The following is a 70,874-nucleotide window of genomic DNA, read 5'->3' as shown; positions in this document are numbered from 1 at the left end:
GAGGTAAAAATACTTTCAAGTAAACTTTTTGGACTTTAAAGTACTGAAATTTTAAACTGTACCATTTTCTTTGCAATTTAGCTCATCTAGAAACCTCTCGTCACATCCAACATGCTTCAGCCCCTTTCATAACAACTCTGCACTTTTGCTGTATATAAAAAAAAAAAAAAAACATGGTCCATGTTGCATTGCAGGTTTTACTAGTAACTTGAGCAGCGGAAAATTTTCATTAAAAAGTCTGTGTTTGATGAAAAGGTGCTGAGCTAATGTGGAAAAATAATGAATGATTAAATGTGAAACCATTCCTTTAGCTCCTCAACTATGTCTTCAATAAGACCCTTTTTTTTTTTTCTTAACTGGCCTTGCTTTCTGTTTGTGGAGCTTCCTGTAAAATCTAAATAGACATATTCATTTTTTTTTAAATTGGTGTATTAAAAGATTCATTTATAACTGCTCTTCTGACAGTATTAATGGCTAATTTATTAATTTACTGGTTACGGCTGTCAGGTGCCCATCTATTGATCATCTCTGGTCAGTGAGAGTCAATGATATGTCCCATGGTGATCGAATGAACCATTGGAAACAGACATTGAGAAGCTGAGGGAAATTTGATGGCCAATTTTAAAATAATTAACAGTATATTTTTCAGAACTTGTGTTTATTATCTATATCAGTAAAAATTGTACTGATTTGCATTGATCTATGATGAAGGGTGTCCATACGCAGATAGAAACAGCTCAGTCATGAATGTGTCTCAAACATTTCATTTGTTCAGTGTGGCTTATACTCTGATAAGTGTAGTTTAAACTCTGACCAGTGTGGTTTACACTCTGATCAGTGATCCACAACTTAATCATTAATGGCCAAACAGGGACTTTTTCCTGCCGCTTGTCTTCTGCTCTCATGTTTGATGTGGAACAAGCGACAGAAATGAAAAGAGTAAAAACGCTGATATACAGCCAAAACTTCTAAATCCCTTCGTGTGAAAATACAAACCAAACAAAGTAATATATTTTGACACAGTTAGCAGCTTGTCCGACTCGCCTCAGTTTCCTTCACAACTGCTGTTAGACGCGCTCGTATTTTTTCCTTAGTTCTTTCCACTGGCTCTCGTCACCTGAGGTCTGCGTTCCGCGGAGTTCTTATTATTATCTATTATTATCGTATCGTAACGTATCGTATCCTGCAGCAAATTCGAGCGTTTAACCGGCTCGAGCGCAATTTCATCGCTGCTGCTGCTGCTGCGCGCGGCACGTTTATCTCTGCGGAGGAAGTGCGATTAGAATCTGCGAGAAGCGAGCAGGAATGGGCTCCATCTCCACCGTGCGAGAGGAAGCGCCTCGTCCTGCGTGGCACTGTGGCGATGCCAACATGGGCAGGAAGCGGCACCGGAGGGCGCGCGCCACGTAACACGGGCCTGTTGCTCAGCCGCGAGGGGTCCCGGGGGGCACGCGCCGCTGCGCGAGCGGACACTCGAGTGCGGAGCGGGAGGAAGTGAGCTGTGCGGCTGCTCGTGCAGTGGGAAACATCCGCCTTGCGCGTGCAGAACAAATAATAAAAGCGCTTGGCTGTGTAGTACAAGTTTCCACTGAAAGTTCACTTATTGCTCATGTTGCAAATGATGTAACACTGGTTAAACTTCTTGAATGAGCTGACAAGCGAGCTTAAAAATAAGAGAGTAGCACTGCTCTGTATAATAGTACTTTAAGTTTGAAATAACCAGAGTTGTGCTGTGCAACACAACAGGCCTGAGGGAAAAGTGACTCTTGTTACTGCTCGGCTCATCGTCTTTGTTTCCCCTCCATTACTGTACACTGCACTCAAACTTAAGAATCCAGTACAGATATTAGTGTGGTGTTATTTGTATCAAGTGCAACATTAAAACACAATTATGAAAGCCTACTGCCAAAGGTGTGCTTGTTACAGATTTTGTGTTGTAAAGAAAACCTTTTATTTACAGTTACATTTTCATTTATTAACTTAGCAGACGCTTTTCTCCAAAGCAGCTTACAATGAACGCTATGTAGTGTTATCAGCCCACACACCTTATTCACCAAGGTGACTTACACCACTAGATACACTACCCACAATGGGTCACTCATGTATTTAGAATTATACACTTCAACTGCTTTAAATTTTTAAAAAGAGGCTACTAATTAATCAATGTGTGAGGACCCAGAATCAAAATCTATTTTTGTTTCCACTTGTTTGTGCATTTAGTGTTTCAGAAGTAGTGTGTGTGTAGGTGTGGTCTGGATCCTAATGTGTGTGACGCCCTCTGGGAGTGTGTACTGTATTGTGCCCCATACACCTTTCACCCAAAGGCGACACGGAGTAATTGAAAGTGCCAGGCCCTGCTCACACTGTAATGGGCCATGGTTTTGAGACCACAATCAGCTGGGTACCATGTGTAAGACTTTTGGTGCCAAGAACAACGTCCCCAGCTTCTGCATCGCTCCAGTGGGCGATGGACTCTTGGCTTCCCTGTCCATACGGAAATGCTGCCCAGGTCAGATTGTGGCCTTCCTGTTCCTCTCAGGCGACGGTGGAAGAGAGGCCTTTGTTCTCCGTATCCTGACCTCTCTCCTTGTGCACTCAGAGCACCCAGGTGGCAGACAGTCTTCCCTGTGCCACCCCACTGCACCCTTCACACGCTCACACATTTGCACTCGCCCGAAATGTTGGCGTCTTTTGTCCAGCAGAGTCGTACTGCTTGCGTCTACCCAGTTGCTTTGTTGTTGCTGATTGGGGTGTTGTCTCATGCACTTATTGCACCCTTTCATGGTTAGTCAGCACCCTGGCAGTGTCGAGGTGCGATCTGGTCTCCAGATCAGCTCAGACAAACAGCAGGAGGCTATGTTTGTCTCGATAGTGAGCTTTGCTCCGGGAGTTGTTTGTCTCCAGCCTCTCCTCATGTATGGCTGTATTTGGGTAAATATTTGTATGTTTTGTGCACACAAATCCTGTCTGGGTGGCCTTTTTGCAGCCTGTCATGAGTGGTTTGTGCAATTTTATATAGACCCCCTGCTATTGTGGTACATGCATAGGATGCAGGGGAACAAAGCAGAGACACATTTGAGTGGTGTTGGGAAACCCAGTTAGAGGGCAGATTCGATATTGTAGCTCAGCTTTGAAAAAGGATACAGTGTAAAGCCATGCAGATGAGTAATTTCAGATGATAATCCAGACCCGACTGTTAAGCATTGCCAGCCTTCGAACATTTGCAGATAGATGGAAAACAAAGGATCCGTTTTATGCCTTTACCGTATGTGTTTTCCATTTGTCATAGTGCTCAATGTAAAACGTCTTCAATTTCTTCACCGAAAACGTGGCTCTCCATTTACATATGAGTCAGTGAAGGATTTAGCATGCTTCCAATTGAAAGGAATTATTTACAGAAGACTAAATTGTGATGTCTTTGCTATTAATTGCATTGCTTAGATATATAAGTAGTAGTATTACTTGCCATAAAACACAGAAAGATTACTTCCATAAAAATACATCAACAGAAAAGTTGTGTTGTTTTACCAAATTCAAGATTTTAATTCAGTTTAGTTGTAATGACCAAAAAAAAAACAAATATTATGCGTTTATCATTTTATTTTTAACTAATTAAGAGGAGTCCCCACAAATTACAAAAAACCTTGATAGATTCAGCCATCCAGTTCTGTTGAAAGCAGAACCCACATTGAATAGTAAGAATTTGTCCAGCTAAGAAATTAATTTGAATGTTTTTCCCCCACACGTGAACCTTGAATCATTTAACTCATTATTTTCTTAAGTCATGAAAAGGCTAAAAGAATGAACTGCATATAGTGTAGAAAACATTTAAAAGTTAGAAACTTAACATTGAGTCAACACCGAGAAGCGATTTAAGGAAACATGAATAATCACAGTTATGGTTATGTGGGTTTGGGTCCAGGGTTAGCCCTACAAAATAGACTGCTTTGTAAGATCGATGAGTGAATTAAACAGTACAAATAATAGGAGCAGTGGGAATAGTTTTCATGAAAAAAAAACAGCACAATGTTTCCATAATTTAAATGGGTATATCATTAATCGCTTTGCAGAAATCATCTAAATAAGCTAAATAAATTTACTGCATGGTGAGCTAGTGGCTCTGACAGGGCTGGCACATTACATTTATTCATTTAGCAGATGGTTTTCTCCAAAGTGACATACATCTCACAAAATCTATGATTATATGAATGGAGAATAAAATGAAGAGACAGTGCTGCATTCAGCATTGTCCCTTGTTATCTATTAACTGTATTTAAAATAATTTTTTCCTGATTTGTTTTGAAATTGTACATACTTAACAACCAGCAAATGTCACTGTAAAATTCGCTTTCTACTATTTCTCTTAATGCAGTGTGCCACGATTACTATGTTTCTTTAATGAAACACTTCACTTTTTTACAAAAAGCAGACCCCCGGAAAAGAAAATGTAAAATGTGAATTGCAAGCAATTTCATTCAAGGAGTTTCATTATTACTTTATAACAGATTGCTCATTACTGTGTGGGACGAATTGACTTTTCATTTTGGTGAGTTTGACGTCATTCTTTTAAATTCTCCCCACCTTTATTACTTTTTAAAGAATATGTCCTTAGACCCAGGTCCCTAAATTTCCTTGAACAGCAGCACTACACTGCGTACACTGACTGCTGCTGTGCATTAAGGGCATACAAACACATTGCCCATGACTCGGAATAAAGTATCCAAATGGACAGAACAAAAGAGCCGTGGGGAGGCGAAAGGAGAAGGGGAACAAAAAACAAACGAGTAATGAAATTATAACAATACAGGGAGAGAGGGGGCCACAATGGCAGGGAACAATCGTGCCGCGTCAATGGAAAAAAAAAAACGGCCTGGACAATGGGGCTGGTGACAGCGGCACAATGGCCACACTGTTTTCAATTAGACATTATCTCATAGACAGAGTGGCAGGTCTCATTGTGCACAAGGCTATTTTCAGAGTTGGCTTTGTGTGGGGCACCGCCGATATTCCTTCCAGCCCCTGCAGAGAAGCAGGCCTTTTTTTGTTTGTCGTTGTTTGTTTTGTAAGTGTCAGTAAACCATGGTTGGCTATGGCACTGCAGCAGAAAATGGGGAGGGCTGCCATTTCTTCATCACAACTGCTTACCACATTTTCGGACCTGGTAAATTTCTGGGTGGGCCGAATTCACTCCTTAGTTGCAGTTACTAGACTGTAAAAAGATACATTTGCATGGCTATCCGAATGTCCCTGTAGTCTGTACTAGGCAGACTTTGGAATAGGCAAAGTACATAATTTCCAAACATAAAAAAGAGCATGTATTACACTCTGTGCTGTTTTGCTGCCAGTGGTCCTGTGGTCCTTGTTAAGATCAATGGCATTATGAAGTCCACAAATTATCAGCATGTACTGGCTGAAAACCTTGCCACCAGTCTCAGGTTGATAGGTTGCCCTTCCTGCATGATAGTCACTCCAAAAACTTGAAATCAACAGAGAAATGATTGGCAGAAAACCAAATCAATGTTTTCTAACAGTCATCATACTTATACTTACTGCTGGAAACCTGAACTGAAGGTAGAGCTAAGGGCAGTGAGGGTCTGGAAAATTTCTGCCTGGAGAAAAGGTTCAAGATCCCACCCAATATGTTCTCCAACCTTATTAAAAATTATAGAAAAAGGCTTTATCTTGTTATCTGTGCAAGAGGAGGTTACACTAACTGCTGGAAACAGGGGATCCAATAACGTTTAAATCTGTATTTCTGAATAAAATACTATATTGCTCATTGATGGATATTTGTTTTGAAAAAACAGTATTTCAATAAACGCCTGAGGTTTTTCTGAATTTTGTGATGCGTTTTGTACTGTATTCATGCTATTTATTTTAAATTGTTTTCTTTCTTTATCCAAGGTAATTATAATTTTGCAGGCCACTGTATTTGTGCACTCTTTTTTATTTATGCAGTTATTTCATATTAAACCTGAATTTTAGCATTGCAAAGGAGAGCGACAGCAAAATTTAGAATCTGAACAATGTGCAAGAAAGTGTGGGGGTTAAAAAGGTTTTTAAATCTAACCTTGCCGGTTTGTCAATTTTGGAAAATAAAGGATGGGGTGACATGAACCAGTCAGGTGTGTTCCTTTATCGCTCTTCACTCCGGTCCCATTTGGTTTACAACTGTCGGTAACCAGTTGTTATTTTGCTCCTCCAAAATCGAGATCAGTTGGGTGTTTTTCATGCGTATCGTCCAAAATGTTAGTGCAGATGTATGGCCTCCGGATGTGGAATCGAACTATGCTGCGGTTATCCAGAGTTTCGGAGAAATAATACAGCCTGGTTATCTGACATACATTTGTACCCTTACATGTTTGCCAGTTTTGCAAGTTTTACTGGTTAATGATCAGGCACGCTCTCTTATGCGGTGTGTCTATCCACACTTCTCAATGCTTCCATATCATTTTTAGCATATTGGTGAAGATGTTGGTTTTTTCAAATGCTTGCATAAGCACAACTGCTGTTTTGTTTTGAATGCTGGGGCAAAAATGTGGTCTGACTTTATTGCTGGTGTCAGCTTTGTAACCGAATTATATCTTTTCTATTCCTGTGTTATCAGTGGTTTTAAATATGTTTCTTTGTGGATATTTTTAATTTCTAGTCAAGATTAATGTCACTGACACCTAGCATGTTTTCGTTCATTACTCTATATCACTGACCAACAAGCAACATACATAACGTAATCACTAGAAACTGTCTGAGGTACCAAATATTTGTTTTTGCGCCAATGCTGAAAGTCCATGTGACAAGCATGCAATAGTTACATTGATCGTCTGCCGTCATGCTGAACTGTATGATGCAACCAAGTATCACCCTACAGCATGTTAAGACACCTGCCAACAGCTGAAAAAACAAATAAAAAAATGTAAAAAATAAAAATTTGAGTGCTTGTGGTTTGATAAAGATCTTTACCAACACGGTGCAATGGGGGGGTGTTCATTGCCTGAGAAAATGTGTCAAAACTAAAATGTCAGAGTAAAAATAAAAAAGTGGGTATAGTTTTAGGGGAGGTACGTCAGAAGACAAGCCCTCACATAAATGTAGAGAAAAACAAAGTTTCATGTTGCAAAAAAGCGATCATTGTTGCAGAAGTGATTTTTCGAGGAAATTACTTTATGCTGTGAGGGCAGATCTGTGGCAGCGATGTGTTGGTGGAACTTTCAGTATTACGAATGTTCCCAAGTCTGGGATGACCATGGCCAGTTGCACCTCTGAGCATAAGCCAAACACTTGAGATGCTTGTGCTTATTTCTAATTGGACACGATTCTGGATTTTAGCTGTAAAGAAACTGCACTTTGTTCAAACCTGTAGAGGGGTGCAGCCCACTTGCCTACTGCAGAGGTTTTTTGTTATTTAACACTATCAGATGTTTTATTTCTTTTCCTCCGTTTGCATTTGCTTTTTTCCTTATGGTTCTTACATATGTGCATCTTGATTGTTACATTTGCATGATGCTTTGCTCCAAAGCAACCAATTTATTACCCATTTATGCAATAATTTTATTATAATTATTTTACTGAAGGAGGGTGCGGGGGCGCGGTGGCGCAGTGGGTTGGACCGGGTCCTGCTCTCTGGTGGGCCTGGGGTTCGAGTCCTGCTTGGGGTGCCTTGCGACGGACTGGCATCCTGTCCGGGTGTGTCCCCTCCCCCTCCGGCCTTACGCTCTGTGTTGCCGGGTAGGCTCCGGTTCCCTGCGACACCGTATGGGACAAGCAGTTCAGAAAGTGTGTGTGTGTGTGTGTGTGTGTGTGTGTGTGTGTGTGTGTGTGTGTGTGTATTTTATTGAAACAACTTAAGGTATGTACCTTGCTCAAGGATACTAAAGTTGGCGGCGGGAAATCAAACCTGCAACCTTTGGGTCCAAAGAAGACAGCTCTAACCACTAGCTCTTAAATTTGCATCTTTGTCTATGTATGTATTTATACTATTTTTTATTTTATTTATTATGTTAAAGGCAGCATGGGGTGGTGTGAGAGAATGTGAGCATTACGCCCACACCTGCAAGCACAATGACAACACCTGGTACCAATCAGCCTGGCCAGGTATAAAGGCAGTGCCGTCCTGGTACTGGGTGCAGAATCTTGCAAACGCCTCCCTATATGGCTTTGTGACATTCAGCGTTCTTCTCACTGTACCCAGTTTCCCTGCTTTGTGTTTCTGACCCTTGCCTGATCTCCTGGTTACTGAGTTTTGCTTCGTCCTTGGAAACGATGTCCACGCCTCGAAGACCCACGCCTGTCCCTGACCTCTGCTTTTGCCTGTCCCTACGAAAGCACCCGCACTTGCGTCCAATCTCTACGTCTCCTGGCCTCAGTTGTGACAATGAGTTTGATCCCGCTCGGTCAGTGTGAAGTTTGCACGTTTCCCTCATGTCTACATAGGTTTTCTTCAGGTGCTCCGGTTTGCTCTCACACTCCAAAGACATGCAATTCAGGTGGACTGGTGACATCAAATAGTGTGTGTATATGTGTGTATGGCTGCACAGCGACGGACTGGCTTACCACCCTTCAACCTTGCATCCATTTGACTGTCCGCACCCTGTTTGGGACAAGCAGTTATTGAAATTGGATGGATGGATTTTACTTCAAGTGCTCAAAGTAATGCACTGGGAATGCCACAACAAAATAAATTGAAATAAACTGAGTAATAACATTTACCAAATAACTTTGCTCATTTGTTATTCTGTTATGCGCCAAAAATTTTGAGGATGACATATACTGAAAGAAAATAAATGTTTTTTTTAGACAAAAAATGAAGACTCCAGTAAAAAGTAAAAGATCATTATCGGTCGTGTGTGTGTGCGTGTGTGAAAGAGGGAGAAATGCATTATTTGTAGTATGTAACTGACCAGGAAAGTGTTCCAAAACTTGAAGAAAATCACACAAATTTCAAAACTGGCACATTTATAATTTATGCCACATTCTTTTATGATAAATACAAACCAGTCTGTACTCAGGCTACTGCACTGCCTTTTTAGTCACACATACAGTCTCTCATCAGCATTTGATAAGCGTTTGTTGAACTGGCACAATTAAAACCTAAATTATTACGATACTGTTTTCCTCAGGGTGTTATTCAAGACAGTTTTCTGAAGAATATTCTTCCGCACACTTGTTTCCAAAGAGATTTACAACTCAGAGTATGATATCGGAGAGCACTTCTCTCCTGCCTCCACAAGCAGCAGAACGAGGGAAGGCCAAGGGCCAGAACACCGTGATGTTCACATCAGCTCCACCGCAGGGCACGCAGAGGTGGAAAGCCTGAGACCAGAGGAGCCAAAAGGTGCACGGGGTGCCATGGGACTGTCAGTTGCTAAGTGATAAGCAAGTGACACAAATAAAGAGAGAATGAGGTGGGGTAGGGGGGGCAAGGGGGGGCAAGGGGGGGCGGGGTGTGTGATAGGATGGACTGGAACAGAGAGAGGAAGAGAGAAAGGAGAAAAAGAAATGGAAAGGTCCCTAATCCCGGAATAGTGGTAGTCGAACATCTCCATGGAAACAGGCACAAAGGCCTGTGGTTTCCTATTGATGGCTAATTGTATTCTTCACAGCTCTTTTGTTAATTGTTGTCTGCCCAGCTCCCACTTCCTGCTGGGTTCTTACACAAAGACAGGAACAGAGGGGATTAGAATGGGCACATCGGCTTTAGGCTCTTGCTGTGGTGCTGCAGCAGCTCGCTGCGACTGGGGAAAGCAGAAGGAAGACATAAAACACCACGTTTGTGCCTCTGGAGCCGGAGCAATACCCATCGTGGACAAAGGCCAATGGGGGTCTCTGCTGCAGACACGTCTTTCATGGTCGTACTTATCATGTACCATTTCGAACTGGGCCTTCTCTTGTCAGAGTGCACATTAATCTAATGCTTTGTGTAATATAACATAAATCACTATTAACAGAGTCCCAAACAACTTTCTAGTGCTCATCTTTTGGGACCTGTGTTCTTTTGGTTGAGAAGTCCTTCAAGAGGGGGGACAGCAGGGCCTTTTGGCCCCTTCTTCATCTCACCATGGGGCCAAACCTCAGCCAAGGGGGCATTACAGTATAATATACAGTACAAACTAGATGAGTCAGAGTACCGCTGAATGTAAATAAAACTATAATATTATGCATTCTACGGATCATTTTAACATGTCATTCTTGACTTTAAAATTGCCGTCTTTGATTATACATGACATTAAAATGATTTTGCATTTTTGCATGATGTTTGCATTTTTCTATGGCCATAACTGACTATATCTTATACAGTCATAAATTTTATTGAGTTTATTAATAAAATGTTACATTTTATTTTATTGCATTTGTCTTTTTTAAAACTCAGATATAAAGTTTCTGTTATCTGAAAGAAAAAAAAATGTTTTGCACTGTGTGTATGTTCAGAGCGCACAGGCAAGCCGTCGGGTTTCTGAAATGTTAGGAGCTACTTTAGGTGTAGCACGCAGGAGCTGCTCAAAGCAGTGGGGTCTGCTTGTACTCTGCTTGTACTCTGCTTTTACTCTATCCATAATGCGAGCGCAAAGGGGTGCGAGCGCCCGGCGCCCTGGGACGGAGCGCGCGTTCACAGGGAGCAGCGAGGGCGCTGGCCCTTTAAGAGGGAGGTGAGTGCCAGCGAGGGACAATGTGGGAAAACACATGAGCTCCGGTCTCCGAGAGCGCAGGGAACCGCTCGTGTGCGCGCGGAGCGATGCGGGCAGTGAGACTTTTGTGACAGCCTGTGCGTCGCGCGAGCTTTCCTGCCTGCCTGGGTGGGTCAGCAGTCGGGGACGAGCACGCGCGAGGGGTCAGACGGCCGCAAGAACAAACACAGTAAAAAAGTGCGGTAAGCGCCGTCGGGAGAAGAAGAGGACCTTGCCGCCCGGAGCACGTTTCTCCCCGGAGCGGTGAGTTCAGTCGGAGCGGCGAACGAGCTGTGTGTTCCCGGTGGAGCAGGACCCACGGAAGTGCAGGTGCACTGGAACTCATTCCACGGGTGATCACTTGCGGTGTTCGCGAGTCACGCGGGCCGGCGTGTTCCTGCAGTCACTTTCGTCGCACTTCTCCGCACAATAAATTCAGGATGACTGGAGTTTGGGGTGTCTTATGTGTAGACGTCGTGTCCCGAGTCACACCAGCGTTCACACACTGCAGAGGCCCGCGTAGGGGGTTTTAAGTGGCAGCGCGTGGATGGATGTGTCTCAGCGCAGCGGTGTGTGAGTGTCAGTGCTGTTCATTTCAGTGTCGGGGTGCGTGGGATCGATCATCGAGTGGCGTGGAAAACAGCGGCCAGTTGGACGGGAATCAATTTAGTTCTCAGTCAGTGCAAGTTTGATGAGAGCAGTTCTGGACAGTGAGGATCGTGCAGTGAAAACAGGGGGGGTACTTCGCAGTGATTCACATCCGCACATCAGCTGTCCTCCAACTTAGTGCTCTCTATTTATTATTATTATAATTTGTTGTTGTTGTTGTTGTTGTTATTTTTTGAGACACCTTTTGCGTGCATTTATATGATTCTATATTCATATTGTGGCAGCGTTTTGACAATGTAGTATTGAATTCCCATATTATATATATAACTATAGCCTGTATATTTTAGGATAGTACATATGTTTATGGGGGCCTGGACATGAGGATTTTTGCCTGGTCTGTTGGTCAGTCAGACGCGATTCAAGCACCTGAGGGGACGCTAGCGGAGAGGCAAGTGGCTATAAGTGGCGGCCAGTTCTGGCTTCGGGATCTGCTCGTTGAGTTCCGAGCGGCCTCTCAGCCAGGAGTCATGTGACAGAAGCCCCAGCGCTGCCCGAAGGCACAGAGCCAAGTACGGCGACGTCGAGCGCTCAGTCGCCTCGGGCGACCGCATGTGTCCGAACGTGGACATTTCCGACAGTTCGGCACTGGGGCTGTTCCGTGTGACATGATTCTGTCATGGTGACATGGTGCTACACCTTGTGCCAAAGTTTCTTTTTTTTTTTTTTTTGAATCTGTCAGTTAAGCCTACTGGACCTGTTTTAGAAAATACTGCAGATGAGGAGATTAGTTGTTAAACCCACTGACACTGGGAGGGTCCTCCCCAGTTGACAAGAAACAATAATTGAATCTCCAGTACTTCAGTAACTGGTAACACAGCTCTTTGATTCAAGCAGAAATTGGGCTCTTTGGTTCTACCTCAGGGCGTGTGGTGGCGCAGCAGGTTTGGCCTGTGCCTGCTCTCTGGTGGGTCTGTGTTTTGAGTCCTGCTTGGGGTGCCTTGCGATGGGCTGGCGTCCCGTCCTGGCTGTGTCCCCTCAGCCTTGTGTCCTGTGTTGCCAGGTTAGGCTATGGCTTGCTGTGATCCTGCTTGGGACAAATGATTTCTGTGTATGTTTTGGTAGGACTCATCTGAGTGTTGTTAGCATTCCCCATCACACATTACACATTAATTCCCAAATACCTGACTAGTTGTTGGACCACTTCTTGCACCAGTGTGCAAAGTAACTTGTTTGAAGCTGAAATGATGCTTGTGCTTTATGTCCTGATCTAATTTTAATGTGCCTACTGTATGGATTTTCAAGAAAAGATGATGAAACAAGACAGGAGGAAGAGGTGAAATCCTCGCCCTGGCATTTTCACTGTCCGCTCTCAGAGTTATAATGGGTCATCCTGCCCTCTACATGTGTACTGTACTGTCTGATGACTCTTGTGTCTGCTACTTGTAAAGCACTCTAGGATCTTTCACGACAGCTTTACAGTAAACAGAACAGAAACCTTATACAGTTTAGCTCTGGTTAATCAGGTTTGAAAGATTTTCAGTAGCTACAGGATTTCATCCAAAACAGTGTAATGTGAAAATACTGTATATCCTTTGCTTATTATGACTTTTTTCTCTTCCCCACTTTTTATTTACCACCATTTCATGTATGGCCATGGTTGAGAAACTTGTTTTACACATTTGAAAATTACATATAATAAAGGTTGATGGAGCCTCAAGTGGAAAAATCAGTGGAATTTGGCTTTCACTGTTCCCTGTTATAATCACCCAGTGCCCTAGTGGGACTCTGGTGGCACCATCTGAAGAAATGCCTAAGTGTATGTCCCTGTAATCTCCCTGTGTATGGGGCATTGCACCGGCCTGAATCAGCTCAAGTGAGTGCGAAAAAGACTGGTAGTAAAAGTCACACCCAACCCATCCTCTTGCTCTACATTGACATTTACATGTATTCATTTAACAGATGCTTTTTTCCAAAGCAATGTACGCCTCATAGAAAATACAATGTGTGCATTCCATTAGCAGGAAGTTAGTTTGTTACTTTTCATGATATGCTGTTAAGTGTAATCACGTTTGCAAAAACATTTCAGTAAATGCATAACTGTCTGACTGTCTTGACTGTTTTCCAGTGAAGTAGTGTGACATTGTTTGCCTGCTTTATCCAACCATATGCCTTCTGCATGATATAAAATACTGCCTGTCAAATGACATTGTAACTAGATAGCAAACAATATGTAGCTTATATTCATCTAGATCTTCTGGATAAAGATTAAGTTGGTGAGTGATGTGCTGTTAGTTCCTACTCCTGTTATTCTCTGTAAAATATATGTATAATCCCAGTCTTCTCTCACTTGCAAAAATCAGTCCAATCACCCTATCATTTTGTGCTTTACATTATTGGTTAATTAGTCTTGCAGTAAAATAAAAGCTCTCATTTTGAGCGTGTATTGGCAGAGGCTATCTTAATGTGGAGGACATCAGAGATGTAAAGCAGTCGGAGAATCTGTTGCTTTTGCCTTTTTCACATAGCTGACAACAAACAAATGACTGGTGACAACCCCTGTGTGTTCTCACTTGCTTATTTTATTCTTGTTAATTGCCTCCTTTGTATGTGAGCACGCACCTGTCCGTTTTGATATGGTTTGTCTTTGTGGTATCGTCCCACAAGCGAAGGATAATGCAGTGCTGAAATGAGAAAATGAGAAAATCCATCCGTTTAGTGCTCTATAATCAGGACGCTGGTCGATATTTAATATAAAATGTAAAGCATGATGCCAGTTTTCATTTAGGGCAGTATAAAGACAATGTGTAACATTTCCTATTTTTTTCATTAATTTGTTTTCTGTAACAATTGTGCTGTTCAGTAGTCGTCATCTTAGTAATACACAGGTATCAAACATCAAAATGCCCACACACTGATTTCATATTCATGTTCAGCAATAGTAAAATGTCAAATTTCACATATCCAGAAATGAACATTTAGCTCCGTGAATAAAAAGAATGATGATTTTTAATGCTAAGCGGAAATGCGGTCAATCCATAGACCGAGGGTGAAACTATGTATGATAAAAGACGTCAACATTATCTTCATATCATTCATTTCCTGGTTCAATAACAGCAACAAATGTACTCCAATAAAATAGCTTCTTTATACATATTTTTTAAAAAACTTTTTGTGGTGTCTCTGGGCTGATGTGAAGTACTGAAAATGGAATAATCACTGATTTTAGCTTTGATAAGATGAGAGGAAGTAAGCTCCTACCCCCACCTGACCTGCCACCCACCTCACCTCTCCATCATAAATCAACCCCCACCCAAGAACTGCACAGGAAATCAGAAACAGTGCAGTAATAATGGAATGCAGTCTTTAGCCACTGACATTACCAAGCAAAGAACAAACAAGCAAGTGCTTTATAATATAAGTAATTCCTTTATTCTTTCTGCATCTACTGTAGCCAACAAGAAATTCACAGGTGAGTGACTTTAAATGTTTCCTTTAATTCCTTTCTCTTTAATTTTTCAAATCAACTTTAAATTGTCCTGCAAAGCTTTCCCCCAGTTTTTACAGCATTTTTAGGTGTTAGAATCACTGTTTATAGCTGTTTTTATCTGCATTTTGGTTTCTGGTTACCCGTGCGCAGTCTGCAAACATATTTTAAAACTGTTTTTTTCCAAAAATAAATTGACTTAACATTACCTAATTTCTTTATGGTCGAGACACATGCATTGTTTTTGTTTGAGTGAATTTGTTTAGCACTGGTTGAATTAGCGACAATGTGTCAGTCATTTGCTTGCGCAAATAAACTGTGTTTATCACTATTGCATGCTTTTGCATTTTGTTTTTGTGCAAACGGTTTTGATTTGTATATCAATGTAAAGTTGTGTTTGTGCTTTTCGATATCTTCGATACCTTTATTTGCTGTGACTATTGATGCGTCTCTCAGGTTCGGTCCCAAGTATAGATGATGTCTGTTTTTAAGAAAGCAATGTTAGTATGTTAGTCTTCCACCTTCTTTTGATGTGATGTAACACACTGCTAACATATGAAAGTTCATGTCGTTTAATGAACGCAGGAACTCTGAACAGAGTCCAAATTCTTCTGAACTTCACTGAACAGCCTTGACCCACCTGGAAAATAGAACTTTAAAATATCTAAATAAAGACAAGTTTGAGGAGTTAGAAAAATGCAAAAACATGGTGATTTTTATTGTACATTTCAAGATTCTTCATTACTCAACATGCCGTGACCCTGCCGAGCACAAGAGTTTAATGTTTAAAGTGAGTGAGTGAATTAATTTTGCAATAAAAAATAATCTCTTAACTTTGTTCATATTGCTTACACTGCTACATCTTAGTTCAACATATCATCTTGATTTATTTGTCAACATTGTGTACTCTCCAATACAAAAACCTATACAGAAATAATAAAAAACCATTTTTACTTGTGTTTGGATTTAATTTGCTGGTAGGGCTGGTGTTGAATTGCTTAATATTACAGTAAAAGAGGGAAAATTCACTTTTTTGAACCATGTTGCATCAGCTCCCAATGCAAAAATTTCTTTTTCTTTCTTTTTTTTTAAATTGAAATACATTTAAAACGTAATAAGACTTTAAAGATTATTTCCAATAATTTATTATAACATTTAGGAATCATCAGTACATTTATGAAATCTCAGCTCATAATTACTAAGGGCTTTAAATAGTGCAAAATAAGCCGTTCCTCATCGATTTTGTGAAAGGTGACATGAAGGAGAAACTTTTTAAATGTATACAACTTAGTTTAAATAAATTTTTTGAATTTCCTGACAGCTTCTCTGGTTATCTTTTAAATTATGAGAAGAGCACCCCAGTTGAGTGTCATGTTTCATGTTTCAGGAATAGATGTTCTGGCTAAGCTCACGGTGTGTGTGTGAGGGACAATGTTGGAGACTCTTGGTTAGCAGCTATTGTGAGCCCATGTGGTTTCAAAATCACTTTTCTTAGCATTATGAGCCTTTTATAAACTTCAACGGCTATGAAATAAAAGGTGACACTCCTGAGAATATGAAATGTATTTTTTGTGAACTATTTGGTAGTTGCAAAACAGAATGCACTTCATTACAAAGACATTGTTTTTTGAGCGAAAAGGATGTACGTGCACACACAGACACACACACACATTGGCTGAACCAAGGATATACGGCATACAGATAATTTTGACTTATATTTTTTTGGTTTGTCTTAAGTTCAAACTAATCACATTTACTCACAAGAAGGCTACATTTTGAGATTATTTTTTGCTTTTCATTGAGATATATTTAAATTTTATTGTAAAAACACATTTGCAGTGCAATTTTGAAATATATTCAGAATGCAGTAAGCTCAGTGTTGGTTTTATGTAGTATTGTGTAGAAACGACCTCCACAATCAGTGGTTTGCCTTTGGTACCTTTCTCTTTTTATGCTCGAAGTATCCCTACTGTTTATAGTGAATTACTGTTTACAGCATTCACACGCTACCAGTAATACAAGGAAATTATCCGTGTTCATTTGCATTCTTTTCTGTGGTAATATTTGGTTAGATTGTGACCTCTGTGATCATATTATTATGATCTGAGTCTAAGACAGAGAAAGGATGTTTTCCTTTATTTCCTCCATCAAAGTCAAAATTACAAACATGAAATTTTTCGTTCTGTGTGCATCATGTTACCATACATACAAAAACATTTACATTTATTAATCTGTTTCGTAGTATATTGCATATTAATATATTAGTATATACTATAGTATATAGTATACAGTACACATATAGGTCTACTGTGTGTGTGTGTGTGTGTGTGTGTGTATGTGTATGTTGTATATCAGTATATAGTTTATTGTAGTGTTTTTTTAAGGAAAATAAGGTTTGAAACTGAAAATAAATGTTTTCCATTACTTTCACATTATTTTTTTCGTTGAGTATGCATAATGCATTGTACCACTTAAGGACAGAGAATGTATCTATTTCTACTGTCTTTGTATTTCTTGGAGTCAAGCTTTAGTATTATTGCCCCCATTTTAACTGTATAATATACAAAGTGAGTAATGAGTTAACAGTCTCCGTGCATCTATAAACCACTCAAACTTAACTGATAGATGCAATGAAAGTTTGAGTGATAAAATCTCTTTAAATTTTATAAGATATATATTGTATGCATATATAATTGTTTAAACTTTATATATGTATGATTAAATGTTTATGATTAAAGAATTTTTCTTTGTATTGATTGTTTATCCATTGTTTGTCATTTATCCTGCTTCTTTTAGGGTGGCGAGGCAAATTAGTAATGCATATCTGGAGGCCAAATTATAATACAAATTTGTTTTGTTCAGTTTAGGTGCTCAGAGATCACCGGAAGCAAATGTACTGAAGTTGTTTACTGATGTCAGTTAGGAAAGTTTGAAAGTATTTTTTCTTTAAGAAGAGAAATATGTGGCTTTGGGGAATTCTATTTTCTAAATAAATAAATGTAAATATAAATGTAATTGCCTTCCAGTGAGTCTTGACTATCGGCTCTTACTTTTCTTGATCATTAGTCTCACCCTCAGTGCTCTAGGAGACTTGTGTGTGTTTTGTAAAGTGTGTTCGTAAACTGCATGCTTTATATAGTAAAATATGTACTGTTTTAAGTCATGGTTGGTCATGAAATATACATTTTTTTTAAAAGACCCCAAGCCTCACTTGTGGGCACCCAGCTCAATGAACCTGACCTGACTTTCAGTTTGCCAGGAATCACTCACCACAATTTCTGATTAGCACCCAAAAATACTAAGAACGAAGAAATCTATTTGAATATTCCACGAAACATATTGTTTGTGTCACTAATACATGCTATAAGGTATTTAGCTGGAACTCTGGCTGTATAGAGGAAATTAATTCTGGTGGAGTGCAGTGATCGCTTGGTGAACATCTTGGTTCTACTAAGGAACCCACCCATACTGATTCTTCCAAACAAGTGGGGGAAATGGTGACAATTACAGTTCCACCGGAAGCCCCATCACTTTCCCACCTATGGCAATGGTGTGTGAACTCTCACTTACAGAGCCACACTTTGCTGTTGGACTGATGCTGTTGACTCATTCAGTTTTCAACTTTGGATTATTTTATTTACATTAAGTGAGTATGGGAAATCATTTGTTGTGTGGGCATCCCTTGAAGTGCTCATCATAGAAGTAGCTGTAGAAGAACTTCTTTTTGGCAGCAATGCCACATACTGTAAGATGTAGTAAGTGGGACAAGTTGAATATAGAATTTCATCTGTAATCTGTGTATTTAGAATACTTGTAGGTGCTGTTCCTGTACTCTTCACACTGATAATGAGACTTCCACAGTATTGACACATTGCTGTTTCTTTGCATGTCTTACCTAATCATTAAGATACTGTAGTTTACATTTATTCATTTAGCTGATGCCTTCCTCCAAAGCAATTAACAATGTTAATCTACCTCCAATTATTTACTCATTTGTGCAGTTGGATAATTTGAGGGTAAGTACCTTGCTCTGCAGTCAGAGGTGAGATTTGAACCTGTAGCCTTTGGGTCTAAAGGCAGCAGCTTTAACTACTACACTAACAGCTGTCTCATTGTTGTTTCCGAGGTGCATTTTAAGTGAGAGTTACAGAAATTCCTATACCCTCAGATGTGCAGGGAAGAAGGGTTATTAATAAAAATAATCCCATTACAGCTTAATGTTGGAGAATTGGAACAGAAGAATTGTCCTGTAAAATTAAACACAGTAAGACAAGGTTATGCGAATGAACTACAACTTGTTCTTTAACCATTATTCCATACATTTTAACAAGTGTAGTGTGTAATAGACACAAGTTTAACATTCGTGGTGACACATGTAACATTTTAAGCGGCTTCCTAGCAGTACGGGCCTCTTTGACTTGTTTCTTTATCATTATCTTGCAATAGGCTTCAACACAGGACATTGTTTTTCCAGTCCAAGGAGAAGAACTGGTTTGTGGTTCTGTCTCACCATGCCTTTGACTTCTGTTTCCTCACTCTTGTCCAGGCTTGTGAGCACATTGACTGTGTACCAGTGACTCGACATGTATTGCATGAAACAAAGAATATGCAGAGGACTGCGCTGTTACAATGTCCCGAGCCCCTTAGCTCTGCCTTCTCCTTTTTCGCTCGTCCATCCTCTCATTTTTAAATGTGTTTTTTTCTTTCAGGAGTCTCTTTAGTCATGTATTCAATAGTTACCTGTTCCTTGCAGAACATTCTCTACTCGGTAGCTGGATAATTTTTAGAAGATCCTTGATAAAGGTCAAGTTATAAAGGGGATTTAATTTTTTTTTGATCTTATGAATCGTGTCATATAAAAACGAGAACATACGTGCAAGAGCCCAATAGCAAAACAGGCTTTAATTTCACTTCAACAAATTGAGTGTCTTGTTGTTTAGTTGTGATTGAGGTGAAAATATCATCAGATTCCCTGTAAGTTAGTTGGATGTTCTAAACAGCTCTTTAACCATCGAGTTTCTTTGATATTTGTCAGATGAAGACAAGATCTGGGAAGAAAGTCACCGATCTTGATTCAGGGTGCAAAGTAATTTATTACAACCTCAAGATTAATGTGCATGCACCCACATTTCTTCCTGTATCCAGTTCTTACTTTCAGCCTTGAGAAGCCGAAGCTGTTCTATGCTGCTCTCCTCCCCTGTTGCCTTCCTGTCCCTCTCCAGTGTGTGTGTGCACAATACTGGGACCAGCAGTTGTTGAGAAGTACCTGTTGCACTCCTTGGCTCACAAAGAGCTCTGCTGGTCTCCATGGAGACCCAGAGCTGCTCTACCTTGGTCTTAAAGGCCTTTATTTGCTGTGCTGTGCAGAAACAAGCTGAAGGTTCGGTGATTGTGGTCTTATTTGAGACACCCCCCACGATATTAATGGCACACACACACACACGAATTACTGAGGAATGAGTTTGAATCGGGAGCAGATATTAAAGGTTTGGCAGACCTTCGAAACCCCCCACATTTGTCTGCGCTTTTGTTTTCTCTTCCCTAAAGGGCATGTGGGGAGTTGAGCCTTTGTTGGTGGGGGAGCAAGTGTACACTTGCAAAAAGGCCCTTCAGGAACATGCTTTATGGCTATTCACTTGTTATTTCTTTATTCCGAATTTGTTTTGTGCTTCCTCATTCAAGTCCATGCCTCAATCTCAAATAAATGCGACTGTCGCTTTTCATTGCACAGCACAATAAAAGGGCTGTTTTAGAGAAGCAAAGCAAAGCCTGCTTTTTAACATTTTTAACCTGTGTTTCTGGAAGGCAGACAAGGGAGGACATGCAGTGGGTGGTGGTGGTGGTCGGGGGGTGCACGGGTTTCTGAGACATATGGCTGGATCATCGTCCTATTTATAGATCTTATTTAGAGAGCCTCACATGGACAGGAGAGACCTGTTGATCTTATTCTGATGAGAGACAGTAAAAATTTTCGCCCTGATTGTAGTGCTTCAAGACGGAGGACCTGGTAGACTGGATGTCCTCAGAAGGTTTGGTGCGGTTCATAAAGAGCAGTAGAATGATCTGCACTAAACACTATAGGCTTGGCTGCTGGTACTGCTAGTGGTACTTCTCTCCTGGCATCAGAGCAGAGAGAAGGCACAGGGGAAAGTAAATATTCACTGTTTTTTTACTTTTGTTATTAAGAGTTTTAAGGAAAACAGTCGTTAGAAAAGTAAAACATGTTGCCCTTGCTGATTGTTTGGAAAGCGTAGTTTTTTTTTTTTGTTTACAGTCATTTGCATCAGTGTTGGTGTTTTTTCTTCCTGCATGTAAAACACTGAAGAAGAAGGTGCGATACAGGGGGACGGGAATGGTGTGGGGCTGTCCCCAAAAGTGATCCGGGAAAAAAGATAACAGGCCCCTTTTTATCGTTGACGTGGAAGTTCCCATTGCGCCTTTGTGTTCATGTCAACAGCCATATAAACAGCGCTCAACTTTCTTTTCCCTTTATTGACCTGAGCAGTATTTCTACTCTAGGACAAAGGTTACATTCATTAGGAAATGAATGACTTCATGCTCTGAATTTACTTGTCTCTCTCAGATCTGGTACCATCGTGGTAGGAAGGTTTTGTGCCTGAAGACCCCTTTGTGTTCACCTTCCCTTCATTAGCCTTGCTTCTAGGAGTAAAGAATAGAGCTGCATCTGTACACAGAAATGTAACTCCTTATTTAAGACATATGAAATGATTGAATTAAAAGTTTTGTCTTTTGGACTCCCTACATACACATGTTTTACTGTGAACTCAACTCTGAGACATGGCTTTTGCACTTAGGGAAAGTTATTTATGCTGTATCTTCCCAGCTTTTTGATGGGTAAAGTATGAAGCTATGTTGGACAGGATTATACGTTTAGCAGGTAAACCCTGGAAAGGTATGCAGTGTGAAATACAGTCCTGCTTTCTTTAGGAAAATATTTCCATTTGATTAGTGAGTTGCCTTTTATGCACCCGCGCATTTCATGCAAATAATGCGGTTCATTGGTTTGGTCTGGTTTTGTTTGGGTTGCTTTTTGTTGCTTTATTTTTTTTTCTCTATGTGAGTCTTGTCCACAAAGTGTGAGAGAGAGGGGGGGACAGAGGTAGAGACTAGTTGTTCAGAGAGCTCGTTATACGTTGGGTGTTGGTTGAAGAGCTCACTCCCTGTAGACATGACTTGCCTTACTAGGTCTCCAAATTGGCAAAATGGCATGTGGCCAGAAGACATAGCTTGGTGGACCAAGGTGAACTGCACATTCTGGAGGTTGGTACCTATAATCCATTAAGAATACATTTTTGAAGATCACCCAAGGCTGATTGTCATCAAGATGAGAGTGGACGATCAGAACACCAAATGACTGAAACCAGGTTGTTTATATGAATGAAGGCCAGTAGTCAGTAGGTGTTGTATTAGGTTTGGAGAACAACTGTTATGTAAATGATGATGCCAGGAGCACTTGTAACATCATCTGTTGTATGATGTGAATTCTATTTAAGTGGTTAAAAACTATAATGAGTAAATGTATGGGCTATCTGATGTGAGTATGAGCCATGCATGTAGTTTTGCCATTCTTAAAGGAAGAGTGGGCAGTCCGAAATCCAAATTATGTAATTGACATAAACTCAATGCTTATAATAATGTGACAAAAGACAGTATTTTTACTGGAGATACCTTTAAATACAGGGTTGAATTGTGAGCCACAGCATGTTTTGCTGCTAGTACAATTATCTGACTTTCGTTTTTATTGTGGGAAAGATCGTGTTAAATGGGAAGGGGGGAGGGCGAGGGGGATGTTAACTTGTAGCTAAAGGAAATTGAATCTGATTGTATCTGAGAGCTTTGCAGGGTCGTCTCCGCACTGAGAAGCCTGAAGTTGTTCCTTTCTTGTCAGTGGTGTCACTATGAGGAGAGAAGTACAAGTGCACAATATAAACAGTTGTTCCTTACATGCACTGCTGAAAACATCTATGCCGGTAGAGCTGTGATAAACTTCTTGTTGCTAAACTGACAAACCTCCTGATGTGGACTGTTTCTGTCACCTGTGTTTGCAAATTCTGAATCAGTTCAGTACATGCTGTGACTATCATACTGGAAACGACATTTAAAAAATCTTCCAAACTTTGCGTCTCCTGAAAGATGAAAAATGGAAGTAAAAAAGGTAGAGAGTGGGAAGGGATGCTGATGACAGTATGTAGGTTTGTGTCATTTGTATGTGGGGTGTAGGTTTTCTCCACTGGCACTAGGTATGCCCTGTTGTGGCATCGTGTGGAAAATACTTGGTGTGGTGTGAAAGTTTTCAGCCAGATGCAAATAATGTCCCTCTGAAAAGACACTGGGTTTTCAGGTGATATGTTTATTTGTATTCAAAATCCATATCTGGGGATGTATTCAGCCCCAGGCAGCAAACCAATAACACCAGCGTGCGGCATCAGTGCTAAATACCTGGTAAGCTGTGAAACTTCCTGAAAACATAAATGTCCTGCCTGTGTGTGTGTGTGTGTGTGTGTGTGTGTGTGTGTGTGTGTTTTTTTTTTTTTTTTTTTTACATTTTAATTTTTAATGTCATAATTATTGTTGTTCTTTTTATTTAGCTCACACTTCTGTCTAAGATGACTTACAATGACTACAAATTACAACAGCAAGGCATTTGTTCTGGTGCAATTCTGGAGATGTACCTGGTTTAAGGACTGCAGGAGTGGGATTTAAACCAAAAGCTATTAGATTTTTAGGCAACAGGCCTAAGCAAAACACAATCCACAGTTCCCTAATTGTTACTGTTCCTTAGCTTGAACTTCTTTCAAAAGCAATAAACTTTTACGTGTCTCATCAGTTGGACATTTTACTGAAGCATTTAGATCCTTTCAAGGTGACGCAGTAAAGAGAAGCAACATTCGTGTCCTTAAGTACTCTGTTCCTACCGTATGTAAGGTGTGGGGATCAATCTTAAGGTTGTAGAGGTTATAACCTGTGTTTGCTGTCAGTCTCTTTCTATTTTTCTATGTGTCTACATATGCACCAGCTGTGTCTGCAAGCTTCTAAATGCCAGGTTAGGTCCAGCTAGACATGTCTGCCTGAGGAGCCATTGGGAAGGGGTCATTGGCCTGCCAGGTCCCCTGGGAGGCATGGCTACACCGGCAAAGAGAAAGAGCAGATAATGATCAGCAGTGGGCAGGCAGCACAGGAAAGGGTGGTACAGCTCAGCTTTTGGATCCCAAAGGGTTCTACCACTAGGTCAGTAAGAACAGCAAGCTGAGGTAGTTAACTCATATACTGTATATTTCAAACAACATTTTTGGTGCTCTTTTCTCATAACCAGTCACCTCCTCTCAGGCCATGGTCATGTTTTTTTATTGGTTCATGAGCACAGATGATTATAGTGCCAGTCTCATTTCGAGTACATATTATGGAGAGCTGTACATGGGTGTTTGGTTTTTTTCAAATGTCAGCTGTAATCACCCTTGACATGAACTGATTTTTTGTTCAATTTTAACTGCGATAGTCTCCTGCTTCCCCCTGTACTCCGAGAACAGTTGGCACATTCCACTCGTATTGTTGTCCTGCCGTGTTTCCTGCGGCATATTGCTTTTGTCCATCTCATGCCCATTGTTCACACTTCCTTTGTTAGCCTTCAGCAACAATGGATTTTTTGCTTTTTATATATGTTTTGTTCTCCATCTGATAGGCCTTTTCCTTTCGCCCTCAAAAAACAACAATTTTGAGTTCACTAAAGTGTAAAAGTGTCTCTTTGCTTTTTTAAAATCTTTGTTTAAAAACAAAACCTAGTTCAAGCATTAGCTGCAGAAACGGTCTGAGTACCAGATGAGCACTCCTTCCTGTGTGGCACATACACTGTTCTTGAACTCCATCAACTGTAGACCTCTGAGTTTCCCCAAGATTTGAGGGAGCTTAATTTTCAATGGCCAAGCTATATCTGATCACTGATAATGTATTGCAAAATAGACACCTGTAGTGCTTCGTAAACCAGCTTTATTCCCATTTATTCCCACACATCTCATTGAACTTGATGGAGTCCAATAGAGAGGCTTCTTTTGTGGTGGTAGAGATGACGGAAAGGTTTGCTTTATGGATAATAATAACTGTATCTTAAACAGTCAGGGTTTATGCATTTTTTTGTGTATTTGTCAAATATCCAGGCCTCATATCTTCAGACATGGTGTCACAGTACCGACTGCCTCTGGTGGCCTGAGTGGTGACCACTGGGAGTTTTCTCTCCGTTGCTCTGCAGGATGTGTGAGCCCATCCCCCCAGTGTCACATCTCCCAGCCAAAGAAGATGTGACTATGGTCGGCATCAAGCTGGAAGAGGAGGGCCCAGGGGTGGTGCGCGAGTCAGTGGGTGGAGAAGCTCAGCGAGCCTCACCCTGTGAATGGACTGCCGATCCACAGTCAGAGCGTGCAGATGTCCATATGGGGACACCCCTCAGCACACGTTCACCATTGGTAAAATTCGTGCGCTCTCCCTTATTAAAATAATCCTGAGTGCTGTTTTCTTGTGATTTTCCACATTCCGCAACTAAAAGCGTCTCTTTCAAGGCACTGAAGAATGAACCTTGTATCTTGTAGGGAAACACATGCATTGTACAAATAGGGTGATCTATCTGTGCTTTTTCAAAGGCCTCTACAGGGACCATGATGAAAGCACAGTGGCCCTCACCGGCTGTGTCTCCTGAACAGGATGCTTCCCCCAGTAAGGAGGGGACCCGTGAAGACAGCCCCCAGGACCAGGATGGGTCCAGTCGGAGATACAAAAGACCAGAACTTCAACACAACGTTAGTGAAGGTGAGATACTGGCTGCGGATGTTAGAAAGATGAACCTAACAAAGGTGGATGGTAGGTTAAAGTAATGTCTTTTCACCTAAAATTTATGTTGATTTTGATTGTATTTATAAGCTTTTTTGATCAGGTGTACTATTTAATGCTGTTTGATTCAGTAACTGAATAAGTGACATAAAAAATAGAACTGAGTTCTGCCACATATTGGTTTGACCTAAATTTTTCATCACTAATTTTAGCCAGTATGACCTCTTTTCTGTGGTTTGTTATGGCAAATAAATGTGTTTTACTAGTGCTGACACTGGTATTTTATCCTCTTGGTATTTCCAATCATGAACTGCAGCACGTTGTCTTACTTGAAAATATTCAGTTTATGGATAACAGTTTTGAATTTGTAAAATAGCATAGTTTTAAGGACACAGATCCACATTGAAGTCCCAGGATGGATTCTGTTGCAGTAGCCTGCAGTATGTTAGCAATTATCAGTTGTAGTTATCAATTATAGAAAGAAAAGAACATTTTAATAGTTTGTCTATGATAAATATTCATTTTAATTCAATTTATTTTTATACAGCGCTCTTCTCACACAGTGACACAGAGTGCTGAACAAAGGATTAGAGGCATAGGACAAATAGATACTTGGCTATACATTAAATTACTACAGTACACTACCATGAAATTATTAAAGGTGTAAGTATGCCTACAGGCCATGGAAGAAAGGAACAAAAAACTCCCAACTGAAAGTCAGAAATAAACAGAGGAAAAAAACCTCTGGGGGTCCAAGTGCCAGTGGCTGCCCACCCCTGCTGGGCATTCTTGATTAAACAAGACTTATAAGTCAGTTTACAGTAATATATAACATTATATCTAAGTGCTAATAACCTGTATGTCCGGGTTCACATAGACACGTCCACTATGGCATGAAGTAATCGGCATAATTTTGTTTTTAACTCCCCATGTTTGGTGTTAGTCTGTATAAGCACATCCAGGCTACTGATTTGTACAACTGATGTTCCAGCAATTTGTTCATATAAACAATTCACAGTATAAACATTTTGATCCCTTTGCTTTGACAGAATGTTGGAATTGTGTAGAGTTTAACTACTGGAACTCAATAATAAAACAGACTTTTTCAATATTTTGTAAGCTTCTTTGTTGCTATACCTTAAGGTGCAGAGAACTAAACTTGCTGAACTATAGAATGCTACACAGATAGTGTAACTCCTTTTTGATAGCACAACTCTGCATTTGAAATGCATATTTTATACCTTGCTGAAGAGAATGCTTGACTGCATCATTCTCTTCAGCAAGAGCGAGACACTAACGGCTGTGTCACTCCTGCCCTTTCCGTCATGCCTCACAGTGATGCCAACCATTGAAAAGCTGCTCAACACAGACTGGAGAGAAAAGCTTCTGGGCAAAGGATCCCCAGGAAGTACCAGTCTGAAAGGTGAGAAGGTCTCCCAACCCATCCCTATAAACCCAGGTTTTCCATAACTCTGTAGTCCACTTTTGTATTGTAAAATACTATGATATGTAAAAATGTGAAAAATTAATAGTACATAATACTTATTTATCAGTTTCCCTTTGGTCAACACATCTAACAGTGCTTAGATTTACTTATGTATGTACCTACTTTTATGGGAGGATATTTGCTGAAGCAGTTCAGCAGCATCCTCAAATTTCAGCTTCAGGTTCCCTTCTTGGATTTAAACTAGCAACATTTTGGTCATACATTTAGGACCTTTACTTCAATGTCACTCCTACTGACACAGTTCATGAGTAGGGCCTAATTTGTTCCCCTTTTGCCCTGGCACAACCTGTCATTACTGACTGCATCCCTGGCTTGCATATGTGCCTAGGCACACCAGAAAGCCTGGCAGAGAAGGAGCTCCAGCTGCTCGTGATGATCAACCAGCTTTCTAGCCTTCGGGAGCAGCTGCTGGGTGCTCACTCTGAGCAAAGGAACATGGCTGCCCTGCTGTTGGAGAAGCAACAGCAACAGATGGAGCTGGCCCGGCAACAACAGGAGCAGGTGACACTTGAGCCAGGCACTTGTAGTCTTCCTGTTCATGTTGTAAGGTCTCATCCACTGTAGTTTGTGAGTGTACATATGAGGGCTTTGACCGCAAAACGCGATAAGCAGCATTTCAACTTCAGAGATAGCTGAACAGTTACATGCATCAAGTTGCATTCTTTCCCTCAGCTGTAAAAATATTTCACAAATCACGATGTTTCCAACATTAAGCGATCCCTATAAACTGAGCTTTTTTGCGAACCACGATAAACACCAGCCACCCATTTCGACAAAACATGATAGGAGGATGACGTCAACATGATTGTAGCCTGTCGCTAACACGCATTGGCATGACTTTGCTCATTCATTCAGCCTTGGTAAGTCAGTCTCTCGATCAGCTGTAGGTTTAGAATCTTAAAAATATTACTTTAATCTACTTTGAATGTTAAGTACCAACAAAGAATAACAGATTTAAGAGATCTTTTGCTGTTATAGCTTTGATAATCATGCGCTTGTGTGTGGGAGTGTCAAAAAAACAGGAGGCGAGAGAACAAAGAAATAGTCTGTAAAGTTACTATTTATTTGCTGTATCAATACATAATATATCCATAATTCCCAGCACACACACACACATTTTCAGAACCACTCGTCCCATACGGGGTCGTGGGGAACCGGAGCCTACCCGGTAACACAGGGCGTAAGGCCGGAGGGGGAGGGGACACACCCAGGAGGGGACGCCAGTCCATCGCAAGGCACCCCCAGCGGGACTTGAACCCCAGACCCACCGGAGAGCAGGACTGTGGTCCAACCCACTGTGCCACTGCACCCCCCTAATTCCCAGTACTAACTACTTATTTTGTCTGTAATATTATTTTATTGGATCACTTTCAAGGGGGCGCGGTGGCGCAGTGGGTTGGACCGGGTCCTGCTCTCTAGTAGGTCTGGGATTCGAGTCCCGCTTGGGGTGCCTTGCGACGGACCGGCGTCCCGTCCTGGGTGTGTCCCCTCCCCCTCCGGCCCTACACCCTGTGTTGCTGGGTAGGCTCTAGTTCCCCGCAACCCCGTATGGGACAAGCGGTTCTGAAAATGTGTGTGTGTGGATCACTTTCACTTGATTTTTTTCAATTTATTTTGCACTTTTAATTCCTCTACCTTGGTAAGGTAAAGGCAGGAAGGTTTCAGTAAGCTTATTTTGTGATAATACCTGTGAAGACAAAGCATTAAATGGTGCAAAAACCCAATATTAGATCTACATGATTCTAAAGCAAACACAAATATGATATCTATTCCATGAACATTCAGCACAGGATTTTAAATCTGCAGTGTCGTCAGTAATCACAAAACACTTTAACATCTCAGAGGCTAAAGTGTTGACGATTCAATCTGGGTCAAACAAGGTGGAGCTCAAAAGTGTAAAGAGTCCTTTATGAAGGAGTGTTGGCTGTGACTGGGGAAGATGAAGATGAGAATGATTTAATAGTGACATTATGTTGCTTTCCTGTTCCTTTCGTGAAGTATTGTTTTTATAATTAAACTTGTTAAACTTTGGATAGTTTTATTATTCATGAGTTTGAAAGGAAAGTTTGAAAGATGTTTGGATTTGTAATATTTTGCAGCTGGAATTATCTCATTTTGTAAAAAAAAAAACAACAAGCAATTACCTTTTTCCAAATATCTATTCCAGCAGCTCTTTTTGAATATAAGGTGATTAAACAAGCTCAGCACACGCTGCTTATTATGCTTATTGCTTTGTACCAGGTCCAAGTAGCATATTAGGATCGCAAAACTGGGTTTTTCTCAAAACAATCAAAATGAATTTCTCTCATTTTGCGAACAAACCCCTCATATTTAATTGGGTGAGCACAGCTTTTGCTGAGTTTCACCATGCCTGCGTTGCTATTTTGGGCATTTTGGGGAAGAATCCTTTTCTGCTTCAATAATGTCTTTCTGTTATAGTGGGTCCCACAACCATTTTTGGAGCCTGAAATTGCAGTAGGTGTGATCTGTGAAGGAATTGTTTGGCTCTTGTCTCTCGTGCAGATTGCAAAGCAACAGCAGCAGCTGATTCAACAGCAGCATAAGATTAATCTTCTACAGCAGCAGATTCAGGTGTGCTTCCCTGTATGTTGTTTTTTTTCACTGGCATTTATTTGCTTTGCAGCAGCATATGTAGACTGCAATGTTTGGTAGGTTGGTATGTGTTAAATACCTGCTCCAGGGTATAACAGCTCTTTCACTTTTGTGATTTGGACCTTCCAGTTTTTGGTCTTGAGTTCAAGTCATTAACAAAGAGCATTCTGATCTGACACAAGTGGATTGCCCTAGTTACCCTGGGCTGCATACACATGCATACTGTATGCCTGTGTTTTACACACGAGGGATGTCCAACATACGGCTTGCCATTTCACCTAAGGCAGCCCACAAGGACATTTGTAAATTAGTAACTTGTTCTATAATTGCCAAAAATAGTATAATTTCTATTGACTCACATGATCATACAGTTATAGCTAGACACACTTGAAAACACACCACAAATAAAGAAAATAAAATAGAATAAATCATTTTTCAATGCAGACATTTAGGATTCATTGCATCGCTATGATTTTTACAACTTTGGCCCTTGTACCAGTTTACAATAATGACTGCGACCTGTACCCAGAAAAAGGTTGTACGTTCTCATCCAGGTTGTTACCCTTCTTTTAGCAGGTGAACATGCCATATGTGATGATCCCTGCTTTCCATCCCAACTCTCAGCCACTGTCTGTCACTGCAGAGCCTCAGCTAGGCCTTCCTCTCCAACCCATCCCCTGTAAGCCAGGTAAGGAAATAGTGTTGAGCACAAAGCTCTATTTGACTAATGAAATTATTAAATGATGAATTAAAAATGCATGTTTCTCCAGTTATATGTAATAGGGCTATTTGAAAGTGTGCACTGCTTTTCTTCCCCTTCAGGGCAGTAAAAATGCGATTAGGTAGCATCGTGGTTCAAGTTGCTGTCTTGTACTCAAATTGCTTAGGTTCAACTCCCAAGTCTTGCTGTAGTATGCTTAATCAACATCTGAACCAAATTTACCAAATTACTCTAGTAAACATTTCTCAGATGTATAAATGGGCATATCATTTTAAATGACTTTAGAAAGAACTGTCAAGTAATTAAATGCATGTAAATGTAGTACTATAGCAGATCATCTGTGCTCAGTATACTGAGTACAGAAGCAGCCCAGTAGTACAGGTGGTCCCCAGTTTACGGGTTTGACTTGCGATTTTTTCTACTTTATGATGGTGAGCTGGCAGTAGATATGTAGTAGAAACCGTACTTCGAAATTTGAATTTTGATTTTTTTTCCCGAGCAAGCGATTTGTGGAGCGATACTCTCTCGTGATGCTGGGCAACGGCAGGGATCCACATCTCCCATTCTGTCACGAAGAGGTGTGTATTAGGTGTATTAAATGCATTTTCGACTCATGATATTTTCGACTTATGATGGGCTTTGGGGAACGTAACCACATCGTAAATCGGGGACCACCGGTACAGCCAAGAACATAAAGTTATCGCATGTGAAGAGTGAGCTCATGCAAAGGCTGAGTAAGTGCTGCTCGCAGTGTGAGTATGGGGGCAGCTGGTTACCATGCTCAATACCCTCAATATTCTGGGTTCCTTCACTTTGCAATACACATACTACCATCATTGAGCCTGTGACATGAAGCAAGGCAGAAAGTCAGGTTGTTTCAAAACACAACCGCTCATTTTTTTTTTTTTTTAACTCATCCGACACAGCATTCTCATGTAAACTATGTGACACAATAGAGACAAAGTCAATTGTCCCTCTTTTATCAATGGGCTTCTTTGTCCAGCTTTTTCCCTTACTCATGGCTGTTGAGCCAGAGCAGAAGAGATGGTGGTGTCTGGGTGTATTTAGCAGCTTCACTGAACTTTACAGGAACTTTGTGTTACCTGAGGGCAAAGAATGGGAACTGCATGAGGACTGTCCCCCTGAGGAATACAGACTTCCATCACAGATATCAATACTGAAGGAAAGTTTGTCCGCTGTGGCTGACATCGTAGTAAATTTTTATTTGAATGTTTTCTTTCCCTCCCTGCTCTCAAGTGGAATATCCCATGCAGCTCCTCCCTAATTCCCACTCCACCTCAACAAAAAAGTCCAGTGGGGGAGTCCACAGACAGGTAGGTTTAGCCTTGGAACCAAGAACTATGACACAAGACCTTGATTAGGTAACTCTGATATTAACAATGTGTGAGTAAAATCATTGTCCACATTTTCTCATCCTAATAACATGTTCTGTGAACAGCAGGTGAACAGTGTGCAAATGTTCATTTTCTCATTAGGATCAGAACAGAGTAAAGCAGGGTTTTGCTTGATTTGTCAGTTTACTCAAACTTGGAAAAAAACAGTCAATATACACTGGTCAATATACATTTTACACTTTCACCTTTAAATGAGGACTAGGTATAGGTCTTATATTTAAAATGACACAACTTTCCAGATGATGTCCTTACTTATTATATAAACTATGGTATATAAAACTGTTATTTTTTGTGTTTACAGTAGGTTTTAGCATTGTCCATGTGAGTATATTTCTTTGACGATTACTGGACTGACAGGTTGTTCTTTTTTGAAGGAACCCAGTCAGCCACTCAATCTGACCTCCAAACCCAAAGGACTGGACATGGGTAAGGTGCCCAGCCCCCAGTCACTGGAGCTGTCTTCCTTGCACCTACAGAGCAGCTACAGGGCCCGCGACCTACAACATAGTCCACCTCGACCAGGACTCAGCCTGGGTTAGTGTCCATAACCATATTCCAGTCCTTGCATACCTCCTGGCTTATGTCTCTAAATATCTAAACAACATTGAAGCAATTGTTAGCAACCAGACACAACATTTTGCTGCAGTTTGACAACTTACTGACTGTACTGTGTGTGTGTGTGTGTGTGTGTGTGTGTGTGTGTGTGTGTGTGTGTGTGTATATATATGGCTGTGGTTGTGTATAAAATATAAATTTCTCTCCACTTTTAATGTTCCCTCTTTTTATGAAAAGAAGAAAAAGGGGAAAGTGCAGGTACAAAAATAAGTTTGTTATGTAGGCAAAGAGCAAAAAAAAGATAGTGTTCCTCACTGTGTGATTTTCTGTCTTTCCATCCTGCTCTTAAGTTCTCTTTGCTTGGAAATCTCTGGCATACAGCACAGTCATTGGCACTATCCTTTCCATTTTTAAAGTAGGCAACCTGGACATCACCAGAAATTGCTGATTTTATTGTGGCACCCAGCCAGGCATGAATGGCGTTTATTCACTCTCCTAAGGAACCTGTTCTGTGGCTAAGTGGGGGAGCTGAGAGGGAACAGTTTCGATCACAGCTCACAACCCACCAGTCATCAAGTTAGTTAGGCTCAACCCAGAGGCACCCCCTAAAGCTGAGCTGTTCTGTAGGGTTCCTGGGGGAGGGGGACATGGTGACCCAGGCCATTCATGATGCCCAGCAGCTGCTGAGGAGCAACGGGCCACCGGGAAGGGAAGGGGACTGCGCTACAAGGAAGGTGGGTAAGCAAAGGTAGTTCGCCCAAATTTCCCACAGACCCCAGCCTGACAGCTCCTCACAGAGGGATGTGTTGTCTCTTTAAACATTCAGTTTTACAATCCTTTACCACCATAGGCATAACTTGTTACTGTTCTGAATTGACAGTAGAATATCAGTTTCTTTTCCCATGTAAGGCATCTGCTAATGACATTCTCATGTTACCGCAATGTATGCATAGAAGTAACAGTCCCAAGACAGCAAAATATAAGTGCCAAGAAAGCAGAGTGATACCTTGTCTCACTGAAATCCATAGGAATAATGGTATTACACAATATTATGATTATGCTGTACAAAAGTAATAATTTTCCTTTGTGCTCATATTTTTTTAACCTAGATGAGCAATTCTTCCACTCATCTTCTCTTGTCTTTCTCAATCTTTTGTAGAGAAATCATATATTTACTTAACCTTTTTCCACACCTCTGTATAATTTAATCTGCAAGTTTCTCCTGTTTGTGTTCTTCTTTGCAATCACACAGAACAATTTAATGATGAGAGACAAATATTTTCCTCCATTATCTGTTCAACAGTTTCAAGCACTCTTGTCATGCAGCTCCTTTTGTTACCTGTTACATTCAAATGCATTGAGCCTTTTGTGTGCTGGAGCACATTGCCAGAGGGCTTTTTTTGACAATGTGTTTTATGTCTTTCGTTGGGTGTGGTTTTCATGTACACTTATGTGCATTAAAAGGAGACGTCTCCAGGTGTTCGACTGAGTCATGGAACAAGAGGCGAAGATGGTCAGGACCATCACAGCAGTGACTCAGAGGGTACGACTTGAAGCTCCACACGGCAGAATTTTCCAGAAGTATCTGTTTGATGGTTGCATTTTGGTTCCATGCATGTAAAAACATCAAATCAGCTAAGAAGTTGAGCAGATTTGAATTAGCAGGAAAATATGGTGATAGTGGAATGTGACAGTAATGACAGTTGTTATTGTCACATTATTATATGTATTGTGGAACAGTATTATTTTTGTCTCGATTGGCAGAACCGGAATTACCTGTTGGATGCAGCACCACAATGCCAACATGAAGTTCCTGCAGACTTTAAGTGCCTCCTTTCCTCTTCTCTTCTGCAGGGACCATGCCAGCTACTGGCGTTGCAGGTTTCGCTGAGACACACCAGTCCTCATCGGGGCACATCAAGAGGCCCATGAATGCCTTCATGGTGTGGGCCAAGGATGAGCGCCGGCGCATTCTGCAGGCCTTCCCAGATATGCACAACTCCAGCATTAGCAAGATCCTGGGTGTGTGGAGCTCCCATCTTCCCCTCCCCCCTCGTTTTCATCTCTTCTGCTTGGCATGTATCATAATTTTCAACAGGCATCTCAGAATACTTTGAAAGCAGCACAGCCTAAATTGCTGTGTTTACTAAAGCTTATAGTTTTTAAAGGTTAAAGGGTCATATTTTTCAGGCAGTGACTTTCTATGTATCTTCCTGCCTTTCCTTGTTGTGTTTTGAGCTCCTGGTGCTGCTGTTCCTTGTTTTGCTATCTTTGGCTCTAACCTCCAGCCCTGTCCTTCCCCAGACACTGGTCCCAGACACATTGTTTTCTGCTCCAGCCTATCTTTCTTTCTATCTCTCTCTCGCTCACTCCCTCCTGTTTTTGTTGTTTTTCTGTATTGCGTGCATGCCAGCCTGGGTTACTCCTGGGGCCCTTAGTGTGAAAGCACCTCTATTTTGGGTGCGACACCTGCTCCCACTGTTGGCACAGTCAGGCATGCTGGGGCACGATCCACCACCTGCTCCCCCTCCCCAGTGTTGGGCCAGGCCTCCCCTGTCTCCATGCTTCTTCCTCTCATCAAGGCTGTTGTGGAATTCCCAAACACAGTTGGCAGATGACAGCACTAACATATGAACATTAATTTTCTGAGTGACAGAACCCCACCCAGTTAGAGCGTAACAAAAGTAATGTCCATTTCAGCTTCAGAGCTTGACCCTTATGTCGGTATACTGGTGTCCAGGTGAAAGGGCTGAAAATTGCCAGTCCTTTGTTCTAACAGACTGTCCTCCCTGTTCTTGGAATGCAGGCTCGCGATGGAAGTCCATGTCCAATCAGGAGAAGCAGCCATACTATGAGGAGCAGGCCCGGCTGAGCCGCCAGCATTTGGAGCGCTACCCAGACTATAAGTACAAACCACGACCAAAGCGCACTTGCATTGTGGAGGGACGTCGGCTGCGTGTGGGAGAGTACAAGGCCATGATGAAGAGTCGACGCCAGGAGCAGCGTGGAACCTACTCAGCCAGGTGAGCACAAAAGCTTCAGCAGCACTGTGATATTTGCTGCAGTACAGACCGAAGCCCAGCATACACACTACCACAAATTTCCAAGAGGGGGCTCTCATTTACATTTGTTCAGGAATTTGAATCATACCTTTTTTACCTTCTAGGAAGTTAAAACAAGTAAAACTGTCCTGTGATGGCATGCATTATCAGCATTTGTTATGAGTAACAACTTGTCCCATACAGGGTTGTGGTGCTCCAGATCCTATGCTGGAAGGGTTTTTTTGGTTTCTAGTACAAAACTTATACTTTAAGGTGATTACATTCATTGACAGTTGTCTGGCTGATCAGTCTGATCCTCTGATGAGTCAACACTTTTTCATGACAGTTGGAAACTAGGTATGTCGTATAAATGTAAGGTAGCGGTGTGCCTTTAAAATAACGCAGCGATATAAATGATCAGGTGGTCTCATGTTCGTAGTGCTTTTGTGGGGTAGCACAAGTTTCATGACACTGGTTTTTATGTTACATATAAGAGCATATAAATGTATTTTCTCCGGTGATTTTTGGATGTAGTTCACAGCTCAGCTATGCACTTAAAGTGAAATTTGCTCACACAAAGCCACCATATTTGATGACACAGGTCCTCGACACAGTCCCATACATAGCTCTGTTGAAAAACATCTTTTTCATGCTTCAGGTGAACGCTTGCTCTTGGGTACATGGAGCACTGTGATGCACATGTCTGTAATTCTGAAGATGTATTCAGTGCTTTCCAGATATTTATTAAGCATCCCTTGAATTAATTTCACAAGCATCCAAGTACTGTTACATTTACAGCACAAACATAAAGGGCAGATGCCATTCATCAGAGTACAATAGCAGAACTTTGCATTCAGACAGCGGTGTACCTATGTGTTGTTGCCTGTTCTTCTGGTCTTGCTTTTTATCTTGTTTTCTCTAGTTTTCTTCTTGTCAGCTTTTTATACTTACGTTGCTCCTGTGTCATAGGTCTGCTGAATTTTCTTAAGTGCTTTTTGTTCATGATTATGCAGTGCTGAAATCGAAAGCAACTTGCAGTTTTAATTATTCATGCATCTGAATTGTTTTTCCAATTTAATGAATTTTTATCCTTTTGCTATTATGTATAAAAGGAGGGCCTATCATGCATAGGGTTACAAGTTCCACCATGTTACAGCTGCTCTCTTCTTCGATTCAAAGTGTCCATTTTTCTATTCCCATTAAATATATTTCTTTGTTATTATGCCATTGTTGTACACATATGCCAGTAACTTGTAAATCACACTGGACAAATGTATTTAGTAAGTAAATGGAAAATGTGACAAATATGATTTTAGATTAAATATAAAATATAAACCCCATGTTTGTGTGGGTTTCCTTCATGTGTTTCTGGTTTCCTCTCACAGACCAGAGATGTTTCTTTCAGATGAATTTGGGATTCTGAATTTCCTGTAGTTTTTGTCTGTGTGTGAGTATGGCTGTCCTGCAGTAGACGGATGCTTTGTCTAAGGTGTGCCCTGCCTGGCCTGGTGCTTTGTACTTTCGCAATAGGCTCTGGACTAACTGAACATTGACTTGAAAAAACAGTTAATGACAGTGAGAAAAAGTATGAGTGAGTGCTTCATGAATATCTTTTTTTACTTTATCTTCCTGCCATTCAGCCAGCCTGATCCAGCCTTGCACTACTCCTCCAGTGATCCCCATTACCCCAGACCCAGCATGTCTATGACCATGCACCCCACCATGATGGAGCACTACAGGCCTGGGGTGCTGGAGCCCCAGCAGGGGCGGGCCATGGAGGCCCATGGAGGTCCTGTGGAGAAGAGGCACCGTTATAGCGAGGGGGAAGAGAGTGATGCTGGGGAGCGAAGTGAGGGAGAACTTGTGGTCTTGACCGACTGAGGTGGGGTGAACACTCAGCCCATTTGGTTAGCTGACCCCTTGGGTCTCTTTCAACCATTTCATTCATGGACGCTTACTGGCTAGTCGGCCAAAAAAATGTGCTATGCTGTGGCAGTTGAATGATTACTCAGCTGGAAGCTGTTCTTAGTGATTTTTTTTTTTTTACAGTAGTTTCAAGTATATTATATTAGAGGATAGAAGTGTGTTTTTTATTCTGGATCTTAAGATAAGCATTGCAGTCCCATGTGGATGAAGTAGGACATGCTTTGGTATCGGTAGTCCACATTATAATGCATTTTGTACAGGCAGGCCCTTTTTAAAGGTAACATAGATAAAAGTTTTGGCATTGAATTTTTATTTGTATATTTTTGCAGTATGAATATTTTTGTAATTATTTAAAAGAGTCCATTTATAACCCTTTCAAGATGGCAGTTGTTAGATACATTGGCTTGGGGATGTTCCAAATGTAAAAATGACATTTCTCCATTTTCCATAAAAACTCCAAATAATTCCCCCAGGTTAGACAGCTGGATCCATGTCACCACCTTTGTATGTTTTCAGTTTCCTTGTCAGGATCCCCTTTTAATCTTTTTACACCATAGAAAGCACTTTTATAGCACCACAAGTTCCTACCTGGCAGGGCAAAGATAAATACCTTCACAGAATAGCTCTATTGATGTTTTATATGTTTACTATGGTAACCACTGTTTTTATTGAGAATATTTTGTGCAATTCTCCTTTTAATGACAATGTTTCTAGATAAAACAATCTAAATTTCTAATTTGAAAGAATTCTGTTGGGTAGTGTGGCTCATTTTATGTTTTGTTTTTTTTTTTTAAATATTTTCTTATTATTTTCATATTCCAGTTTTTAATATTGTTGTTTCCTCCATATTTTAGTTGTACTTTAAAGGACACCTCTGGCTATTACTTTGCACGTAATCTTGCATCATACTGTGAAGCCATTATAAGTATGCATGGCTAGATTTACCTAGTTTTTGCCCCAGTGCAAAATGTGCACCTATATAAATTTCCTCAGGATAAAAATGTAATTAAAAAAAACTACAACAGCAAGGAAACAAGACTAAAACTTCAGGGTTTATTTAGCATATTTGGTTTTTATTGTTTTGAGAAAACAAATAGGTGCAAATTTTGTTCAAGGGGGAAAGCTGGCAGAGTCTGCCCCATTGAGTTGTGTAATGGAGCACTTCAGTTTGCTCTTGGATAGAGCAGCCACACCCCATCACTGCATGCAGTACTTTAGCCCCACTGCAATTTAGTTCTGCATGATGGAAAGCTCAGTGCCACTGCTGTCTCACACCTGCACTGTATTTACTCATATACTTTTATTCATCTAAATACCTCAATATATTTACATTTATTTGGCAAATGCTTTTCTCCAAAGCGACTTCCAACAAACTCTTAGTGTCATCAGCCCACACACCTTATTCACCAAGGTGACTTACACTGCTAGATACACTACAGACGGTCCCCAACTTACGAAGGGAGTACGTTCTGATAAGCCCATCATAAGTCGAAAATGCATTTAATAGACCAAACCTACCAAATATCATAGTTTCTTATCCTTTAAGACGGTCGAGATCGTGAATAGCAAAAGTCCAAGTTCATGTGTGATGGCCATTACGGGCTTGCCACCTTTATGCTGGGCAGTTATCTTGAGTTTCTCCTCAAGAGTAATTCACTTCCTTCTCTTCTTCTTAACATTAGCAGGAAACACAGATGGGTATTTCGTACCCATGATGGATGCAGAAAACACAACGTAGAACCGGGGGGGGGGGGAGGGGGTATCCAAAAAACGCTGGAAACGCAAAACACTGTGGACTATCGGTTGTATACACTAGCAGATCGCTGGCACTGCCCAGCTGCCCAACATCACGAGAGAGTATTATACCGCATATCGCTTGCCTGGGAAAAATTCAAAATTTGAAGTATGATTTCTACTGAATGCGTGTCGCTACCACACCATTGTGAAGTTGAAAAATTGTAACTTGGGGACCGTCTGTACTTACAATGGGTCACTCATCCATACATCAGTGGAACTCACTCTCTCTGTCACTCACACACTATGGGTGAACTTGAACAACATGTCTTTAGACTGTGGGAGGAAACCCACGCAGACATGGGGAGAACATGCAAATTTCATACAGGCTGAGTAGGGATCGAACCCACGTCCTCTCGCACCACCCAGGTGCTATGAGACAGCAGCGCTGTGCCGCTGTGCCCCCCCATATCTGTCACAAATTTTTCGGAGTGTGTAGTATGTTAGAGGCAGTGGCTTTTCTTAGAATTGGCTTGAAATGATACATAAAGGGTCTCACAAATGGAACTACCACGCTGAAATTTCCACTTACTTCGTCTGAGTATAAAATGTGGAAAATGCTGTTTTCACTTTTATTTGGAAAGGGCACTTTAGTGTTCTCCCACCATGTTTTACCGGTCCTATCGATTGCATTGGTTATGAATCAATAGGCAACCATTTCTATGAGGCGTTTCTCTGTAGTCTTGTTTTCCATCACTGTGTTGTATGTTTATGAAAATGTTCATGGAACAGCTGACATAACTTTGGATTTTCACTGTGTATTATTTTGCGGAATGGCATCTTTTTACAATCATATGAGTGAAGGTGTCTCTGCTGTAGCGACGGAGTTAAGGTGTATTTCAAGTATCTGATAGATTGTCTTGCCACCATTCTTCTTGAAATTATTAAAAGACCATGTTTTAAAACATTCTGGTGAGCTATGTCAAGGAAGCTTACAAGAGTAGCCAACCAACAAAATGCATGTATACCATTGCACTGTTAGAAAGTAGTGCAAGTTTAATTTGGTCAATATTGTTTCGCTTTAAATGGCACACACATTTTTGTGGAATCTGAAATAAGATTCTCTTGAAATTGCATATTCTTAAGGCCTTATTATTCACAGAAAGACTGGTACTGATCACCACCTTCGCAGCTTGTGCTCTCTAAATAATGTATGTTTTTACAGCTGAGCGCTTGTGTTGAGGCACCTGCCCCAGGTATTAAAGCACTCTCATCTTAGATGGTGGCTACAGCAGTGTAATGCAGATGGAGTATTTTGATCAAAATACATTTGTGTGTGTGTGTGTCTGTGTGTGTGAGACACCTTGGTTACTTGGGCAAATTTAATTGGTGAACCAAACTTGTTGGAAGTATGTAACAAATGCTGGTAAATATTTCTTCAGAAAACCAAAAAAAAATGTTAACTTGGTGAGACAGTTGAACGCTTTCTATGTGTAATATATAGAGTTCTATTTTGTTTACACAAGGCTGTTTAATTTAAAGGTGTACATTTCCTGTATGTTTTCCAAGTTGCTTGTTTGTTTTTGAAAGTAATAAAATATTTGTATTGTTGTGGTAAAGCTCCAGTGATTGTGTTGTTTAAATATTTTTTTGTAGAGTTGCTTTTTTCTTAAATTCTGCCTACTTTTTGTTAATTTATTTGTTCCCTGAAGGCCCCAATTGTGTGATAAAACATATGCTGCCAAGAGCCAAGAGGGAAACCAAAGCGCTGTGGACTGTGGCACCAGAGGAAACAAGAGTGTATGTGAACGTACGCACGTGTTTAGTTTAGGATATCCTCAATAGTGAGCTTCCTCAGCATACCTTTCCGCTACATAAGAGCTGAATATAGGTCAAGCTAGAGGAGATCGGCAAAAGGTTCAAGGAGAAAGACTAAATAATGTTTTCCTGTAAGCTAATGGAAGTGCACTTTTAAAGGAAATAAGCGTATTTTAAAGTTTTTACTAAACATGTTATTCTTGGTTCAGTGTCTTAGATATAAGTATTTCTAAACTTCTATTGAAAGTTGTTTGATATAACATTTAAACATGAAGGTCAACCATATATTCTTAAGTACTGTATTTCAAGTGCTTTTGCTACTGTGTTTCGGGTATTTTTGTCTTGTGAAAAATAATTTCAAGATGTCAAGTGCCTTTTTATATACTGCTAACATTTTGCCATTTTTTTTTTTTAAAAAAAGTACATTTCCATTTCACTTTGTGGTATAACAGTTATAATATGAACATTTCTTCTAAAGTGATTTTAAAGTTCTTAATGTTCATATTTCATGTTTTGCATGTTGAAATGTTACCATCTGCTGGAGGCTTTAGGTTTTGCAGGTTTTGCTTGTTATTACTGTTAAATTTTTTGCATTTATTCATTTAGCAGACATGTTTTTGCAAAGCGACTTCCAATGAACTCTATATAGTGTTATAAGCCAACACACCTTATTCACCAAGCTGACTTACACTACTAGATACACTATTTACAATGGATCACTCATTCATATATCAGTGGAACACTGTCTGTCACTCACACTATGGGTGATTTTACAGTCATCAATCCACCTGAACAGCATGTCTTTGAACTGTGGAGGGAAACCAGAGTACCCAGATTAAACCAACGCAGACGGGGAAAACATGCAAACTTCACACAGACTGAGCAGGGATCAAACCCACATCTTCTTGTATCACTCAAGTGCTGTGAGACAGCATGGCTACTTGCTGTGCCACCGTGACACCCATTTAATGGTTTATAAGAAAACTACAATTTCAGATTGCGATTGAACACAATTACTGAAACACACACACACACACACACACACACACACACACACACACACACACACACACACAGAGGCTGAAATTGCTTGTCCCAAGCAGGGTCGCGGTGAGCCGGAGCCTAACTCGGCAACGCAGGGCACAAGGCTGGAGGGGACACACCCAGGAGGGGACACACCCAGGACGGGACACCAGTCCGTCACAAGGCACCCCAAGCAGGACTCGAACCCCAGTCCCACCAGAGAGCAGGACCCGGCCAAACCCGCTGTGCCACCGCACCCCCTACTGAGAAACATACATTTTAAAATCATAAAATATATGCATTTCATATTATGAATGTTGGCACAGGGAACAAGACTTGTAATTAGCACACGCATCAGTCCAGATACAAGACAGGTACATTAATGTATACCTTTGAAAGGTAAATATCTTCAGATACCTCTAACTATACTATACTAATTACAAATTGTACAGGTACCAATTACAAGCAGTCTGCAGGTTACAAACGTCCGACTTAAGTACAACCCATAGTTACGAACCACCCTCCACCCTCCCCCAGAAAGCCTACTATATTAAAAATTTGAGTTACATACGATGATTCGTAATAACAAACAGGCGCTACTTCGCAACGCGCAGCAGAACATTGCGTGTCTACAGCGGTTCGTCGGCACGTGAACCTGAGGTAGGACTAAGACTTCCTTCTTTTCAGTTGGACCATGTTGCCATTAACAGTTTCTCATGTGTTACTGTATTTGGCTTTAATCTTCTTGTTTTTACCTTCCTAACCATGGCACCAAAGCGTAAATGTGATGCATCAAAGAAAAGGAACATGATCATGATTGAAACTAAAGTGGAAATAATAAAGCGATCGGAAAAGTGAAACGCCAACGAACGTTGGAAAGGAAAACAAAGTTTCTTTGGTTTTTTTCTACACAGACACACACACACACACACACACACACACACACACACACACATTCTCTCTCTCCCCCCCCCCCATTATAAATACTGTAGTGAAATTTATCTCCTATGTCTATTATAAATACTGTATAAATACTATAGTTACATTTATTATAACTGTATTTTTATGCTAAAGATGTTTTAGTGTATCTGGAAGTGTTTCTTTAATGTTTTTTTATGCATAGAAAGGTACATTGTGTACAAAGACAAACAATTTGATTAACTGACAGACACAAACTGTACCTAACTGTTCCAACTTAAGTAAAAATCCAACTTAAAGACAGACTTAGGAATGGAACTCGTTCGTAAGCCGGGAACTGTCTGTATTAGAAATATGAAAAATTTTAAACGTACAGATTTGTTGGCATGGGCAAGGTGGTAAGGACTTCCAGGGACCGAAATATACTGTAAGTCAGACTCCACTTCTCCTCTGAGTTCTGAGCCTCAGAATGAAAGGACAGTGAGAAAATGTGCACACCCACAGCTCGCTGTACCTGTTCAGAACTGCACAGCCACCAGGGAGACGTCACCCTCAAGCACGTGGCCTATGGAAATTACCCTTTATCTTCATTCTTTTTTAAAGACATGTGTTTCAGATTTGAGAATTCATTTCAAAACATTGGCATATATGGATATGACCATGAAATCCTACAAATCTGATCTCTCAGAAGTACTTACCTGTCCAGACATTTGATGTGATCTTTGTGCAGCAGTCCCACGTATACTCCATGCACAGATGTCACATTTTTTTCTTGATTTCCTAATGTTTTGCCTGTATGGTGTTTTTTTTCTGACATGCGGGCACTTTTTTAAACATTTTTGACATTTCAGTATTTATGCAGCAGACACTCTAGTTTTCAAAGATATTTATCTGAAATTTGAAAATTGCTAGGAACCGTTGCAGTACATTTATAAAGGCTCCTGAATATAATTCTAATTCTCAATCTAGGTGTGTAACTGGTGAATATTTTTAGCCACTCTGGATAAAATTTTCAGCCAATCATTGAAATACTTTCCAATTATTTTGGTTAATATACAGCTTAAACAGGGATAACTCTTTGTGTACAAGTTAGAGCTGTTACCGCTGGACCCAAAGGTTGCAGGTTTAAATCCCACATCCAGCTGTAGTACCATTGAGCAATGTACTTGCTTATTAGTCTGAATATAAAAGTATACAATGGGATGAGGTACATGAACCTAATTGTCAACAAATTTTTATTTGCACAAATATAGTACATTTTCTCATGAAAAAAACTAACGTCTTTACTGCTTGTATTTCTAACTGCTTCATAACACTGATTACCCATTACATTTTTTTTTTTTTTTATTTTTTAAATTACCCATTGGCCATTTGATTGGAATGATTTCCATTTTCATTGTAGTGAATTCATCTTCACAGAAAAATTAGATGTGCCATATTACTTCTGTTCTGCTCCTTATATTTTAGTACAATAAGCCATGGAAAAAGAATCTAAAGGTCATATTTGTTATGGGACTCTCGTTATCATGAGGAACAATCACTTTATGTTTCAGTCAGACCTGCAGATGATATTTCTCACAGGTGAAATGACAAAACATAATTTACTGTGAAAGAACAGTGTATATGCAACATGATGTGATTGTATACATAGCACATGTCGAGCTCACCATGCTGAAAAGTTCACCATGTTATCCATTTTGCTGAAACACAAAAGTGTAAAATCACATTCACAATAAATACTAAATATTACAGTAAGTTAAACCCCAAAACAAAATTTTTTAAGCAGTAATTTTTAACTGCCTCCTGCACACAGATATGAATGTGAACATTCTACAGACCAATATTTCCACAGTAAATGTTACATGAGTCACACCCTGTGCTCTGGCTTAGCGTCACTGCTGCACAGCTCACATCAGGATCTCACTGATCCTACAACGTTGGAGAACACTGTCCTCTGGCACATTTAAATCAGTTAAAGGCATGTACAAAAAACTGAACAGAGAAAAAAGAGACATCAATTTAACCTGTACAGTTTTTCAAGTTAAGCAGTTCAGTATATTTACAAAGTATTGTAAAATAATCCACAGTCCTCAAAACTAGCCAGGTTGGTATTTCTGTACAAAACAAGCAAAATTTTCATTGCTTAATTAAATATTAATTTTACAAGCCGCCTCATTGCTTAGTTTTTATATAGCAATGTATACATTAACCTTTGTCACCTCTGCTTGTTTTTCACGTTACTTACACACACACACACACACACACACACACACACACACACACACACACTGTCTGAAGTCACTTGTCCTAAGCAGGGTCACAACAAGCTGGAGCCTAAACCGGTAACACAGGGCACAGAGCTGGAGGGGGAGGGGACGCACCCAGGACGGGACGCCGGCCCGTCATAGGGCACCCCAAGCGGGACTCGACCCCCAGACCCGCCAGAGAGCAGGACCCGGTCAAACCTGCTGTGCCACCGCGCCCCCCCTCACATGCTATAATTGTCCTTAATTTTTAAATGCATTAAACCCTAATATTCAGTAATGCAGAGAATTTTCAGTTGTTTAGAGTTCCCCCTTTCTTCACTGATGTACAAATAGGTCTATTTTTTTATGGTGCTGAATCACCAAAATGTTTTTCTTGGCATTAGTGTAAATGGGAAATGCTTAAACAATATACAGAAAGAGGTACTTTGTGGTCCTACAGAAAAAACTAGGTCACATTGTTAAAAAACAATCCAGGACATTCCAACATTCTAGTAGCCATCTCTCATTCAAAGTAAAAAAAAAAAAAAAAGAAATAATTTAATAATACTACTAATATTATTATTAATTATTATTATTATTATTATTATTATTATTATTAATAATAAAATCCACTCAGGCTAATCAGCAGTCTCTAAATAATTTATAAGTGAGGGCCTGCAGCATGCTAATCAGCAACTGTAGCTTATGATACTTAATTATTAATTGCTTATTAACAATTGACAAGAATTGGCCAACTGAAGTTCAGAAGTTAAGCTCCTTTACTTTCTCTTGGTTTCCACAAGATACCAAACTTAAAAGGAGAAGTCATTGCCATAGCAACAGGTTACTGTACAGGTATTGAGCAGAAGAGATGGATCCCTGTTTTAAGGGCATAGCCTGGTTTCTGGTTGCAGCCCTCCTATGTGAGGGCCTGTTCCAGGTTCCTGCAGGACTGCTGGTGGCCTTGGCATGGCTCACCCCGCTGTACATCACTCGTTCACTCGGTGATGAGGTCTGGCTTCATGAGGCAGGAAAGCCCACCAACAACCACAGGGCCTGGTTTCTGTTCACGACTCACTCTTTCAGAATGCACACTCTCCCCATTGTAACAAGGAAACAAACAGGATAATCATATTGCAGTAACAAAAACTACAAAATTCAGAGAAAACAATACATACGGACACATGCTGTATTTCACCATCAACCATTAAATGAAATAAGACTGAAAATAGTAAAACAGTACTAAACTTCAGAGTATTTAACTCACAGTCTTAGAGAGAGTACATTCTACAAATTTTTCAGCTGTCTTCATACAGCCAAGGGTTGTGAATTGAAATTTAATGGCATCAAAAATTCCAGTAAGTTTAAGTAGGTGGTTCACTACCTGTATGTAAAAATAATAATTATGAAAACATACTGGGCTCAGCACTCCTGGACTGTGAGTTGACTGGCCCTGATGTGTTCAAGCAACCAAATCTAGATGAGCTAAATTAAGAAGTTCAGCAAGGGCACATATCATCCCAGGATGATATTTAGCAAACTCATTTTGCTGAACATTTGACGTCTGCTACTGCACAGTTATAATGTCATGGTGATAAAGCCACAGAAAATTGAAATGCACCAAGACCAAATAAGAATCTAAAACTTTAAAGCAAAGCTTCCACTAAGACTAGAGTACAAAATTACTTGCCTAACAAATTATTTTAGCAGATTTATACAGTTTTTCCATTTATACAGCTTAATGTTTACTTGAAAGCATGTTGTAAGAGTAAAACAGCAACAGGTCTTTCTGGGTTTCACAACAGCAACTTTGTGGTCCCCAAGTCCAGTTTAATAGCTCAACCATAAGACATTCAAATCAGCTGAAGTGAATGGTGAATGACATATAAAGCAGCATAAATATTTGCTCAACAGTAACATTAGGTCCAGCATTGTTTCTTTCAATTTGCTTAACAATGCTAAATTAGGTACAGAACAATGCAATATCTGGTTTATACAAAGAATGAGTCTCTGAGTAGTTGCATTAATTAACGTCTTTAGGTTATAACTCTAAAACCCTAGTGAAGAAATAACTCCTGATGAGTCCTTCAGTTGCAGTGAAAGTATAATATAACTCAGTTTATGGATTGTGAGGTCATTTGTTGTGGTTTAAGTGGTTTGGTCATTGCAAATAACACCTAAAGACAAGCTCAGAATAAAATGCTCGGTTTAATGATTAGCAAAAAGTAAAAAAAAGCAAGCCATGCTGCAACACTAATATGTTTTAACTCAATGGTACTTTTCAATTTGTACTCAACATTTCTACTTTTTAAAATATTTAAACAATCCCTTATTCGTTAAAATGATCACCATAGAGGAAAGTGGAGATGTGGAAAGACATCGGAAATGCAATAGTCCCTAGTCTAATGAGGATGGGTTCATGTGAGGACAAAGACAGCAGGTGGTGGTAGGTTTCCAGGCAAGTCAATGAGTGGAAAAATAAATAGCCGAAGCCGTAACTATAAAACATCTGCAAAGAGAAGATGCCCAGTTACTTCTACCCATAAGGAGGTAGGAAAACAATGGGACACTTTCTACTGTGGAGTAATGTTTTTTTGCTGCTTTCTGTCTTCTGATATGTTCCTCAACTCATTCTGTTAACCTCTATCACATAGTAAGCTCTCAACTGTTACAAACTAACAATAAACTGATCGCTAAACAAGCAGGTGTCACAATGCAACGGTCAAGCCCAAACATGGAAGTGAGACACATCAGCTAGGTGTAGCAGAGGCAAAAGCATCCCTGAATGAACAGTCCTTGAAAATCCCCCAAAAATCACTGTACATTTTGTCACAAAGCTCATAACTCTAATGGAATTGATGAGGGGGCATTCACTGAAAATGGCCTGGACATTCCTACATCATTCTCACTTAATCAGGCAGCTGCATGATCTTGAAACCCCTGGATGCCCATCTAATTTAGGATTTTACAATCAGTCAAAATCTACGACGGCAGAGTACTGTTTCAAGGACCGTGGCACATCTTCACAGCAAATCCCACGCTGCAATGAGAACAGCCAAATACAAGGGTCTAGATGTGGACTAGTGAGACTATTTTTACTGATTAAATTTAAATGTCATGAATGTTTATCTTAATGAATATTAGTGCAAAAATAATCATTGCTCAGCAACCTCCTTGAGCAGAAGGAGGTTCATGAGAAAAATGAATGTGAATGCATGAGATGTATATCTGTCTGAAAGGGCAGACTATGCAGGTGGACCTGACTGCCCCCTCCCTCAACTCAAGCAAGTTCACTTATTCAAACTCTTACAACAGCCCTACCCCTTGAAAAAGGCAAATCCCTGTCTCCTACTGCTGAAAAGTGCTTTTGCTGTTAAGCAGAAGGTACCAGTGCTGGACCGAAGCTCCAGCATGACTCCCCATGGATTCATTCTGGGGTCTTCAGCGCCATGGCTGCAGGCTTAGTCTTGAAGTACTGGTTAAACCGCAGTGCTGCATACCTAGAGGAAAGGTGCAGATATAAAAAGATACCATTTACACTCCTACTCCAGACATTAAGAACCTCAGCTATCCGTCTCTTTTACAACTACAAATTGTGATGCCCCTGGTAGCAGCTTCGTTCAGAGGTGTCAAGTTCATTCACGAGCCTAAATGAAACACCTTATAAAATTTAAAGTATTTTAATTTGAATTAGAACATTGCAACCAAAGGTCAACTAAACCAAACCAAAGGTCAACCAAAAGTTTTGGAGATGCTATGCTTTTATAATTAGCTATTACTGTTTTTGCAGCAAGGGGGTGTGGTGGCGCAGCCGGTTTGGCTGGGTCCTGCTCTCTGGCGGGTCTGGGGTTCGAGTCCCGCTCGAGATGCCCGGTGACGGGCTGGCGTCCCGTCCTGGGTGTGTCTCCTCCCCCTCTAGCCTTGTGCCCTGTGTTGCTGGGTTAGGCTCCTGTTCACCATGACACTGCTTGGGACAAGCAGTTTCAGTCAATGTGTGTGTGTGTTTTTGCAGTTTTAAATGTTTTATCAGGCATGTGTCAGGTTCACTGCCCTTGTAACAAATCTCTCAGGTACCATGTGCAGCAGATACCATGTGCAGCAGATGGCTCACAAAGCTGCATTTGTTCAGCCATCTTCCAGAAGAGACCTATTAGTTGCTCACATCTGACAGCAAAGCCAAAAGCTCTTGAACTTCATTGATCACCATGCTGTCAAAAGCTAAACAAAAAAAAATGTGTAAATGCATGTCGGCAATATAGTTACTTCCCTTTGTCTGATATGCAAATATTTATATCTACACGACTTCATGCTGTTGTGGGTAACAAGAAAACATGGTTGTCAAAGGACATTAAATGCACCTTTGTCCAAGTTCAATGCACAGCCCACTGACAAACTATTATCCTGTGATAGATGTGCTAAAGGGTGAACAATTGTTCAGTTCTCCAAGACACTGATACTGTATATGTACTGCTATAGAGGGCAAAGCAAGCAGCCAAATGGCTGGCAGAAGCACGAGGTGTAAAGTGTTTGCTCTCGCAGTCAGTGTCAAATAAGAAAATGCTTGAGGAATAAACACTGTTACAGTCTGTGTTAACAGTGGATTTTGTGCGCACTACTACAGATGACGTACTCTAACCACAACCCGTCAAAGGAAGTGGAAATGCGATATGTTGTTTTCATTTGAAACTGTTTCTGCCACATCTCCTCAAACAACTCTTTTAATATCAGCTGTGGAGGTAAGTTTAGAGCAGTCTTCACTGTGACTTTCCCCACTATTGCGGGTGTGTCTCTCACTACGCTTTAGGTTGTCAGGCAACAAAGAGAATTATTCACAGATTTCTTTCTATGAAAGGTCACTCAATTATGCACTGGATAAACTAAATATTTGCTCAAAATATAATACAATAGGCATTTATTACACTTCTTAAATAGCAGAGTATACTGAAAATGGCATGCTATTTCATGCTACATAATACGAGATGGAGAAATTTAGTTACATTTCTTCACGTAGTTGACACTTTTCTCCAAAGCAACTTACAATGTTAAGGTACAATTATTTAACCATTTATACAGGTGGGCAATTTTAGTGGGTCAATCTACCTTAAGTACCTTGCTCTGGGACTGCAGCTGGAGGTGGGATTTAAACCTGCAACCTTTGTGTAAAAAGTCTTCAGCTCTAGCCCTCTATGCTACCAGCTTCACCTAATAATTCTTTTAGGTGACACTTTTTTTTTTTTTTTTTTTTTACACACACCCTGCAAGTGACTTACAGTACTAAAGTACTTACAGTTGGTTAATTTTTACAGGAGCAGTTCAGAGAAAGTTTGCACTTTTACTCAAACCAGGGTCCAGCAAGTACCAGGTGGCAGCTATAACTTCCATGCTGCCTGCTGCTTTGAGGTGTAAATTTCAGCTTTATAATATTTATTATACATAAGCATTGTGAGACTATTTTAATCAACTGTTATTAGTGCTCTTATTACTACTTTTTATTGCTTAACCAACACTTATCATGTATAACTTGCTATTTTACTAGAGGTATTTTCCAGGTGTATGACTAAACTACTCCTATCTGGGACTTAAACTGAAAGTCTTCAAGCTACAAAATCGCATCCTAACCACTACACCATCTACCACATGTCAAACAAGAACAATCAGCTATCCATTAGCTAATGTCAAAATTCTCATTGCACAAGTAAGCCAATGAATGTGACCCAGTCAGTAGAGAAGGTTTAAGCCCACAGAAAAGGCTTCTTACCCAAGGAAGTCAAAGTCGATGGTAGAGTACTTGGCTTGGATGAGAGCCCAGAAACCCCAGAAGAAGTGTGATGCCTGCCACAAAAGATGGAGATCACAGCATAGACACACATGAAAACTTTTGCTTCTGCTAGCTATCAGCCTGTGCCCCACACAACGGGCCCATCCAAGGACAAAGCAGAACTGGGAATCACTCGCAACCCTCCAGATATCCTGCAGTTCTCAGATTAAAAACACATATATTTCACCTGGCAGGAATGTGTATTTCTAACCAGGAATACTGCCATTTGCTTAGATCTTACTATCACAATTAGCAGGTATGCACAACAAAAAGTGGTCTGAAATATCACATCTACAGGTGGTCCCCAATTTGCGATGAGGTTACATTCCGCAAAACCCATCAGAAGTCAAAAATATTGTAATTCAAAAATGCATTTAATACACCTAATACACACCTCTGAGTGGCAGACTGGGAGAAGCGGATTGCTGCTGTTGCCCAGCATCACGAGAGAGCATCGTACCACATATCGCTTGCCCGGGGGGGGGGGGGGGGGGGATCGAAATTCAAAGTATGGTTTCTGCTGAACGTCTATTGCCAGCTCACTATCGTAAAGTCGAAAAATCTAAGTCGAACCATCATAAATCAGGGACCACCTGTATTTACTTACATACTGTAAATATACATTTTATTAGTTCATGCACATCTTTCCAAATTCTACTATACTATATCAAATGGGCATTAGAACTGCAGACAATGATTTAATTGATGTTTATTCATTTAGCTGACAATTTTCTCCAAAATGACTTATGATGTTAAGCTACTTAGAATTATTTGTCCATTTACACAGCTGGGTAATTTTACTGGAGCAACTTGGGGTACGTACCTTGCTCAAGGGCACTACAGCTGGGATTCAAACTTGTAACCTTTAGATTAAGTGGCAGCAGGTCTAACTACTATGCTACCAGCTGCCCCTTAGTTCGAACTATACAGTGAAAAATGCCTTGGAATGATAAGATCCATTGTTATAAAAACAAAGATAAATGTTTTTATTTTTCATTTGTTCAAGATTCCCATCAGACTAACACATTTTATGGGATAAATAAAGTAAAATATCAAAAAATGGTGATGATGACAACAATGAGGAAGAGGGGTACTCACCAGGGCAAATTTGTTGACCTGCACATAAAGTGTCTTCAGCTCACGCTCAGTTACCTCACCTCCTTTTTTGGTGAAGTGCTTGTAGGCCTGCAGGTAGGTGTGCAGCCACTCTAGCTGGATTTCCCTACTGGGATACAGGCTGTAATCCAGCTCACTCATGCCTGACAGAGATCACAGATGGATACACGCATACAGACACACAAACAAACAAACAACTGCATGGTCAGTCACACTAGGTCTGAACATATGAGATATCAAAACTGTTCCTAATCAGAAACACTGTTTAAAGTAACAGAAAAAGTATTATTTGTATAATCCACAGCATTTATTTCTTTCCAGTTAGAATCACTGTAACTATCTTAACAGTACTGGATGCTTATAAGCTGATGTGCACTAACCTGCAAATTCATTGAAATGGTTCCCAATGTCAAATGCCTGGTAGTTGTAACTTGAGTATTCATAGTCTATGAACCGGACATGGCCTTAGCAGGAAAAAGGTTTGAGAAAAGCCGTTGAACACATTTGCTCACATACCTTGATGTTATACTGTTCATTTGCATTATCCTTATAAAAGAATGTGAAAACTGGAACCAGACTCTTCCAACTGTTAGTTGTTAAACTTGCTGTTTTTTTTACCTTCCTTGGCATTGTATATGATGTTTTTGCAAAGCAGGTCATTGTGGCAAAGGACCACTGGAGAGCCCAACTGGGACAGGTGCTCCTTCATCCAGGCCATTTCCTGTTCTAAAACTTCCTTGCTTGGTACTTCCTGTTGGATTCTGACATTTCAGAACAATAGCAGCATGAACAACTGGTGTACAGTAGCCACAATTCCCTTTTTCAAAAGAATTATGTGCAGTATGTGAGGTACGCACATCAACATCTATAACTGAAAAACATTACTTTTGATCACTGAGGCACAGGTCCTGCAGATATTACACCAAGGGCAAAATACATACATTTAGATCTCTTTCCCATCCTAGATCCAAGCCAATCACAACTGATATCCTTTCTATAATTGGAGGCTTGACAAATATGGCTTAATTATGACAAAGGGTTAAGTCCTATAGAGACATGTCCTGGCCCAGCCAATCAGGTGTCACTTTCAATGGAGTAATGGGCTTATAGCGGTAATCCCCTACCCAGCAAAGCCAAATATAAACCAGTCTACTGAACCAAGCTGACACACTTCTTTCCTCTTCAGGCTCCAAAGGATTTAGTCTGGGACAGACCAGGTACATGGTTCAGCAACCTCTACAATGCTCCTATGTGAACCAGACTAACAGAGCTGCGTTCAAATGGATTTTGTCCCCAATAATACGAAGGAAGTACGTAGCAACATGTGTGTACCTGGTAGCATAGCAGTTAGAGTGGCTACTTTTGATTCCAAAGATCACAGGTTCAAATCCTACCTCCAACTGTAGTGCAATTGCTCCAGTAAAATTACCCAGCTGTATAAATGGGTAAATAACTACTGGTGGCTTAACACCATAAGTTGCTTTGTAGAAAAATTTCAGCTAAATAAACAAATGTAAAAAGACAATGAAAGCATCATAGAAGACTACTGTATAAGCAGTTGTAGTTTGACAGTAATTCCTCAAAGTACTGAAATGGTAGCAGAAATCTGGGTCAGATTTTGGTGTTTGTAGGTTCTAGGTACTGTTACTCTGAAATGTGCAAAAAGAGGGATAAATGCAAGCTGAACTGACTGACATGATGCATTTTACTCTAATGCTGAATCACGTGACTGATGGAGATGCTGATGAAAGAAACTCTTAGAAAATGCCTATAAATTCTGAAATTATGTTTTTGACATGTAATTTTGAAATTTTGATTGCACCCGGTCTCAATTTTTTCCTTATTTTTTCTGCTTTGTTTTCTTCCTTAGGCCCTAAGGTTACAGAGCCTAACACCCAGTGCTGACAAAAATGTACTTCACCCGCCACGTTGCACTACCTGGTGTAATTCTAGTTTAACAGCAGCCCTTATCCAAGAAGGTGAGTCCATAATGTTCTGCTGACAGTTGCAATGTCTATTGCCAAGACAACCACGCTGCATGGCATTATGCCTTTGTTCTCCAGATCATCAAGATTTGATCATAGTGGTCTTGGCGAGCTGAACTCACTGCCCTACACAGCCCCCTTAGGTTGAAGGCAAAGGAGTCTGCAGCACTGATGAGTGGGAGTACCTGGCATTGGCAGCCTGGTCGGTGAATTCAGTGGATACGAGGGAGAAGTACTTGCGCATCTTTATCCAGAGGTTCGGCTTTGGGACACAGCCATTGTGAGCGTGGATGGAATGAATGCGAGCCATCTCTGTGGCAATCAGCCTGTCATTGACATAGAGAAACACCAATGTATTACCTTATCAGTCAAGTTCCTCTAAAACTGAAACATTTTGCCAGGAATTCTCTCTCTACACAAAACTCTACTCAGTAATGTCAATTTCAAAACATGTTAATGTCAAAACAAAATGTGATTTTGGTGTTTGGACATATCTGGAATGGCACCCAGAAAGTACAGTGTTGATCTTCAGAAATAATAGAAGTACAATCACAGAGAAGTGTTGATGAAATGACACATATTCAGCAGAAATACTGATTTGCCCTTAAAGTGTTGCATTAAAATGAGAAAAACTACAATGATCCAGTATCCAAACAAGCATTTTCCACTCATGCATATACCAGTGAAAACTTTCTCTATTTTATGAAGGAATAGTGAAATGTAAAATCACATCTAACTTGAGTTTTCTTTATTTGGAAGCTTGCAATTTTTTTTGGTGAAAAGCAGAAATACAGTTAACTAGGCAACTAGTAAAACTCTTTTTTTGTATGTAGAGTACTTAATTTGTCTGTATGTATGTTGGTACCTCAGTAAATCCTGACCAATCATTTGCATTATTATTGTATTGTAGCACGTGGCGCTCTGGGTTCAGATGAGGGATGGAAAGACGCACGGATACCATTCATTATGAATGCTTATTGGAACACTTGCACACAGCGAGAGATATAGGCCCACACCAATAGGAAAAAATGCTCTTGGTCTGAGGATCCCTTTCCCTCAAAAAGCTCAAGCATCTCAAGCCAGCCTTTCTAGCCCTTTTTAGCCTTTTTCAAGCTTAATTACAGTCCCCAACGAGCACTCACTCCCTTATAATCCCTTACTGAGAAACTGTATCAGTGATGGAAACCAGCAGTGTTTGTAAGACTCCAGGCTGAACTGGGTTTTTCCAGGAAACAGGGTGGAAGTTTATCCAAGAAACAGACAAAAAAGTTCAGGCTAATTAATACATAGCCAAATAAGTACTGCAAACACAAATATGAAAAATTAAAGGCAATGTACATTCATAAATAAGCAGGTTTTCTTGAGCCATAACCTTCAGAGTTACAGCAGATGTAAAGATGGTGTATCAGAGGCAGCACAGAAAATCACTTAGTTGAAATACTGTACAGCACTCTTGTTCTCCAGGCTGTACCATCTTACCTGAGGAGCACAGGGTCCCTCACATCCTGTGTTCCCAGGGCTTCTCCCTGCATAAATTCGTAGCAGATGCCATTCTGGAAGATGCAGTAGAGGCGGGGTGCACAGCCGTTGGCATGGAGTACCTGGAAACTCTTCAGCTCATTGTCACGGTCCACTATAAGCTCCGTCTTGTTGCCATACACTCGCACAAGGACCACGTCTTCTGGATGCTCCTCAACAAAACAGCCAACCAGCTTATTGGTAGTCCCATCTGTGAAGAGCTAGGGGACAAGGACAAGGCACTAGTGAGATTTAATAGAAACATGTAACTATGGCAGCAATCTAATCTACTTCAAGGACCACCATAAAATGTGGTAGCAATGACACTGATATGGAATTTGAGATGTTTTATAACTGAGACAACAACATCATCCATTTTCAGACAGAAACCTTTTAATACAACTAAATTTTCAGCCATGTGCCTGGTATTAGGAGGTTATGGGACAATCAATGGGACAAGTTTTCACTATACTGCATGGGATAGTCAAACTCTGTCCACACCTAAGCAAATTTCCAACTTGCAAATACTGAAACCTTGTGTTAATATTTTAGAAACTATTTATATAAAAAATCAGATTAGACTGCAATCCCATTGATTTTTGCAGGATAGGGAGATGAACATACCCTTGTCCCTCCTTGCTGCACTGTCACCCCAAAGCCCACTATTACATTTCTGGCATTCCCAACATATTTTTGACATGAGGAGGCAGATGATCAGGAACGTGGAAGTAGCATTCTATCGAACAACAGAGGCATTGTACTTACTTCATACTTAGACCTCCGAACACACAAAAACTGAATGAACCACCCTGCAGCTGTCCCTTTACAGTATATCCAACTCATCTTTGCGTGTTTCACACATCTAGTGCCACCAATCAGACACAATGATGGTTTCCATCATTAATTCTTGACAAAAATAGAAAGCTGATGACTGCATGCCATGCTGGATGAGATGTGCCTATGTTACCTTGGATATCAACTTATTACAACCTAGCAAGAATGTTATGATTACCTGTAAACTGACTTAAAAGTCTTTTTTAATTCTAGAATGCCCAGAAGGGGTCAACAGCCACTGGCACTTGGACCCTCAAAGGTTTTTTAATCCCTTGACTTTCGGTTGGGAGTGTTTTTGTTTCTTTCCACCATGGGGAGTAGGCATACTTACACCTGTAATAGTGAGATAGTTATTGTAGTAATTTAATGTTTAGCCATCCTTTTATTTGTATTATGCCTGTAATGATTTGTTCAGCACTCTAATGGCCTAAAAAAAAAAAAACTGAACAAAAACTGGGTATGCCAAAAAATTGTGGCCATGGTGGTGTAGTGGGTTTGGCTGGGTCCTGTTCTCCGGTGGGTCTGGGGTTCGAGTCCTGCTTGGGGTGCCTTGTGACAGACTAGCATCCTGTCCTGGGTGTGTCCCCTCCCACTCCAGCCTTGCGCCCTGTGCTGCGGGGTTAGGCTCTGGCTTGCCGCGACCCCGCTTGGGACTAGTGGTTTCAGTCAGTGTGTGTGTGTGTGTGTGTGTGTGTGTGTGTGTGTGTGTCAAAAATTGATGTTCATGTGATCTGTGAAATCTTTCCTCAAGTAGCCTAAATGTTAATTTTCAGTAATTGCTTACTAACATCCATTTGTCAAGGGGCGTGAACAATTTCACATCACTTACATGAAATAAATATATATAAACAAACACACACATAGATGGTCTGACTTATGATTTTTTTGATTTTACAATGGTGAGCTGGCGATAGCGGTGCGATACTCTCTTGCGATGCTGGATAGCAGCAGCGATCTGCATCTCCCAGTGTGCCATGCGGTTATGTTTTCTGCATCCATAATGTCACAGAAACACCCATCTGTGCCTCCTGCTACTAGTGAGAGGAAGACGTGGAGGGCAATACTCTTGAGGAGAAACTCAAAGTAATTGCCCAGCATGAAGGTGGCAAGCCCGTAATGGCCATCGCACGTATGGTAGGCTAAGATGTTCAGTAGGTTAGGTGTACTAAATGCATTTTCGACTCATGATATTTCCGACTTGCTATGGGTTTCAAGGAACGTAACCCCATAGGAAATAGGGAGCGCCTGTATATAAACAGGTGCAAGAGGTTAAACAAAAATTAAGTTTTTCAATGTTTAAACCAGGGCTGTGGAGTCGGTTCACAAAACCTTCGAATCCGACTCCAGTAACCCAATAACTGCTTCCAACACTGACTCAACAGCACTGTCCAAAAGTTGTACATTATTTTGGGGGGTCGATTTATCGTGCAAATACAGGCCTAAACCTATATTACACCTCTAATTTTTGGGGGTTGTACGCCAGATAGACTTATACGGCGGCATATATGGTACAGTGTCGGAGTCTGTACATTTTTACCAACTCCAGTAACCCAATAATTGCTTCTGACCCGAATCCACAGCAATGGTTTAAATATCTGAAACCCTCCTAATGTGGATTAAGGTTAAAAGAGAAGGTGGAAGGGAATGTGGCCTTCATGAGAGACAATGTTTTGGAATGTTACTATCAAAGCAATGATAAGCCATCACAATAGCTGCTTTCCTCCTGTCCAATCACACTGACTGGCGCTGCGATGTAAACACCCACTCCCATGTCTTTCACCGAGGTCACTATGATCTAGCTAAAATGTTGGTGCGCAGCTTCTAGTAGTGTAACTCTGGGTTTCAATAAATGGTTGAGCTGGCATGTGCTGCAATTCGTGAAATTCATGTAGTGAAAGGGCCTAGTGACTTTAACAGTTCTTATGATTTGTGGGGAAACAAGGGTTCAAAATAAGCTGCTTCTTATTACATTTATACTAATAAGAGAAGCACTATTTACTGTATATATTAGAGGCTTCGCAGCCATTTCAGATATCAGAACTGCAAGCAAATGTATCTATCCACAGAACTTGGTCCTCTTGGCCTAAGAAAGAGGTGCTGCTGATAACATAAGTGATCCTCAGCATTTAACCTTTTGGTCAAGACAGAGCAGGTGGGATGAGCCTTAAGATGTAAAAGATTAGACAAGTACAATCACACCCACAAGTGACTGACAGGTGATATATTGTTGCTTAGAGACCACCCACCAAAAAGGGTAACCAGACAGAGAGGAGGAAGTTTACCTTGAACCTATGTCTCATTATTAGAATCCAGTGTAAATACAATTACAAATGCCTTACTCTGTAGCTCTGACAAATTTACTAGGCCAATTATAATACATGGAGAGTACTAAAGTAAATATGTCATAAAAGAGAAAAAAGGTGCAGGTAAAATATTTCAAGATGTATTTAATAGCTGAAATTGCAAAGTCACAGAAACAGGCTATACCATTTCAGTGAATAAAAAGCATGCATGACAGTATTACTGCAATGGGGTTAAGAAATATTCAAAACTTTTTGAATATTTAGAGATATAATGAGGGGGGTGCATGGTGGCGCAGCGGGTTTGACCAGGTCCCGCTCTCCGCTGGGTCTGCGGTTCGAGTCCCGCTTGGGGTGCCTTGCAATGGACTGGAGTCCTGTCCTGGGTGTGTCCCCTCCCCCTCCAGCCTTGCGCTCTGTGTTGCTGGGTTAGGCTCTGGTTCGCCGCAACCCCGATGGGGACAAGCGGCTTCAGACAATGTGCGTGTGTGTGTGTGAGAGATATAATGATATCTCATATCTAGTTATGATCTGGCCATGATGTCTACTATACCTAATAGTCTTATTTTGCCAAACAAATGCAATCTGCAATTAGTAAAATAGTTTGATCTTTTTTTTTTAAAAAGCATAACAACTGTGAGACAAAGTTTTAATCAAATCATATTCTACAGTAGACCTGCTTCTGCACATGCCATTTTACTACTGAATAGGGAATATGGAAATAGTATGAGTAGAATATAGTATGACAACAAGCAAATTCCTGCGTGCAATGATATTTGATAACTATCTGTTCATTTGCTTATGATATGCACAGTATTGTAAAAACATAGTTTAAAAGCTTTGGGCACCGGATGCCACATCCTGTTTTGGACAAATAAGCAGGTCCGCAGATACTTTTTTTAATTAAAAAAAAATCTGAGATAATTTCACATCTGAAGTTAGACCTAAATGTCCTCTCAGTGCATATAAATGAGCCTGATGAAAACCTATCATGAATGAAATTCGTGTTCAATCATCGGGGAACTACATATACAGTGACGTCACGGAGGCTGGAGGGTGACGTTGACCCTCCCCCACTATACAGCACCATGACAACAGCCACCTGACCCCTTATCTCATCCACAACTCATCAGTACACTACCCTCAAACTATGGTTAAGTGCGCACAGCCAATGACTATATTAATAGAACGACTGCTATTAAAATAAAACGCCACGTTCTAGGTGGGGTCAGCTGGGGTGAGACGGGGAGATTAACGTAACCCGCAATACGGTTTTGGTCTTCGTATGAAACTGCAGTCGACATCATGATCATCATGTACAATAAAATAGCAAAAAGGTCGCTGCAGTTTCACGACGACGCCGGGATGATGCCGAAACACACTGCTTGGTGGACAAGCCAGCTGCTGACGCTTTGTACCGGTGACAAGTGTGTCACACTCAGCCTACCTTGGTTTTGACGAGACTGATGTCCCACGCCGGTCGGAGTTCCTGTATCAGTTTCATCGCGCCCGGCGTGACATTATGTTCATCTACAAAGATTGGAAATTTTCTGATAATCGGCGAACCAACCGGCACGTGGATCTCTGTTTCCATGCTTTAGATTCACTTAGCTGTCTGATTAATGGCTGTGTCTTCACTGTGTGGCATACAGACGCCCGTTAAACCCCGCGCAGCTGATGATAAACTGGAAGTTTTTTTTTTTCTTCTTCTTTTTGCGATTGCAACGATAAATGCAGATAACGCGGATTCAGCGTACGATCACGGCTGCCGGCGAATTGTGAAAGGCAATGAGCGGCACGGCTTCCTGCCTGGCGCCGCCCTCGTCGAATCACCCGATTGCCAGCTTCTCGCTTGTGCTCGCGGTGAGAGAACGGCTTGATGACGACAGCGAGGGAGCCCCCCCCCGCCTCAACCGGCGGGACTGCAAGCGGAGATGCCTCGAATGTCGCGACTACAAAGTCCCGCCCTTCTTCAGACGAACAGCTTAATGCGGGAGTGGGTAACTACACCTTCCATATCCGCAGAAGCGTATGTTACTGCAACGTTTGCAAATAAATATGTCACCCAGTCTAGCCTTACGTGTTAAACGTGTTTCATAAGGTCGGTTAGCATCCCCAGAAACATCACGGAATATCCGACCAAATCGTATTTACCAAACGCGTAACATCCACTGGGCATCGTTTATACGCTGATTGACGAGCACTGTAAGCGGAATGTAGTTTTTGCTAAAACGTGCCGATAAAACCTCTCTGCGCATGCTCGTGTAATTAACACAGTACTGCCTCCTGGTGGAGGGGGGCGCGGTGGCGCAGTGGGTTGGACCGGGTCCTGCTTTCCGGTGGGTCTGGGGTTCGAGTCCCGCTTGGGGTGCCTTGCGACGGACTGGCGTCCTGTCCTGGGTGTGTCCCCTCCCCCTCCAGCCTACGCCCTGAGCTGCTGGGTTAGGCTCCGGCTCCCCGCGACCCCGCATGGGACAAGCGGTTCAGAAAATGTGTGTGTGTGTGTGTGTGTGTGTGTGTGTTTGCGAGCGCGCGCGTGCGTGCCTCCTGGTGATGTCCCAAAGGCCGGTGCCTTTTTCAGCCGGTGTGTGGGACTGCAGCAACAACTTTGCAAATTACAGTTGTGCTGTCTGTGTATTGTCTACAGGCACTGGCCATCATACAAATAATTACATTATTTCACATTTCATTATTAGATGGTTTATTTTGTTCCCCTCAAAAATTCCTAACAAAACTTTTGGCAATGGGGAAAAATAAACATCCTAGTGTCGCTTTTTTTTTCAATTTACATTTATTCATTTAGCAGCCACTTTTATCCAAAGCGACATACCAGTCACCAACAAACAGAGAGACATAAATGCGCACGCACGCACGCACGCACACACACACACACACACACACACACACACACACACACACACACACACACACACACACACACACACACACTCTCTTTCTGAACCGCTTGTCCCATACAGGGTCGCAGGGAACCGGAGCCTACCCAGCAACACAGGGCGTAAGGCCGGAGGGGGAGGGGACACACCCAGGACAGGACAGGACACCAGTCCACCGCAAGGCACCCCAAGCAGGACTCAAACCCCAAACCCACCAGAGAGCAGGACCCAGTCCAACCCACTGCGCCACTGCACCCCCCTAAATGCAGATACGTGATTCTCAAAATGTCAGTTTGTCAGACACCATAATCCAAATAAGTATTGAATAAATTTAATAAAACTCCACATTACAGCTCTCCTGTAATATGAACAGATATTGGAAAAAAAATCTTAAGTTACAACTGAATATGCAAAATTCAATGACAGTACAAAAACATCACTTGATATTCCTCATACAGTGCATTCAAAAAGAATTCAGGCCCATTCACTTTTTCAATTTTCATTTTGCAGCCGTATGCCAAAATTGTTCAAATTCACTTTTTCCCTCATTGGTCTATACTCAATACCCATGATGATAAAGCGAAACAATGATTTTACAATTTTTTGGAAATTTATTAAAAATAAAGGGGGATGCAGTGGCGCAGTGGGTTGGACCAAGTCCTGCTCTCCCATGGGTCTGGGGTTCGAGTCCTGCTTGGGGTGCCTTGTGATGGACTGGCGTCCTGTCCTGGGTGTGTCCCCTCCCCCTCCAGCCTTACGCCCTTTGTTGCTGGGTTAGGCTCCAGCTCCCCGCGACCCTGTATGGGACAAGCGGTTCCGACAATGTGTGTGTGTGTATTAAAAATAAAAAACTGAAATATCACATTGACCTTATAATTTAGTCCCTTTGTTTTGATATTTGAAATTTAGCTGAGGCAAATCTCATTTCTTTTGATCATTTTTTAAATTTTTCTACAGCTTGTTTGGACTCTACCTGTTGTAAATTTAATTGATTCAACATGATTCTGAAAGACACGCACCTGTCTATATAAGGTCCCACAGTTGACAGTGTGTACCAGAGCACAGGCCAAGCTATGAGAGCAAAGGAATTTCGTGCAGAGCTTAGAGATACGACTGTGTTGAGGCAGAGATCTGGGGAAGGCTACAAAAATTTCTGTAGCATTAAAGGTTCCCAAGAGCACAGAGGCCTTCATAATTCTTAAGTGGAAGAAGCTTTGAACAACCACGACGCTTCCTAGAGCTGGCCGCTTGGCCAAACTAGCAATCTGGGAGAAGGGCCTTGGCAAGAGAGGTGATCCAAGAACCCGACTGAGATTCTGTGAGGAGATGGGAGAAACTCCAGAAGGACAGCATCACTACAACACTCAACCAATCTGGGCTTTATGGCAGAGTGGTCAGATGGAAGCCTTTCCTTAGTAAAAGAGACATGAAAGCCTGCTTGGAGTTTGCAGAAAGGCACCTAATGGACTCTGACTGTAAGAAACCAAGACTGAGCTGTTTGGCCTCAATTCTAAGTGTCATGTGTGGAGGAAACCAGGCACTGCTCATCACCTGCACAATACCATCCCAACAGTGAAGCGTGGTAATGACAGTATCATGCTGTGGTGCTGTTTTTCAGCAGCAGGGACTAAAAGACTAGTCAGGGAAAGCTGAATGAAGCAAAGTACAGACATATCCTTAATGAAAACTTGTTTTGGATCTTGGGGACAATAACCTTAAACACAAAGCAAAGACAACACAGGAGTAGCTTATGGACAACTCTGTGAATGTCCTTGAGTGGCCCAGCCAGTTTGAAACCAACTGAACATCTCTGGAGAAACCTGAAAAAATAATTGTCCACCGACAGTCCCATCCAACCTGGTAGAGCTTGAGAGGATTTGTAGAGAAGAATGGCAGAAAAGCAAAATGTGCAAAGCTTGTCATGTCATACCTAAGAAGACTCAAAGTTGTAATTGCTGCCAAAGATACTTCAACTAAGTACTAAACAAATAAAGGATCTGAACACTGAAGTCGATGTGATATTTCAGTTTTTATTTATAATAAATTTACAAAAATTTCTTACATCCTGTTTTGACATTTTTATTATGGAGTATTGAGTGTGATGAGGGGATTTAATTTAACCAATTTTAGCATAAGGATGCAACATAAAAAATGTGGAAAACTGAAGGGGTCTGAATACTTAAGCCTTTGAGCTACCCACATTACTAAATGGGACACGCCTTATCCTCCCTTGGGGAATAAAAGTAAAAAAAAATAAAAGGGGCATGCATATAAAAGACTTTATTAAAACCCCTTTCTATAAGAGAAAACACAAAACTATACCCACACTGAATATTTACAATAATGGTGAAAAAGAAAGCCATACAATGCCTACATACAATTGCGGATGAATACTAAAATTTACACCAACAGCTGAAGCATGGCAATATACAATAAAACAGGTGTGAGATTTTACCATATAGGGTGGTAGAGCTTTGGGCTGGGAACTTCAAACTGGTTACAGTACATGTGTGAGAGCCCTTTGTGTCAATAAAGGCTTTCCTGGGGCAGTTCACTGATCTGAGAGGAAATTTTAGAACTGTACATGATGAACTTGAAATCTGGACTGGAAGCAGAGAATTTGATGTTCTGGAATTGCCATCTAGAATGAGTGCAGGCATTTTCAGGTACGTCTGCGTCAGAACCCTGTGGGACCTCACAGGTTTGGCTGCTCACCTGCATACTTCACCTTGGACAAGGCTAATGGCTACATGTTTTATCAGGGTCCTGCTCCCCCGTACTATCTGTGTTCAACCAGGGACACACAAGTAGAGACTTAAAATATGAAATGGATGTGTTCTATCTAGGGGGGCGTAGTGGCGGGGTGGTGCGGTGGCGCAGTGGGTTTGACCATAGTCCTGCTCTCCGGTGGGTCTGGGGTTTGAGTCCCGCTTGGGGTGCCTTGCGATGGACTGGTGTCCCGTCCTGGGTGTGTCCCCTCCCCCTCCGGCCTTACGCCCTGTATTGCCGGGTAGGCTCCGGTTCCCCCGCAACCCCGTATGGGACAAGCGGTTCTGAAAATGTGTGTGTGTGTTCTATCTATTTGTCTTCCAAAAACAATAACTTCATTTTGTCTTCTTTAAGTTAGTGAAAGTATTTTTTGACTGTTTTTGGATAAATTTGTTAACTAGCAAAGAACAGTGCAAAGTCTTGCAATTCTGTCAAGTTTTCAAGACTACGTCAGAAGCGTCCAAGGAGGATTTGACAAGGGGAACAGGGCGAAGATAAAAAGCTGTTTCCTATTTTTGGAATGTGGACTGAGTGGATTTTTGGACAGAAACTTCTATTTTGCAAGATTTTATCTTACCATTGAACTTAAATTAAGTTAATAAATTTTACATTAGAACTGCTGTACATAAACAATTTAAGTTAAAACATCTATAGACACATATAATGTAAAAAATCAATGCTGCTTTCAGTTCAAATTATGCAACTGCAAACTTCCAGGCCACAATTCCTTCATTATACCTGTCACGCCCATGCTCATACCTCAACCGCAAGCACTTGGTTGCAATCAACGCAGCCAGGTATAAAGGACACCATTCCAACGTTCCCTGGTTGTGGAATCTCATTGAGTCACCCATCCCCACTGTGCTTGTACCTTGCCTGTTCTGCTCCTAATGTCTTCTTTCCTTGCCTGTCTTCCTGTCTTTCTATCCTGTCTGCCACGGCCATGATCATCACTTGTCCATCCGACCACACCTCTGGATCATACGTGGAATAACGTTCGCCCCTCGGCTCTGAACCTTCACCTGTCGCAACTAAGACCTCTGCTTCGCCCCAACAACTGCCATCTGAACAAACTTGTATCTGGTACCCCGACCAACAGCATCACAAAAGATTCCACCTTTCAAATGGACCCAGTGGAGATTGAGAGGCTTCGGACTGCGATTTCTGCACAGGGAGTTCTGCTTGGTTTTCCACCCTGTGGCAGATTTCAGAGTCGTTTCGAAAGGTCATGTGAGTTTTCCAGCAGAGACAGACTTCAGAATTGGACGTGGCAGTGGCCATCATCACGCCACCTCCAGCATCATTATATGTCGCCACCTTTGTCCCTGTGGACCCCAGGCTGACCACGCCCCACAGGTACGATGGCTCACCGGAGGAATGCCAGGGATTTCATTACAATGTGAGCTAGTTTTTCCAGTCTGCTTCACATATATCACACTGATGAAAGCAGAGTGATCTATTTAGTGTTTCTGGTGACTGGTCATATACTAGAATGGGTGGCAACAATCTGGAAAAGGTGCACTTCCACTACCTACAAACATTTCAGGAAGCAGCTGGAGACTGTCTTTAACCATCTGCTCTCTGGACAGACAGCCAGTGACTGCTTGGTGAAGATCCAGCAGGGCAACCAGTTGATGGCTGCGAATGTGCTGAAGTTTTGCATGCTGGCGGCAGGTAGCCAGTGAAACCCTGCAGCTCTCCTGGCAAGTTTTTGCAATGGTATGATTCTTCGCATTCAAGCTGAACTCACCAACCGGGAAGAAGACTGAACCTTTGATCGGTTTGTTGAAATGGCCATGGCCCTGGACAATCTAGCTTGAGAACACCAGCAGCACCCCACGCAGATCACGTCCGTGCCTGGACCCCCTTCTGAGCCCATGCAGGTCACTCGTGGAAGACTGAAAGGCAATGGTGGTTCATGAAGGGGCTTTACTTCTACCGCAGCTATCCCAACCAGTCCCTGGCAACCTGCCTCGAGAGACTGGTGAGTAACCCCCTCCAAGCTGTCTCGCAACTCACTGTTCCCATTGCCTTGGCGGTGGGGGTAATCAAGCGTCAGCTTTGGCGTTTTTGGATTCTAGGGCCGCTAGTTGCTTCATGGACATTGCATACGCAGAAGCCCAGGGGATTTCCGTGCGATGCTGTGACAGGTCGGTGCACTTGATGAACAACCACTGGGCACAAGGGTGGTGGAGTCCTGCACCGAGCTACTTAGACTTCAGGTAGGGGCCTGCCATGGGAAAGAAGCTCTTTCTTTTTCATGAGGTCCTCAAACAATGCCATTATTTTTGGATACACGTGGTTAGCAAGACGTGATATGATTTTTCCTGGAGCACCGGGGAACCAGTGTCCTGGGAGTTGCTGTGCACCACCTCCTGCCTGTTGCTCCCATATAGGGCCTACTCCATAGACAGCCCAGTGACAACCCAGCCCCTTGAGGTCCTGAGGTCTATCTGGACCTCATGGAGGTATTTAGCAAGACCAAGGCATCGGCTTTATCCCTACACAGGCCATGGGACTGTGTGATACATCTTTTTCCAGGAACCTTTCCCCCGGGTGGGATATATCCTTTGTCCCTTCCTGAACAAAAGGCTATGGAGGAATACATAACCGAGGCTCTGGTCACCGGCATAATCAAGCCCTCTACCTCTCCGATGTCGGCAGGGTTCTTTTTCATCAGGAAATAGGACGGGGATTACAGCCACGCATCAATTACCACTAGCTCAGTGAGATCATGGTCAAATACCTTCATCCCTTAACCCTCATTACTGCAGTGTTGGAGCAGGTCCATGGGGCAAAGGTTTTCACAAAACTGGAGCTGCAAAGCGCATACAACCTGGTCCAGATCAGGGAGGGGGACAAATGGAAGACAGCATTTACCACTGCCCTGGGGCACTATGACTATCTGGTCATGCCTTTCAGGTTGGCGGATGTGCCCTCTGTGTTCCAGGCATTCGTCAACCACGTGTTGGAAGATCTAGTCAACAAATGCATATTGGTCTAGCTGGACAACATTTTGATTTTCTGTGGCTCTATGGAAGAATATGTGTGGCACGTGCATCAGGAATTGCTGAAGTTGCTTCACAACAACCTCTTTGTAAGAGGGGAGAATTGTCTCTTTCACCAGGAACGCACTGCCTTCCTGGGATTCATCTTGAGTGCAGAAGGGGTAGCCATGGACCCCAAGAAGTTTCAGGCCGATGTCAGTGAAGGCACTGCAGAGATTTCTGGGGTTTGGAAACTTCTACCACCATTTCATTGGGGTTTTAATTCCATAGTGGCTCCCGCTCACCTCACTGCTTCGGTGCAAGGGGACGTGGCTCACATGGACCCCGGAGGCTTTAGATGTGTTTCGGGAGTTAAAAACACAGTTCACAACAGCCCCGGTGCTCCAACACCCCGACCCAAAACTACCCTTCGTAGTGGAGGTAGATGTCTGAGTAGTGGGAGTAGGGATGGTGCTCTCCCAGAGATAGGGGACCCCGCCAAAACTCCACTTCTGTGCTTATTTTTCATGCAAACTGTCTCCAGCCGAGCATAATTACAATACAGAGAACCGGGAATTGCTGGCCATTAAGCTTGCTCTGGAGGAGTGCAGGCATTGGTTAGAAGGGGCCACTCACCTGTTCCTGGTCCTCACAGACCACCAAAACCTGGAGTACCTACTGACAGCCTGAAGGTTAAACCCCCGCCAGGCACAATGGGATCTTTCTTTCACCAGGTTTTGGTTCACAGTGTCCTACTCACCAGGTTCAAAGGCCGACGCCCTGTCCGGGGTTCATGACAAAGACCCAGAACCTACTCCTCCAGAACCCGTTCTACCCATCTGTTGCTTTGTTGCACCCATGCAGTGGCAATTTCTGCAGGACCTTAAGACAGCCCAAGAGGAGTAGCTGGCTCCTGCAGACAGCCCAGCAGAGAAAGAATACATCCTGGTTAATGTTGAGAGCTGCTTTGCTCCACTGGGTGCATGATTCTCCAGCCGCTGGCCACCCGGGTGGCTGTAGGACCCTCATTCTGCTCCAAAGAAAGTACTGGTGGCCCTCCATCCAAGATGACATCCAATAGTTTGTGGAGGCATGTGAGGTATGAGCACAGTACAAGACCCCAAATGAGAAACCCGCTGGGCTACTTGAACCCCTTCCGGTGCTGTCCAGACCTTAGTTCCACATAACGGTCAACTTTTTCACAGATTTGTCCCCCTCTGAGGGTAACACTGTTATCCTGGTGGTCCTCAACCATTTTTCCAAAGCCTGCCGCCTGATCCCCATCTTTCGACTCCCCACGGCTCTAAACACCATACAGCACCTGTTCCACCACGTATTCCAACTCTATAGTCTACCAGAAAACATCGCCTCTGACCGGGGGCCCCAGTTCTCCTTGGGAGTGTGGAAAACCTTTTAGGAGAAGCTGGGCGTGTTTGTGAGCCTTACCTTGGGGGTACTACACCCAGGCTAACGGACAGGTTGAGCGTCTGAACCGGGACCTGAGCCGCTTCTTAAGGAGTTACTGCTGCTAACAGCAAAACCAGTGGTCAAAGTTCCTGCCTTAGGCAGAGTACGCTCATAATTCCCTCTCACATTCATCCATGGGATTGTCTCCATTTCAGTGCTTATTAGGATACCAGCCCCCTTGTTTCCTGGCACGTTTGCCCTAGCGACATCCCTGCAGTGGATTACTGGTACCGGAATAGCGGGGAGGTCTGGCAGACTGTTTAGAAACACCTGTGGAGAAGCACCCAGCGGTACAAACAGCAGGCGGATAAACACCATTGCACAATGTTTTTTCAACCTCAACAACGGGTGTGGCCATCAACCTGGAACATTAAGCTGAAACTACCATGCAAGAAATTCAGCCCACGGTTCATAGGTCCCTTTAAGGTAATCCAACAGGTCACTCCGGTCTCATACAGGTTACAACTACTCCCGCATCTTTGCATATGCCCCACATTCCATATGTGCTTACTCAAGCCCTACAAGGTCACCCGAAGAACTCCAGCTCCTCCTCCTCCTATGGAGGTGGACGGGACACCAGCATACAGTATTCATTCCTTCCTGGACCCTAAGCATCGACACAGGGGGCTTTACTACCTGGTGGATTGGGAAGGATATTGACGGTAGGAGTGGAGCTGGTGCCTGCACAGGACATTCTTGATCCAGATCGGCCGGCACCACACCCCACGTGTTGTCAACCACAGCTCAACCACAAGCTCTTTGTCGCAGTCAACACACCCACATATAAAGGGCACCATTCCACTGCTCCCTGTTGCGGAATCTCACTGAGACAATCGTGCCCACTGCACTCGTACCACGGCTGTCCTGCTCCTTGCACCTCTGTTCCTTGCCCGTCTCCCTGTCCTTGTATGATAAACTATGAAATAAAAAACTATAAAATAAATTCCATTTAATAAAACCATCAATATAAATACTGCATAACAGGTGCTTAAAAGCAGACCCCTAGGCCCCATTGTTAAAACACTAAAAAATGAAACTTGTCCAGCAACTCCACAACTCAAAAAGGGCAGTCCCCTGGCCTGTTGCCAAGGTGCTGCTATACATCTTACCTGCCACTTACTCTGCGTGATTTCCTGCTTTGCAACATATCTACCTCTTTGAATGGGGGGATGTGGTGGCACGGCAGGTTTAACCGGTACCTCACCGTTTGGTGGGTATAGGGTTTGAGTCCTGCTTGGGGTATGGGGCAGCTTTGTGTTTGTCCGTATGTTTGCCTTCCCCAGAATACAGAAGACAGCACTGATAGCCCCTCTCTGTTCCTCCATTGGCTTGAAAACCATGCAGGTGGTTGCTATGAGTCAAGTTTAACTCAATGGTATCAACAACAACCCCTTTGAATACATTTCACATAATAGAACAAAGACAGTCATAACAAATTATGAAAAGAAATAAAATATAAATTAATAAAACACCCACTTGCATAACAAAGAGGTGCTGCTGATGACACATAAGTAATCTTTTGCACTTAACCTTTTGGTCTAGACACGTATGTTCGATAGCAAGGCTCATTTCATTTCTCTGGCCGATAATGCGGTTTCAACTCTTATGGGGCACATTGGTGATAATTACATTCGTTACCAGCAGTCTGAGGTGTTGAAGAGCTGCTTTATTTTTATGTGCAATAAAGTCAGAAGGAAGTGTTGAAATCCAATCCACCTTGATGTGTTGTGTTTGACTTGCTGAAGCGTTTCCATGTATCTCCTCTACTCATATTTCTGCACTGGCTTGCAATAGCTACCTGGATCAAATTTAAGACTCTGGTTATGACTTACAAATGCATCAGTAAAACTGCTCCCAGAGATCTACAAGACTTGATCATCTGCTACACCCTAACCAGACTGCTGTGCTGTTCCACATCTGCCCGCTTGGTGGTCCCACAGACAAAAGGTAAAGCACAAAGATTTTTGCTTCTGGCTCTGTTGTGGTGGAATGACCTCCCCCTCTCACTCCGAACTGCTGATTCTCCGTCCACATTTAAAAAGGGTCTTAAAACTCACCTTTTCCAGACTCACTTCG

The 70,874-nt window shown here is 41.6% G+C and overlaps 2 protein-coding genes across 9 annotated transcripts; one reads left to right on the top strand and one right to left on the bottom strand.

The window, feature by feature from the left end:
• Positions 1-10,447: 10,447 nt before the first annotated feature.
• sox13 (SRY-box transcription factor 13) lies at positions 10,448-38,004 on the top strand. Of its 7 annotated transcripts, none has more exons than XM_029259538.1 (14): positions 10,448-10,925; positions 25,019-25,232; positions 25,467-25,572; positions 26,930-27,016; positions 27,429-27,601; positions 29,624-29,692; positions 30,290-30,401; positions 31,692-31,768; positions 32,224-32,383; positions 33,032-33,138; positions 33,869-33,947; positions 34,259-34,426; positions 35,211-35,427; positions 37,086-38,004. In XM_029259538.1, exons 1-14 carry the CDS (start codon positions 10,678-10,680, stop codon positions 37,324-37,326), a joined length of 2,058 nt encoding a protein of 685 aa, XP_029115371.1. In that variant the 5' UTR covers positions 10,448-10,677; the 3' UTR covers positions 37,327-38,004. The 7 variants fall into 7 exon arrangements, with proteins under 7 accessions (XP_029115371.1, XP_018614050.1, XP_018614049.1 ...); XM_018758534.1 differs by having other exon boundaries at positions 30,287-30,401; XM_018758533.1 differs by having other exon boundaries at positions 25,407-25,572.
• A 9,557-nt stretch (positions 38,005-47,561) lies between these two features.
• On the bottom strand, positions 47,562-60,895 carry etnk2 (ethanolamine kinase 2). Of its 2 annotated transcripts, XM_018758705.1 has the most exons (8): positions 60,129-60,895; positions 55,509-55,768; positions 54,215-54,355; positions 52,663-52,805; positions 52,425-52,508; positions 52,027-52,187; positions 50,869-50,942; positions 47,562-48,610 (listed from the first exon to the last, which is right to left on the bottom strand). In XM_018758705.1, the coding sequence occupies exons 1-8, from the start codon at positions 60,273-60,275 to the stop codon at positions 48,538-48,540; spliced, it is 1,083 nt and encodes a 360-aa protein (XP_018614221.1). In that variant the 5' UTR covers positions 60,276-60,895; the 3' UTR covers positions 47,562-48,537. The 2 variants fall into 2 exon arrangements, with proteins under 2 accessions (XP_018614221.1, XP_018614222.1); XM_018758706.1 differs by lacking the exon at positions 60,129-60,895 and having other exon boundaries at positions 55,631-55,696.
• Positions 60,896-70,874: the final 9,979 nt, after the last annotated feature.

Source organism: Scleropages formosus, chromosome 2 (genome assembly GCF_900964775.1).
Source record: "Scleropages formosus chromosome 2, fSclFor1.1, whole genome shotgun sequence".
NCBI classification, from domain to species: domain Eukaryota; kingdom Metazoa; phylum Chordata; class Actinopteri; order Osteoglossiformes; family Osteoglossidae; genus Scleropages; species Scleropages formosus.
Note: the sequence above shows the minus strand (reverse complement) of the source record. Positions and strands in the feature narration are given on the sequence as shown.

What these genes read in the sequence shown, in the direction of transcription:
- etnk2 (XM_018758705.1), bottom strand. Translation starts at nt 60,275, where the DNA reads ATGGAAACAGAGATCCACGTGCCGGTTGGTTCGCCGATTATCAGAAAA. An exon ending in AGGGACCCTGTGCTCCTCAG is followed by an intron (nt 54,356 to 55,508) that starts GTAAGATGGTAC and finishes TGTCAATGACAG; the next exon opens with GCTGATTGCCACAGAGATGG. An exon ending in CATATACAATGCCAAGGAAG is followed by an intron (nt 52,509 to 52,662) that starts GTAAAAAAAACA and finishes TTTCCTGCTAAG; the next exon opens with GCCATGTCCGGTTCATAGAC.
- sox13 (XM_018758531.1), top strand. Translation starts at nt 10,678, where the DNA reads ATGAGCTCCGGTCTCCGAGAGCGCAGGGAACCGCTCGTGTGCGCGCGG. An exon ending in CCCGGCAACAACAGGAGCAG is followed by an intron (nt 27,602 to 29,623) that starts GTGACACTTGAG and finishes TCTCTCGTGCAG; the next exon opens with ATTGCAAAGCAACAGCAGCA. An exon ending in GGGACTGCGCTACAAGGAAG is followed by an intron (nt 33,139 to 33,868) that starts GTGGGTAAGCAA and finishes GTGCATTAAAAG; the next exon opens with GAGACGTCTCCAGGTGTTCG.